General features: G+C 41.1%; 1 protein-coding gene and 1 long non-coding RNA gene across 2 annotated transcripts; one reads left to right on the top strand and one right to left on the bottom strand.

Annotated features, from left to right (window-relative positions):
- Positions 1–12794: 12794 nt before the first annotated feature.
- Positions 12795–35179, bottom strand: LOC143421124 (uncharacterized). Its single transcript, XR_013100883.1, has 3 exons — positions 35063–35179; positions 13994–14048; positions 12795–13901 (listed from the first exon to the last, which is right to left on the bottom strand). It is a non-coding gene; the product is annotated as an uncharacterized LOC143421124 (long non-coding RNA).
- ube2e2 (ubiquitin-conjugating enzyme E2E 2) lies at positions 35177–71178 on the top strand. Its single transcript, XM_004568523.5, has 6 exons — positions 35177–35327; positions 38051–38234; positions 40600–40650; positions 64871–65003; positions 67719–67866; positions 70344–71178. Exons 2-6 carry the CDS (start codon positions 38059–38061, stop codon positions 70439–70441), a joined length of 606 nt encoding a protein of 201 aa, XP_004568580.1. The 5' UTR covers positions 35177–35327; positions 38051–38058; the 3' UTR covers positions 70442–71178.
- The last annotated feature ends 911 nt before the right edge of the window (positions 71179–72089 follow it).

The raw sequence follows: 72089 nt of genomic DNA, 5'->3' as shown, positions 1-72089 counted from the left end.
TTGCACATAACAAAAGAAAATTGTAACTTGTGTAAAAACATTTTTTTTATCAAACACACAAATTCTCATCTATAGATGCACAAACATAAAATTTTCAGACATTTTGGTTTACAAGGTTACAAAACTTAGTTCTCAGCTACACTTTTGATTTACAAGTACAAAACATTTATGACCACAATTTGAGCCCCGTAAAATTCTATTTAATTTAGCCGAACTGAACTGACTTGCTCCCTCCAATTGCAAGGAGTGCATGTTTTAATACCATAAAGATGAACACTTGTTCTCAGTACCAAAAACACTAGAAACTCCGCATACTGTATATTAACAACAATCAAAGTGTAAACCCAGCATCTCTCACTGCTAAATTAATATTTTTAACTGCAAACATTCCGTTTGAGTCTTTGTTTTCGACAGCAGGAAAATGTTTAATGATCAGAGCGACTGCCCACCCCCAGGTTGCTACGATATGTTGCGTTTCTTTACATTTACTCTACACCAAATGATGGAGTTTTATATAAAATGATTTTGGTCAGATGCTGAATTTTGGTTGGATTCAAGCGACAGAGCAAGACTCAAGTCTGGTTTAATTGAAAACAAATGCTGCTTTATAGCAAGATTGCTATACAGTAGCTTGCTTTTCCTCGAAGGCATCAAAGTTTACGATATCCAGCTGTATTCACAAAGAACGGCACATTGCAGTACAAAAAGTACCATATTTTTACAGTAATTTGTAACAGTAAACTGTTGGAACATTTCAAAGACCATCCAGCAGTTCATTCAAGCATTGCGCTGCATCATGACTAAGAGCTGCTGCTCCTTCCTTTGATTTTGCTCAAGCAAAGCAACAGCATCAACAGTCCTCTCACACTTGAGAGGACTGTCAGGGCTATATTGTTCAAAGACACTGATGATGTCTTACAGTCATAGCTTGTCCCAGAGTCACCTTCTTTCCATTTCAGTAATACAGCAAAACCTTTATTACAGTGCTCACTGATAGGCAAGGCAAGGCAAGGCAAGTTTATTTGTATAGCACAATTCAACAACAAGGTGATTCAAAGTGCTTTACAGAGACATTAGAAACAAGAACAAATAAAAAGCATGATTTAAAATTGAATAAAACAAGCAAATAAACTAACTAACTAATTAACAAACAAACAAACAAACAACAGTATATAAAATCAAAACAGATAAAATCAGAACAGTAGATAAAATCAGTAGTTAAATGTAAGTTTTGAAATTTAAGCTTAAAGTGTGGATTTGGTGCTTTATTCAAATGCAGCTGAGAACAGGTGAGTCTTCAACCTGGATTTAAATAAACTGAGTGTTTCAGCTGATCTGAGGCTTTCTGGGAGTTTGTTCCAGATATAAGGAGCATAAAAGCTGAATGCAGCTTCTCCGTGTCTGGTTCTGACTCTGGGAACTGATAAAAGACCGGATCCAGATGACCTGAGGGATCTGGATGGTTCATACTGGGTCAGGAGGTCACTGATGTATTTTGGTCCTAAACCATTCAGAGCTTTATAGGCCAGCATCAGAACTTTAAAGTCTATCCTCTGACGGACAGGCAGCCAGTGTAAGGACCTCAGAGCTGGACTGATGTGGTCCACTTTTTTGGTCTTACTGAGGACTCGAGCAGCAGAGTTCTGAATGAGCTGTAGTTGTCTGACTGATTTTTTAGGTAGACCTGTAAAGATGCTGTTACAGTAATCAAGCCTACTAAAGATGAATGCATGGACTAGTTTTTCCAGGTCCTGTTGAGACATCAGATCTTTTATCCTTGATATATTCTTGAGGTGATAGTAAGCTGACTTTGTTATTGTCTTAATGTGTTTTTCTAAGTTTAGGTCTGCATCCGTCACTACACCCAAATTTCTCGCCTGGTTTGTGGTTTTTAGATGTATAGATTGAAGTTCTCTGGTGACCTGTAATCGTTTTTCTTTGGCGCCAAAGACTATTACCTCAGTTTTGTTTTTGTTTAGCTGGAGAAAATTGTGGCACAACCAGTCATTGATTTCCTCAATGCATTTACCAAGAGCCTGTACAGGGCCTCGGTCTCCTGGTGACATTGTGATATATATTTGTGTGTCATCTGCATAGCTGTGATAGTTTATTTTGTTGTTGTTTATAATCTGTGCCAGTGGGAGCATGTAGATGTTAAACAGAAGGGGTCCCAAGATGGAACCTTGGGGAACTCCACATGTGATACTTGTCTGCTCAGATGTGAAGTTACCTATCGATACAAAGTATTTCCTGTTTTCTACGTATGTTTTGAACCAGTTTAGTACAGTTCCTGAAAGACCTGCCCAGTTCTCCAGTCGTTTGAGTAATATGTTGTGGTCAACTGTATCAAATGCTGCACTGAGATCCAGTAAAACTAGGACTGACATTTTTCCACTGTCTGTATTCAGACATATGTCATTAAACACTTTGGTCAGAGCGGTTTCAGTGCTGTGGTTCTGTCTAAAACCTGACTGGAAGGCATCGTAGCAATTATTCTGTTTTAAGAAGTAACTGAGCTGTTGAGAAACTGCTTTTTCAATGATCTTACTTAAAAACGGGAGATTTGAGATCGGCCTGTAGTTGTTCATTTGTGTCTTGTCAAGATTGTCCTTTTTCAGTATAGGTTTGATTACAGCAGTTTTTAGTGATTCTGGAAACACACCTGATAATAAAGAAAAGTTGACGATCTGTAACAGGTCTGACTCTAAACTCTTTGAGACCTTTTTGAAAAAACTTGTTGGCAGGACATCTAAACAGCAGGAGGAGGAGTTCAGTTGACCTAAGATGTCCTCCAGGTCTTTGCTGTTAATAGGTTGAAACTGTTTCATGGTGTTTAAACAGTTTTTTGGTGGACACAGTACATATCCTGGATCTGCTGTTGATGTACCAATTGCTTGTCTAATTTTTTGGATTTTTTCAGTGAAGAATTTGGCAAAGTCATTGCAGGCCATGGTCGAATGAAGTTCAGCTGCCACTGACACAGGAGGGTTTGTTAGCCTGTCAACTGTAGAAAATAAGACCCGAGCATTATGGCTGTTTTTAGTGATGATGTCAGAGAAGTAGGACCTTCTTGCACTCCTCAGTTGTAAATTATAATTGTGAACAGAAAAAATAACCCTGAGTGAGTCTAGGTTAGCTCTTGGGGTTTGGTTTTTTCTGCAGCTCCTGGCCAGTTATTTAAATTGTAACCTACAATTGAATAAAAATCTTTATACAGACAATGTAGATAACACAGGCTGAGTAATACTCCAGTGGAATCACTGCACGTCCGACAAACATTATAACTCAAAATTGGATTCAAAACACAAAACACAGCAGCTATTAAAAAAGACAAAATCTGTTTCTCATAATGGCACAAAACATGGAATAAATAATTTACTGTTTCAAATCATATTAACCACATGCTGGGAGAACAAACTCAAAAAATAAGCTTGAACTATTACTGTCGGCCCACTTTTGCCATTTCCAAGCTGAAGATCACACTACGACGAGTTCTAGCTTGCTATTCAGTTTTATCCTTATTTTATTCTGCATTATTGTGAATAAACTCTATGTTATTGCTGTTATATGAGAGTTTATTTACTGTTACATTTAAACACTCATTGCTTCCCTTTCTGCATGACTTCACCTCCATTAACAGTTCTTGACAGACGCTGCAGCGGCTTTTAATGCAATCATTTGTTTCTGTTACTAAAGAAAAGTTTGGTCGCGTCAGTCCTCTGAATGTAAAGGCGCTCGGGAAGTCTGATGTACGGCCGTGTGTGTCACCAGCAGCCCGGTCTCTCAATGTCCCGATTCAACAGGCCCTCAAGGACAAACCACGCAAGACACATAAAGCCCGGAGCATTAATTATTCAGAAAGGAGACGGTTGTCGGAGGCAGATAAATGTGTTTTACAATTCCACTCTTGCTTTTCACTGCAATTTAAGCTGGAGGGAGGGGAAAACGGGGCTGTAGTTGTCCATTATCATGCACTTTATCTCCTGAAATGAACAAACCCTTCAAAACAAATGCAATTCAGTAAATTGAATGGCAGCAAATCCAGACAGCCATGAGATGGGAGGGCTTGGGAAAGTTAGCATGCACATGGGAACATTTCATGATCAGGAGAAAACACCTTGAAACTTTTACTCATGCGTGTTGATGTGAGAATTTTGGTAAACGTAGGTTTTTCTGAGCAAAACCTGATATTTTGAAAAGGTCCTTCCAGAGTAAAGATATTCAGAAAAGGCTCTGTTATTTCTGCATTTAAACGTGGACAAGGAAAACAAATTTGCTTCCGACTGTCAATAATGTGTAATGTGATTTTATTTGTAGGCTTCTGATTGGCCTACATTTCTTGAGAGAGGGTCATGTCAAACTCGTTGCTTTTATGTGTACTTGAGAGCTGCACAATGTTGTTTTTTGGGTGGATGTTTGTGTAGACAGAGCAGATCTACATGTAGATTTGTTAAGACTTGAATTTGTAAAACCAAAAAATCTCAAAAGGCAGAAAATTCCTGCAAAGGCACAACCCTATACCATTATTATGGGCGAAACTCATGTTCCCCACACTGAAGCACCCTCGCCCTTTCCCCACCACTTGAGATTCACATCATACTGTGTTGTTGCTACTGACCTGGAATATGAGAAAATATGTTTGCAGTCTTTGAGGTTTCTCTTTCTACCTGCAGTCAAAGAAAACTACCAGTCAATTAAGCATAAAGTTTGAATAGTCTCCACAAATGAATGAGAGAAAACTGATGCCAAAGAGAGGGGATATCATTCATATTCTCTGGCTATCAGCTCAGAAGGCCCATCCACGTGCTGGTCTTCTAATTGGGAGGGGCAGCCAATCACAAGAAAGTTGGTTTACAAGGGATGTGACCTGAAAGACAAAGGAGCAGGCTTGTTGCAGGCAGCAGATGAACGGGTGGAGTGCAGAAAGCCCCAGTATAAGGCAAAAATTATAATGAACTTGCAAAGCTACTCTAGTGCAGACCAATCATAAAGATACGGAGCTTTAAATGAGCACAGGCCCCCTTTGATGTTGCAGGTCATACAGGTGGAGGTAATTTTCTCTGTATACTGCTGGCTGTCTAACATGGACGTACTGAAAGATGTAACTACTCTAGAAAAGCTCAAGTATCTGAAAGGTGTACTGACATTTAGCACTTGAGTGTTTTTGCACTTTCCTGAAAACATGTGAAGCATGAGGCTTTGAAGTTGTTAAAAGCCACTTTAGTGTAACGTTAATTATGCCTCTGCTTTTGAGTACTTTAGCCTGCTCTTGTTACCCTGATATTTGCTGTTTTGTGTGACTCCTCATTTCCTACAATCTCTAGAACAGAATCAGAAAGTGCTAAGCAACCCTGGCCTTGACCCACACAGCCACAATAGCCTGATTAATGAGCAATACACCAGGAAGTAGACAAGGATTATCCTCCAAGCTGTGCCAGGTCCTTTATTTTCTGTCATTTTCATGCGACCACTTGTGGGTTCTCACTGTATCGTAATTCAGCTGCCTGGCAGTATTAAAAGAAGGGTTTGAGTAATCTTTTCTCCACTTTTATAAGTTCTTATAAATTTTAGCCCAAAACTAAGATCACTTTGCATAGTAAAACTCAGCGGTATTGAGAGCAGGCTGTGTACTAATCCCAGGGTTAGAGGTTTAAACCACAGCCACTCTGCATGCTGAGGTGTCGTTTCAGTCTTTGTGCCTTCTGTTTGAGCTCGAGCTGCTGAGTTTAAAGCTGCAGTTCAACCCAAAAGAAATCGTAATGCTTTTTCTTGCTTCTATGATGATATGCATCTCGATTATTTTGCTTCATAGTGACAAAAAAAAAACATCCGCAGGCTTTGATGCGAGTAGTTTCACGTAAGAACTATTTTCTATTTTACTGAACTGCACTCATTAATCCTATCACTCTGCAGATGCTTGTGACAACATGCCAGGAAGTAAATACCGATAACATCACTCCCTAACGCCAAAGTCATTCAGGCCTAGAGGACATTGGGAAAGCTCTGTAAGGGGAAAATGTTGATGGGGAAAATGTGTGTTCCCCAAACGGTTGGTCAGTGGTTGCTGGAGGTTGATGGCTGGTGCTTGGTAAAATCACTTGTAAAGTGGATGTTACAACAAAAATCTCCTTTGGGTTGCTATGGTCACCCTCAGCTTGTTTGGAAGATGCTGACTTGTAAAGAGATGTTGCTGCTGAGTGTTTTTAAAGTATTTTTGGATTCTTGCGTTTGTACAGCTAATTATATTTATTCATTGTTTAGTTCTTTGATACAGCTGTGGTGTGTTGTAGACATTAGTATCAACTAAACATTTTTAAATATTGCCGTTAAACAGCTGGTGTGAAATAATAATATTAATAATAATATCCTCACTGTTTAAAAAAACAGCCTAATATATACCAACGCAAACCTCCATCAGCTGAACCTACATATTTTAAACATAAACACTCAAATCTAGAACATCTTAAACTTAAAGGGGTGAATAATTATTTTAGGAATTATTTTGGGGTGCATTTTTCCAACATCACCATCAATCATACGGCAGCATACATATAACCCTTCAAACAGCATGCCTGCCATGTAACAGCCTTCCTTTACAGATCCTGATGAATTCCGACTCAAGCCACAGGAGACGATTCACTCTAAAAGTAGCACTTCCCATTACTGGTTAACTGGCTTTGACATGGAAAATTGATGGAGGTCTCCCTTATAAATACCACAATTCCACAATCAGAGTTAGGCTGTGAATGAATTCATTATTTAATGCCCAAGAATCAGAACAACTGTATGCCTACCTCTTTTAAGCCTTTCCCTCCTGACAGCAGTCATGTGTAGATTATGCCGTTGTCTGAATATGCACGGAAGAGTGTCTAAATGTTTATACGCTTTCTGATTAGCGCTGCATCTGCGAGCTGTTTCAGTTGTTGCGTGGGCAGTAAGATCTCAGCATCTCTGCATGCTCTGTCACAAAGTGCTCCACCTAAATGCCTCTACTACTTATCTTCCTCTGGGGATTACAAAGCATTGCAAATAAATGCCGAGTGGCGTAACTGACAACAGTCACATTATTGCAGCATGCCTGGCGATAAGGCCCAATGTGCACTGCGGGGCTCTCTGTGTGGCCTTTCTGCAGCTATTTAAAAGTGGAACACACACACAAAGAAACGAGAATCTTTGCAGTACGAAATAGTTTTGATGTGATGATTAATGTTCCTCTCACAGCCGACTCACCAGAAGCCAGAGACGAAGAGCACAAGTGTCACTGGACCTACTCATTATTTTGCCTGACAAATAAAGCAAACGGGTTTCTCTGCCAGATGCCCCTCTCTACATATAATACAATTAACTCACATCTCTTCCACTTAATTTCCCCACCATCACCTCATCATTTTCTTCCTCCGCCCGTCGCTGCCTGGCCACGGCTCCGCCTCTGGCCACAACACTGGAGAATGCCCTCAGTAAAGGTTATTACAGAAGGAGACAAACTTACACTGTGATCTTTAGCAGCAGGAGGCTTATCCACACAGGATTTTACACAATGTTAAATCTAACACATGGGCGTCTACTTAGGTTATGATTAGCATTCTCGCACAGCCGAGGGCGCACGATTCTCTCTGTGGGAGGTGTTTTAAAGGCAGCTGAGGTTTTCAACAAAAAAATCACAGAACTTGTCTCTCTTTCCTGAATACTTTCAAGTAATAAAACATGGCTTCATCAGATGGCTTCCACTTCAGCCAGCCCAATAAAAGTAAACTAAAGTGGGTGATGTGTGTGACCTCTGGCTTTTAAAAGGCCCCCTTAAAAACCTCTTACACTCGGCAAATAAAGTACCTTGTTGTACCCTTAGAGGTATAACAGCTTGTCACTGTGGTACTATCCTTTGTGGTATAGCCGTTATCCCTTTGACAGGGTGTGTATTAGTTTGTGCCTTCTGTGATACAAAAACTGACCTGGTGTAGTGCTGTCAGCGTTAATCTCGTTAAAATGACGTTAACGCCTTAACTGCATTAACGAGCTAACTGTGCTAATGCGTTAACACCATGCAGCCCCACGCACTGGGTGATCTGCGCTAACTCGCTAACGGAGATTTGCGGCGTTAATGCGGTTATGCCGTTAATGTCATTTTAACTAGATTAACACACTAGAATAAATATAAAATATTGTATTGTTATTATGCATATTTGTTATCATTCAGCTGCTCAGAAATAACACATTTCTAGCCTTACTGACCGCTCAAAGCCTTATCTGTCTCACATCTGCACCTACAGCTACCTTAGAAACACCAGTTATATTTATATTGCTCATTTGGGGCCATCTGACTGTCGGGGCTTTAGCTGAGGCAACTGTTGTTGTGATTCAGCACTATAGAAATGAAACTGAATTAAAATTTGAAGTGAATTGAAAATTTGCACATCTGGGAAGAAAACAGAGCAACCAGAGAGAGCTCACCAGGCACAGGAGTACATTTAAATCTACAGCCTAGTTGATGTGACAGATTCATAGTTATTCATTCAATTTAATAAAATAAAAGAACATCCATTTATTAGTTTTCTTCAGTTCTTATGAAATTCAAAGGTACCTCAGCTGTCGCTGGTGCACCTTGGACAGATCACAGAATAACAAGACAGTAAAACTGTACTTTTATCTTATTTTATTTCCTGTTTGCTTAAACACAGTCTACCTTGTCAAGCACTTAAAAAGAAGAAGAAGAAGAAGAAACATGCACAAATGTTCACTTTTTAATGCTTGGGAACACTTATGTACCATTTTGGGCCTCAAAAAGGTCCAATTGGGCTAATCAATTAAACTTCCAGTTGTAAAAACATACATTTCTGTAGATTGTACCCTTAAGGAGAGGAATGGCCTTTACCCCTACTTCTAAGAGTGTAGCTGTAAATTGAACTGCTGTAAGTAATCTTTTTGTCTGCTGAGTTACCTTACATGGCTGCTGCTGTTGCCGTGGAGAGAGGAAAATAACAGCCAGCTGCTCCAGAGGTGGAGCCGGTACGCATGAATGTAAGGCAGGCTGTCACTGGAAAACAACATGCACGCTCAGCATAAGTCCTGGCCGGGTGAGGTAAGGTTAATAAAACCTCACAGCTTCCCAGAGCAAAGTCATGAAGGAACCTTGTTCTGTGCCGGAGGTTTCTACCAATTATATCAGATTATCTGCACTTGAATGCATTGCTCTGTGAGCAAAATCGCAGAAAACTCCCCAGTATCCCAGTTACTTGATGCAAACCTCTGTTTTTCCCTTTGTTTCTCCCCCTTTTGAGCCAATGAACCTGTCAGAAAACATCTCCATGAGCTTGTACACAGAGAACAGAGAGGACCTAATTTTACATGTCGCTGTTTTAAACCCAAGGGGGAAGTCAGCAATTTCACTGCTTTCCTGCAGCGGAGAAAAACACAGCTGGAGTCTGGTGAGAACAGCAACAGTCAGGGGGTTAGTTGCTCCCTTCAGCATTTCAAATCTCAAAAGACATCAATGGGGTTACGCAGAGCAGTGAACGAAATGTCGTCTATTTTGATTGAGATGGATTTTTCCCCCCTTTATACTTTTCCCAGATCTGCTGTAAATTTGTTTTTCATGGTGACGTTCATTCTGACAAAAACCTCGGTGCTGCAGGTTCAACAAAAAGGGCACAGAAGAAAGCACAGAGCACTAAGCTGGCTGAAACACCGCTGGTTTCTGGAAACAGCTTGCACCAAAGCTAATCAAAGTTTTGTTTGTGGAAGTCTGGAAATGAGCTAAAAACTGGCCTGTTGAATTTTCATCACATTACAATAAAGATGATTCGGTTCTCCTTATTCTTCACGGTGCACGTGTTTGCATTATAAATATGCTACTGCTGTCACCTGCAGGGCAAACATAGCACTGCATGTCATCCTCTCTGGGTGTCGATTTGTTTTCCTGTACCAGAAAAAAGTCAAATTCATTAAAAATAGATGGGGCTGGAAAAGAGCAAACATCTTCTCCTCTGTCACGAATTATGTTTGCACAGATTTCTCTCCGCAAATAACATCCAGCGGCTTGTTAATGACAAGTCAGCAACAAATTCAAGTTTCCCTGATGGGTTCCCAGAAAACAAATTTACTGCAAAGAACAGGCTGTACGGCTTTAGTAATGCAAAATGCAGCAGAAGGCAGACTTTAGATGTTAATCAGGAAAATTAAGACGCACGAATATCCTCACTGATCCCATTTAATCAGGACGAAGGTAAAATAAATTTAGATCCAGGTGGATTGTGGCATTTTGACTTTGGGCTGCTCCACTTGTGTTACAGTCTTTGCGTTTGTTTGTTTTGTTAAGCAGCTCTAACATTTAAATATCTGTAACTGACTGGATTAGACAGCTGCTGCTGAGGCTGCTGATGATGATGAAACACATCTGAATCCACCTTCTGACAGAAACACGTTTGCTTGACAGTGAACGCAAACACCAGATTGTTTAGTGTGCAGATATCGCTGCCATTACTCAATAAGACGATCTGTCAGGCAGCGCGGCTGAGAAACTCGCATGCACCTGATTGTATCGCCCTGTTTTATTTCAAACTTTTATCCAAACAAGTTGCGGTGTTTCTTCTCCGTGAATATAAAGCAGATTGCGATTATAACTTATCATCTTCTTCTGGGTCTTTGCTTCCAATTAAACGATGTTTTGATGATGAAAAAATAATTTCCTTTTGAAATACGGACTGATGAATTTTAGATTGTAGAAATTAAACCTTTCCCTTTTCCAAACACATTTATTCACTGATCTGTTCTTTCATTACGCAGATAAGCCAAATAATTAGCATGTAAAGCTACATCAAGACCGTTCTCTCAGTCATCTTTTTTTCATTCATCGCCTCTTTCAACAACTGATACCAATTATGTTCGAATTCAAAAGGGGATTATGATCATGTTGTTGGGCTTCAAAGGTTGATGTCACTCTGTCCTCGGGGGCTAATGTGCAAACTAACCAGCTTTCAGCAATGAATAAACAAACATTTCCACATCTTCTCCTGCCAGACATTTTGCTTGGTTTCAAAAATAACATCATTTGAAATGATACTGAACAGCTTCTGCTCACCTACCAGGCTCTCCCAAAGAGACCAGCGGAGCAGAGTCTGGAGCAGGATTTGGAAGGGGGGGGGGGGGCTCAAGACAGCCCCACAGTCATGAAACTTTATTTCAGTGCCATATCCCAAAAATAGCACAGCTGAATATGATTTATTATCCTGCCAAACCACACGTTTTGAAAGTAAATACTTTCATGTGGCTCAGTTTGTTTTATTGCCAACCAAATAATTTTTGCTATAATCCAAAAATATAATAATGGGACAGAAATCTCTGTGAAAACTGCTTCCCAGAACCACCTTCCCCATGACGGTGCTCCATTTCTGAAACTACCGCTCTAACATTTATATCCACCTCAGATGGTGACCGGCCATCTAGTGAAGGCGAGGCCGGAGCTCCGGGCTCTACTGGCTGTTTTATTTATCACTCAGCTATCTGTTTCTCTTTAAACATAGATTGCATATAAAAGATGGATGTAGGCATCATTAAGACCTCACGTGGGTACTTTTGGGAGTATTTCCTGTTGTCAACTCAAGTTTTTTTCTATCCAGACGAGACCACAGTTGGACGAGAGGACAGAGACATAAAAGAGGATAAGATAAAATACAGTTTATTTATCCCAAAAGACCAGAAATTATTCACACAGCGCACAACAGTTAAAACATTGAATACACCCTATAACAAATAAAGCTTAGACACATTAAATAAGCTCAATAAAAAATAAATACAATATAGATATAATACAATAAAAAACACAATAAATATCATCAATCAAAAACACTGGTATTCCCAGTGGATGTATGTTGAGCCCAACGCACCATCTGCACCTCTGATTCCATAATTAATCATTGGCTTAATTTCTTTTTAGGATGAAAACAGCTACAGTCTGGCAGTGGACCATCTGACTGAGTGCTGTAGAGACAATGATCTGGCCCTAAACACCTCAAAAACAAAAGAGATGATTATTGACTTCAAGGGATCTGGGGTCAGGAAACAAAATCTCCCACTCCACATTCATGGTGAAATAGTGGAGACTGTAGAGAGCCTTAAGTACCTGGGAGTCACCCTCACAGTGCAGCTGACATGGTCCACTAACATCTCCCAGCTGGTCAAGAAGGCACAACAAAGACTCTTTATCCTCAGAAAGTTAAAACAAGCCAAACCTTTACAGAAAGTGTGCAGGAGTGCAGTGAAATCCATCCTGACAAATAGCAACAGTGTGGTATGCCAGCTGTGCTGCTGCAGAGAGGAAAGAGCTGCACCGAGTGGTGAGAGCATCAAAGAGCATTGTTGGGACGGAGCTCGCACATCTGGACTCCATCTCTGCCATCAGTTTGACGAAGGCAGACAGTATCAGCAAGGACAGTACACCCCGATCAGTCTCGAACAGTTCTGAACAATCAAGACAGAAACAGGAACAGTTTTTACTCTAAAATGACAACTTCCACCACACTACACACTTTACTGTAAACATGGCACTGAAATACACACTTCAATACAAACACATATAATATGTGCATAATGCTGCTGTTTCCCTCCTCTTTTGGTTGTTTTTATTCATTCTATTTACTTATTGTTTTTATAATAAAGCCTTTTTACTATGTTTATTGATAATAAATATTCATTCAATCATCCGTATGCAGTTAAAATATAAAAAAAAACTTCAAATGCTGTCTTTTTCCAAATAACCACTTGAATTCCTTTATTCTTATCTCTTTAAATTTAGCCTAAAAAAACAAGCACAGAAGCCTTCATCAGGGAACGAAAGTGGGACTCCGTGGGAGTCCATATTCACCACAGCTGCAGTTGTTTTGATGACCTCAGTGTCAGACTCAGATTATCATCCCTGTCTCCCTAAAAGTCCCAAAGCCAGATGCTGTAGCCTACAAAGTGCAGCATCATCTCTGTGAAACACACTGTACTGCATACTGTAATATAATGCATAATATAAAACCACATAATAACTATATGCAGTTTTTGTGCTAGAGAAAATGAAAATTGACAAGCAAAAAAAAAAAACTTTTGGAAAACTGATGACGGTTGACGGTTGGAAGGTCGGGTAGTCGGGTATAGTGCTGCACCAAAAGTCTCCCTGTGACTGTTTAGTTGTAAGCAGGTTGCTGCAGTCACCAGTAGTTTGCATGGAAGACGCCGACTTGTCTGCAAACACTCACTAACAGTTCAAAAGGTAGTGAAACTGAAAGGTGGTGAGAAACAAAGACCATTTATATTTAAAGTAAACATTATGCTTCTTGAAATATGTTGATTGCAGCAGTAAAGCAGGCCATTTAATCTGAAGGTTTCAGGGTTTTTGCAGGTTTTGTCTCAAGTGTTTGCAGAAAAGATGCCGTCGTCTATGCATCGTCTAACGGCATCCACTGCAACCTGCTAGAGATCAAAGTAATCGTAAGGACGTTTTTAGTGTTGCAATATTTTTGGGGTGTTTTCATCTGATGAACAACATCCAGCAATGGCTCACCAACCAGTCCAGGAGTATTCAGTACCCCACCCCTTTCCAGGCCTGCACGACTGAGGCCCAACATTCAAATTTGGGTTGGGATCAAGCACGATTTTGTCACGGCACACTGAGAGGACTCAAACTCAGAACTTACCACGATCAGTTTTACAAGATTTAACAAGGAAACTCAAGAATATTTTATGATCCCAATGGATCCGGCTGCAGACAGGCTAAATACACAAACAGTGGTTTCCAACTTTCTTTATTCAGCTTCAGCTCTGAATAAAGAAATGCCAGGGTTTTTTTTATATTTAAAATCTCTTTATCGCGTCCTCGTCAAGTCTTCCCAGCTCCCAGCAGCAGAGTCAGGGGCTGAACAGCTCTGAAAATGTGAGAAGAGAAATTCAGTCAGAGTTCACATTTTCAGTTCCTCCCCTGAGGGACCGCTTCACTAGCTTCTGTGCTCTTCATCACCTGCTGATTATCGCAGTCTGCTCAGTTCGTCACCCAAATGTCCAGAGGTCAGAAGCTAAACACACAAATGAAAGAAAAATAACTGTAATGTGAACATAAACTCTAATTTTATGACCCATGTAAACGGTAAATCACATTTACACAACTTCCTCCTCCCTGCCACTTTATCTTTCATAATATGTCCTGCATGTATCACCATCACAACACTGTGATAAACAGCATGCAGGGAATGCAAACAAACCATTAATCTCCTTCTGCCAACAGAAAAACAACCCACACCGCAAACATTTCCTAAATAACCAACTCCTGCTTATTTACACTGCACTATTAAGGCTGCGAGGATGATGCAAACAATGAGACAGCGGTGTGTTTGCTTTAAAAAGGAACTGGAAGCAAAACCGTTTATGAATATTTTACTGTGGAGAGCGGAGAGCGACAAAGAGGACGTCTGGAGTCAGCTTTTGATAGTTTTTAAACGGCCCTGTGTGTGTTTGTGCGGCGTATGAGTAAATAACTGGAAGTAGCTGCGGCACTTTGTCTCCCTCGCTCTCTCTGAATACCTGCTGCCAAAGTACACAAGAGGAAATAATAAATAGAAATGCAAAAAGAGAACATCTGGTGGGAACAGTTAAAAAAAAAAACACATGAAAAATTGTGATTATACTCAGGGAAAATATACAGGGGCCTTACAATAAACGCATGTGTTTTCCTTTGTTAAAATGCATTGGATATTTCTCTCCGAGTTATGACGCTGAAATCTGTCTCCCACACACAGAGCGAGCATTTTTTTTTTTTTTGGAAAGTGACCAATGCAGACATGAAAAGCAATCAGATGTGATTGTGTTTGTAATTGGAGAGGAGTTCTGTGTGGCTCCGTAGCAGAACATGGTTGATTGTGTTTGAATAGTTGCTGATTGACTGTAGCTCTGCTGCAGCCAAGCTGTGCACACTATGTGTCCAATAGTTTTCTTTTTCTTTTTAAAAAAAAAGGAACTTGAAAATTGCTTCGTAAACTAAGGAGTTAACCATTTATTCCCCGTGCAATCATATTGCTCCTTAGGTCACAAATTCAGCCTGACTGCTGGACTGAAATAACTCTGGTGAAGAGTCGCCACTGGAAAGAAATGTGCAAGGATGGGTTTTGTAATGAAAAATTAACAAGCTGGGTGAGGCAAAGCGCCGTGCTGTGTGGGAAATAACACAGAAGTATTCAAAAGTGCTACTCTTGTGGAGAGGTAATTATTGTCTTTCATAAAAATAATATTCTTAGAAATACGAGTCATTTTTGGGATTGTACATGCCACATTTCTGGAAGTTTCCTGAACAATAAATAATCTCACATGCAATAATATCACATAATCTCAATCAAATTGTAGCTCCACGGTTTAGCAGTCAGATTAAAAGAGTTTAGACTGGGTATGTCTGAAGACAACTACACAAAAGAGGAGTGTAAAGGCAGGTAAACACTGTGAAATTTCAGATTAAAGACAACCACGATGGAAGAATCACAGTAAAATTTCGGTCACAGTTACAGAGACACAAAGTGGGTGTTATAATAATATTGTAACCAATGAAAGCCTGGGACAAAATTATGTTGTACCAGAAATTTTGTGTGACTCACAACACTTCATCCTACATCTGCATCATCATCACATCGAGAAAGAATAAATAAAGTGGAAAAAAAGTGGAGGAATTGTAGATCTGCCTTCAAGTCCAGCAGAAACCTCTGGTGAACTCAAGCTGTCTCAATAAAAAATGAGAGCCCTCACAGACTGTATATAAAAGATGGGCAGAGCTTCCAGAGGCCTGCGCTATGAAGCACGATTGAGTCTTATCCAGATAACTTCATGGTTAGGCTACAAACCTATGCTGCAAAGCTAAGATATCTAAGATATCAGCATGTATGAAATCTGCTCTTCAGAAAAAATCATCACCATTCCTGGAAGAGCCCTCAGACCTCTGTGTGCAGGTAGTGGGAGGTTTATCAGTAATAAAGAGATTCTGAGGTGCAACTTTATTCCTTGAATTTTTCCCTGCTGATACAAACAATTTTACTAAAACTATTTTTCTATAAGCAAACATGACATCTATGCTGCTGACCTTATATCAAATTTGCACATAGACTAACCTTAGGTTTGAATTCTGTTCAAACGATCGTGGCTCAAGAGTTGGGAGTTTGCCTTGTAATCGGAAGGTTGCCGGTTTGAGTCCCGGCTTGGACAGTCTCAGTCGTTGTGTCCTTGGGCAAGACACTTCACCCGTTGCCTACTGGTGGTGGTCAGAGAGCCCAGTGGCGCCAGTGTCCGGCAGCCTCGCCTCTGTCAGTGCGTCCCAGGGTGGCTGTGGCTACAATGTAGCTGCCATCACCAGTGTGTGAATGTGTGTGTGGATGACTGGATATGTAAAGCACTTTGGGGTCCTTAGGGACTAGTAAAGCGCTATATAAATACAGGCCATTTACCATTTTACCATTTCTGTTGTTACATGTGAAACATCACTGAGGCTGTTAAATATTAATTTAATGGAATACTCAATGATAACCCATCCATTCATTTCATTAAATGATACAGTTGTAATACTGTTAACTCGTAACCAGCTTTGTGCGTCCTCTTATTCTGACCAATGTTGGGGTAAGTGAATCCAGATAACAGGAAGACTTATTTCATAGTATGGGCAAAGGTCTTAAAAGTGCAATCAATGTTGTCTTAAACATGCATTCTTAATAACAGCCAGCAGGTGGCAGCAATTCTGGTTGCAAAATAAAACAGACATTTTGTTCAATGGCTGGAAATTGTACAAAGTATCTTGTAGAGGAGATCAAAATGGCAAATGTTTCTTTCGTTGAAAGAGATCCTTCCGTTGTTTCTGACATCAGTTTCAAACAGCTCGTTCAGTTGTAACCTCACCAGTTGCTGTTTGGTTGGTTTTGGTAAAATGTTAGATAAATGGAGTGGAGACGGTTAATTTACCTCAGTAAAGAAACATAACTAAAAAATTATGCATCATAATAAAATCATATGTTCAATTTGAAATAACTTTTTTCTGAAATTAAATCCACTGAAGTCTATTTTCAGTATCCCAAAAACAATTTATGTTTATTTTTCATAGACTGTTACAAATATCTCCTTTATGGTTGTAACTGTACCCAGCAAGACAAAGGTCTGTGTTTACAGCACAGCAGGGCATCGCTGTGGTCTCCTTTCCCTTTCAGTGATGATCTGCCCTCTATCTTTTTTCTCCTCTCCCCGTTTCTGCTATTGTCTGTGTTCCCTCCATGGAGCCATGACTGTGACTGGTCTCACCTGGCTCGCTGGTTTGCACACCTGCACTCAATCTTTAATCAGTCTCCCTCTGCATTTAATCCCTCGCCCATCCATCCAATTTTGCCAGATTGCTCTGCTGGCTAAGTAGAGGTACCATGCAGGGTTGCTAGTATTTGCACTGTAATCTTTCTGGAGAGTTTAACTAAGACCAGAGCTTTTCCCTCTGGACATAACTCTGGGTTTTCTGCCTTTACTCTGACCTTCTCATGTATGCCACCAGCCACCCTGCCTCCGTTCCCTCTGCCTGCTCCCTGTCCTCACTATCTCTCTGCTTTAGTCATTTCATGTTTCTATACTTCTCTGCTTCAGTTCGCCACTCCAGACCTGTAACGTTAACAGAAATGGCCACGGTGACAGCACCCGTTAGTTGCTATGCTCCTTATTTTGAAACATCAGTGATTGTGTTTTAGACTCAGCTGTTGTTGCTGATGTTTCCATATTTGGCAGGATGGAGCAGTAACTTATCTTTTAGAGTTAGCAAGCCTGGTTAGCAACCTGCATTGTGCAACACGTGGCAAAAACAACAGATTTATTTGCACAGCCTGTACCTGTAACATTCCTAACTAAAGCAGGCACATCCCTAGCCTCAGGCTTCAACCAAACCAAATGGTTTTGTAATTTGTCAGTTGTTATGAATCAGCTACAGAGACGGATCAGGCTATTAAAAAAAATCTTAATTTCATGCCAAGAATTGGACGCTTTAATGTGGGACTCTGAGGAAATACTTAAAATGCTTTTCAAGCCACCCTCAAACTAGAGAAGCTGCAGTTGTTTGACTTCATTTTTCAGCCAAGAAGATTGCCACTTGGTTTACAAGAAAACCGATGTCATCGACCACTTTGGGGAGGTGACGGTCTAGACATCTGTGGACTTTTCTTTGAAATAACTGAAAGATAAGTAGTTTTGATTGGAGCAGGAATCTTCAGGAGGGCTCTCATCGGAGTCATATTTGGGGTCTGCCTCTTCAGCATGACACCAAAGAGGAGGTAGTCCAGTAACTGATAAAAAGACCACTGAATGGTAAATGGTCTGTATTTGTATAGCACTTTACTTGGTCCTAAGGACCCGAAAGCACTTTACACTATATACAATCATCCACACACACATTGGTGATGGAAAGCTACATTGTAGCCACAGCCGCCCTAACAGAGGCGAGGCTGCCGGACACTGACGCCACTGGGCCCTCTGACCACCACTAGTAGGCAACAGGTGAAGTGTCTTGCCCAAGGACACAACGACCGAGACTGTCCAAGCCGGGGCTCGAACCGGCAACTTTCCGATTACAAGACGAACGCCCAACTCTTGAGCCACGATCATCCCTGCACGCAGTGAAGAGCTGGTTTAAAATAAGTGAAGGACGGTATAAAGGGTTCAGTCAGGCAGCTCTGAGGGTTGTGGTAGTTCTTTCTAGATTAAGTTTTACTGGGCTTTTGAAATATTTTCATATTCTTGAGGCTAAAGTCAAAGAGACTTTATTTATCCCCAAGGGGCAATTCAGATAGATGACACCTTGCCGACCATACATACAATACACAAACATCACATTGGGGAGACAGGTCAGGCTAGGTAGCACTGGCCGGTCGACCACATGAGCAGCGACCCCGAACCGAAACCATAGAAAATGCACAGCATGAGGAAAGACGAGGAGAAAAAAAAGAACTCCCCCCAGACTGAGCTTCAGCAGGGAGATCAGTTTGAGAACAGGAAAAAACCACATCAGCACATGAATCATCACATCTCACAACATAGAAGACATAAGCTTCGAAGGCGTTTGGAGGGGTTGGGGGGGTGAGTGCAAGTATGTGTCAGTGTACATGCGTATGTGTGCGTGTTAAATTGCTGTGATGTGACACAACAGATGTGGGACATCAAAGGGAGGGTCACTGGTTTGCATCAAGCCCAGCTGCTCTCAGGAAAGACACAGACTGGCTTCCAGGGCTGAGGAACACCCAGGTGTGCTTATATGCTGAGCACATAAATGAAAATCATTTTCTATTGTGTGCAACATAAACCTGCTCACTAAATACATATAGGTAAACAATGTGTTGTTCAATGATGTTAAAACAAACCTCATGCTCGTTTTTTGCAGCAAAGTCTTCAGCTCTGACTCAGACTGGAATGCATCCAGCTCTGCTTGAAAATAGACTTGCACGGGACTGATCCTCAAACAGAACAAGACAGCAATAAAGACCTCCCCTGCAGCCTTGAATTTGATTTGTTTTGGTGCTGTTGTGGGGAAAAGTCAGCTTCATAGCATTATGTGAGTACTTTATTCTGAAGAGAGAAATCAACATCATCATCTCTGTTTTGAACTCACAAATATCAGAATGGAAGTCACGCAGGCAGACTAGACTCAATTTTCCAACCTCCAGCTCAGTGAGATTTCTTTTTTTCTGCTGACACAAGGTTTTCATTTCACAGTAAAGACATGCTTCTTGCTTCAGCTATTACCTGAGAGGTGTACCTTTTCTTCTCTTCCAGCTAAAATCCACTTTCATACCAACTTATAGCTGGTTTTAAGGACTCAATCCTATCAAAGAAACGCTATAAAAGTCCATTAGGACCAAATGCCTTTCTGTGACATTTCAGGAGGATGATTACACCTGGTAAAACAATTTAAAGCCTCAAAGGATCATTGAGCATCAAACGATTCTGGACCAGGAGTTCATTTTTCCATGCTTATGGGACTATAAGGAAAGCTTTTAAAGAACCTATCCTTCCCATGCTCCGCTGCCGAGCGGCTCTCACTTCTGAAAAAGAGAGATGATAGCTTTGAATGACCTTGACACGCTTTGCTTTGTCTCATCACCGAGCTGCAATTCCAAGCAAATCAAGCACTGCCATGCCTGAGCAAGAGAGAGAAAACAAGACCCTCAGGAATACACACACGCACATGCACACACACAATCTCCCAACCCGGTCACACCTTCTTCACTTCACCACCGTGACATTAAGATGACAGCAGCACCAAGAGGAAATGAGAAACATGAGAGTGGGAGGTCGGGTGATTAGTGCAGGTCTCACAGCCCCACCTTGTGTTCAAAGGCAGGAAGTGACACACATACAGACACATAATAGGGATGAAATAAAGATTATTCAGTTGCTGAACACATTAAAATAGAGTCCTCATAAGCAGATGGACATAAAGACAGTGGAGCTACAGTTTGCTGTAGAGAACTGGAATCAGGTTAGGCTGTGCTGGAATTGCTACACTGTTGTCACTGACGCACTGGTGCACGTGTTATGCTGCTGCAACCTGTTTTATACAATAATTCTCATTTTTGGCTCAAGAAATGGACTCATCATCCTTACAGTGCACATAAAAAATGAAATAAACATTGCAAACAATCTGAAAATAAAGAATCCCTTTCATTTTACCTCTGCTGAATCATGAGGTCTGAATGAAACTAACTAGTAACTAATCGAGGGATAACCATCCAGTTCTGTTTCTCACAAGCTGATTTGCAATTACTTGAAGGTACATATTTTATTTCACTGTTAATCAACCTATATGTAAAGTGCTTTTCAAGTTATATTTTATTATTTATTCATCAGAAAAATATTTCCAGTGGCATAAGCTTAATTTTATTTGACCACATGGCTAATTTAATGCTTCAACATGGAGACAGAAATTAAGTCAGACAGAGCAGTAAAAGCAGGACCTCGAAGAACAACTTAAGGGAAGCTAGAGGAGCTTAAACAGGGCACCGTGTATGACAATCAATGGAAATTCTGGGATTGTGGACAGAAACTAACTGGTTGTCTGCTTGATCTAATGTTCATGTTTGAAAATCCAAGACTAACAGTGCCATAAAGACCAGTTACTTAATGGATCGAGACTTCATCCGTAAAGATTTGCAACAGTATCTTTCATCTCAAAAATGGGCAATCAAAACTACCTTCATGGTTGTTCCTCTTGCAGAAAGTCGGCGCTTTCCCACAAGAACTTTCACACAGACTCACAAAATACTAGCAATAGAGAAAACAGACTTTTAAATTGGATCCACTATAAGAATACTGTGCATGTGATCAGTACAATCAATCAATAATAGCCTAATATGAAGTAACAGAAATCAATAGTGCAAATCAGCCTGTTACCAGTAATTCAGAAACACCCCAGGGTTGTTTTTTTTTAGAAATCTCTCTTTTTAAAAGCAGCATACATTAAATATATGTTGTAGTACGCCTCAGAGCCTGCATGTAAAATATGTGCAGTTCCCATTTTGCATGCTTATTAGCCACATTAGCATTCAGTTAAAAGCACCGCTATGGCTAAGTGAAGCCTCACAGAGCTGATAGTCTCTTGTTTTCTGCTGCCCGTTTCTGAAGCAGATCATATCCCAGTTTTCAAACGTGTCATTAAACAGTAAACTGTCACTTTTACAGACACGCAGCCTGAATCTCTGATTGAATGCTGATTGCAGAACAGAGAAGAAGATCACGATGAAGCAGCAGAACGACACAACAGATGAATCCTGCTTGTTGGCATGAAAAATATTAAAGGCAGTCAACTGACATGGAGCAGATTAGCGTTTAGATGAATAATGAGAACGTACGGAGCTGGTAGATGGGCATATTCAGCATTGATGGTATGATTTCTCTCTCTCTCTCTGCACTATAAAAGACGTGGCTACTAGCTGAGCTCACGTAGGCTGAACCAGCATTAATCTCATAATTTAATATTCAGTCTAAGCACAGCTCTCAGAAAAGGGGAATGAGAAGAAAAGCAGCTTGGCCTAAGGGGGACGGTGTGATTCCGAAATGTTGACAGTGGCCTCTTGCCATCAAAACCACTGAATCTTATCAGTTTTACAGACTTGTTTTTTGATTGTCGACTTATTTCTGCAGATGAATGCAGATTATTACAGATGGATTTCGTTCCCCCTCTGTTCCTCCACCCCCGTGCCTTTTTCGCTCACAGCAACATCTGTGACAAATATAAAGAATACAATGAAAACCCACTTAAGCTCACTTAACACTCATGCATCCAATCTGCAGGAGGGTCCGATAACAAGGCTCTGCCACAGGACTTGCAGCCTACTGCTTCTGGATTGGAGCACGAGGGGTGAACGAGGGAAGCTAGTGAACATGCAGGACCAGGTTTTGGATTGTTCTAGGGGTTAAACTTTATCCACTGGATTTCCATCACAAAAGCCTCCTCAGCAGTGAGCAGACGTGACCTTGGGGCCTGCCAGGGACAAACTGAGGAAGTGAATTCAATGAAGCGTCCTCCATTCACGTGTAGGCCTAATAGGTCGCTGTCTATCACACCAAGTACCCGACCCTAGGCACACCTCCTCCTCTTACACTGGTCAGAGTCCCTTTATTATGCTGATCTAATGACTGTGGAGGGTAATCCCAAGGACCTTCATTTGAATCAGGGTGATGTGTTACGCACTCAGCCAGATTTGAACTGACACTGGGCCCCATACCTGCCAACTTGGGTGAGCGTTAAAGTCAGCCGTTGCAGTACCAAAACAAATTTATCCTTCTACAATTTGTGCATTCGTTTATTCTGATCTCATAGTAAAATCTCTTGATGCAAAAAAACAAATACCTGCACACAAAGAAAGCAGTGGTAGAACGTGTGCTGCAGAGATATGATATTGCTGGAAGGATCTGTCTTGTTTGAACAGTAATAGAAAATATCTCAGTGAGTCCAGTTTGACAACAAAATACAAATTATTTATAGAAATATTTGTCTTGATACTAACCCTAATGATTTAGTTTCAAGAATATCGACTTCACCAGCTCACTTCTGTGATCCCTATAACTTTCTTATCATGATAAATAGCCGACTGTATGGTTACACTTTTAGCTACACTTCGCACTTTTGCTCTGGAAAGCTCCTGCCCTTCCCCTTCCTCATGGTCGGGGATTCCTGGAACTCAAGATTGGGGTTATCGAATTTTTAATACACAATTATCATGGGCAAAAGAATCTCTAATAATGATATTATTGTCATAGCTATAGCAGGAATGCGTAGTTGTAATACTCCGTATTGTGACCAAAATCACAAGAACTAATTTTGGAGAATAATCCAGTACGATCATAGAGTGCATATATTTAATTAACGTAGAACAACAATTCTGAAGTCTTGAACTTCACTGTCATCATTGTGGGGGTTTTTTTTCCTTTTTTGGACCATAGTTGTATTAGTGGAGACAAGACATTAAACATATTGCTAAGCTGGGCGAGCAAGAAAACAGGCTAAACAGAACAAACTTAAAACTATCAGACAGATGGAACAACTGCCACCTATGTGTAAACCTTTAAATGTTTTTTGCCTTTTAATACACTGAAGAAGACCAGACAGAACCTGCCTGTCACTCGAATTGATCACATCTCTAATAATGCAAAACTTTAACCCTTAATACAAATTAGAGGAGTTATACACATTAAAAGAATACGCAAAGTAGAACAGCCATGAATGAGGTATCAGCCACAGGAATTAAAACGCCTTTATTTCTTCTGTAAAGTTGGGTACTTTAATATGGGAGTATATAGCCGACCTCAAGTGGCCACTTAAGGAACTGCAGTTTTTTTTTACATTTGCACACTGTGGTTTTGAATTTTATTACTTATAACTCATTTTACTGAGAAGGTGCCAAACAACCAGAAATGATACCAAAAAATAAAAAGAAACAAATATTTTTTTCCATAACTGAGTCACAGTGTAGACCTTTTATTTCCTGCTTTAAGGGAGTAGAATATGTGTTTCACAGTTACATGTTCAACAAATAGACAAAGTGCTAAAGACGAAACTACTATTAACCACTCTGGTGTTTTGGAGAGGGGAAAAGACGGTACTGGATGCGATGTTTGCCATTACCATGATTGCTGACATGGTCAAAATAAATTGATGAGATTTAAATTTGTGACGTACAACCTGTTTACCTTTTGGTATTCAGTCAAATACATCGCTAACTTTATTCATTGTGTGCTCATTTTTGGCTCTTGAAGTGCAGGGAAAATAAAAGTATTTGAAATTCTGGTGAAGATTAACCACAATGCACAAAAAATATAAAAAATGTACAAGTTTTTACAAGTTATGAACATCTTTCAGTTTGTAAACGATCATCAGTGCTGCTGTACCACAAGGTCATTGGTCTAAGTGAAGGTGTTGATCCGATTTACTCATTAAGTAAAAACAAAACTGTTTTTATTTCAGATTTATATTTTTCACTCATGAGAATTTATAACTCAGAGAGCTGCTGAGAGAGATGCAGACTCCCAGTCTTCTTTAATTAATGCTCAGCACAGTGAACTTCATAAATAAGTATTTTCTCAGACTTGGAGCCAACCCTCTTCAGCCCAGCAGACGATTTGGTGTGTCCCTGCCTGCAAACTCGTGTGAGATTATTCAAACCCAGAGCACAATTTTTAATTCTAGCCTAGATCCCAGAGTTTCCCAGGACACCAAATATGTTAAAGTGAATTACAGGGTAGTGCAGTGAAAACAGTGCAGCAGAAGCCTAAAAAGAATCCACGTAATGAAATGCTGCAGTCATAAAAATATTCCCTCAAATTACACAGAAGTTTAATACAGCTTCATTAAATGATGCAAAATCTAAATATATATATATATATATATATATATATATATATATATATGTGTGTGTGTGTGCTGTTTTCTAACTGTGGAGAGTGTTTTTCTTTTTTCAAGTCAAAGAGACATGGGAATAAAAGATGCAATAAAGCCTAATGTGTTGCCTTACCAACAAGGTTACAGCCTCAGGGCTCCAGCTCCCCCGGGCCCCATATTCACTCTGTGTCAGTCGCTTTATGAAAAATGCACCATTATATTCCATAAACCAACTGACCATTAAATTATAGTGTCAGCTCAAATGATAAAGCTCTCTGATAAGGCATCTTCATTTCCACACAGCCATTTTACCTTTGCTCTGATGTGCACGTTGCATATTCCCAAATGAATTTATGTTTCAACAAATTACCATAAATAGCGGGTAATCAGGGACTGCAAAGAAACTGTTCGCCCCGGGGCCCCTTTTCAGGGTTCATGTTTATGGGTCAAACAAATGAGTCATTCTCTGGTTTAAAAAAAAAAATCGGAGCTTAAGCAAATAAAACGCTGTTTTTTTTTGTCCTTCCCTACAAGCAAAGAATGTAAAGCATCTACACAGTGTGATTTTTATGAGGATTGGAGACAAACTGGTGTAAGAAGTCGATTTAAACGTCCTCTTTAAGATCCTTTAAAGCAACAGGAAGCCATCAACACCATAAAAACACTCCAGAGAAAGTTGCAAACACAGGCAGAATGTTTGGTGCTGGCAGTAAATTCAAAATAATCACTTTTCTTTGTTTTGTCCATCATCTCAGTACAGTTATGGTTAAATGCAGGCTTCCATGATTAGTAAACCATTTAATTTATTTATATTTCATACAGCTTCCCAAGTTGTTGAATTTGATCCTACATGGAAAATCTAATATTTTTATAATAATGGATTGCATTTACATAGCGCTTTTCGGGACCCCTCAAAACGCTTTACAATACCACTATTCATTCACTCTCACATTCACACACTGGTGAAGGCAAGCTACAGTTGTAGCCACAACTGTCCTGGGGCAGGCTGATAGAGCCGAGGCTGCCATATTGCACCATCGGCCCCTCCGGCCAACACCAGTAGGCGGTAGGTGAAGTGTCTTGCCCAAGGACACAACGACCGAGACTGTCTGAGCCGGGGCTCGAACCGGCAACCTTCCGATTACAAGACGAACTGCCAACTCTTGAGCCACGATCGTTCCTTCCTTGTAAAAGTTCATATTCTAGTTTGTTTAATTATTGCACACCTTTTACAACCGAATAATATAAAAGCTATTATGCCAGTACACACCTTCAGTGCACGTGGCAAATTCTCAGGCTATACATTTTCCAGTGAAAGTAAACAATCTGAATCTGATAAATCTCTGTGTAAACAAAACATGAAAAGCCTGCTGCAATCACAGACTGAGCCTTTACGTGTTTTATTGATTCTTGAACAGTCATCCCACGGGGATATGAGTCTGCAAAGCATATTGGATAAATCATGATTTATTATTTTTCTGCATGTGAAGAAATGCTGCCAAAATATGCATAAATGTAATTAACTGACATTTCACTCAGTGAGTTCCCATCAGGCACTGGTTATCAAACAATTTATTTCTCGTAGTTTACGACCGAGCTTGCCCTCAGGCGTGCCCACAGATCACTGTGGATTGACTCTTGGGGAGGCAGAAGAAAAGAACAGTGCTTCCAAGTAAGCCATTACCTCTGCCTATGGGGTTATTAATCCACACAATAAAGGTTTTAGCTCTCAGCAACCCAGAGAGAGAGTTACAGTGATTATGGCCAAACCAAACAACTTTACAGCAGTGAGAATGAGGCTGAGTTTAAGTACTGCCTGCTATGTGCTAAATATTCCTTAAAGAGATTAAGACCTTTGTTCATATCATATTCATATCAACTGTCTAACTCGAAGTTGCACATATTATTAAATCAATAAGTAATATAAAATACACCATGCTGAAATAGGTCATTCTACACAGTGTGTGCTATAATTGTATAGTAAGTTTGCATTTATATGCACTGTGTCGTTACTGCCGTCAATTAAATCTCATAAAACACCTGCATATAAAATGTCACTCAATTGAAAAGGAAAGAAAATTGTCACCTTTTGTTTTCTTATTATGTCCTCTAATAAGGCTATCGCTACTGATGAATTAATCGTTAATAAGCACTTACTTTCTAAAGCTGGTTTAAAACGACATCTGTCTTCCAGATTTTATAAGCATGTGTTTGTGTTCAATTTGAAAAATAGTAGAATGCTGTAATATAAATATAATGGCTTTTAGAGCAGAATATTTCTCTCTAAATTGTTGCATATAAACTGGTATTACATGAAAATACTAGTGCAAGTTCAGGCATTAAAGACTCTTTAGAAATGTAAGTTTGACTTTCATTTCCAGCGATCACTTTTCTTACATAAGGCACCGCATTCTCCGGGTTTACCTTTTATCCTCTATGAAACTATATAATAGTACTTTACTACAGACAACGTTTATGTTCACTCACCCTAACACATGGACGACTTAATCTGACTTGGCAGTCATATGGTTGCAGTTACCTTGCTTAAGCTGTTTTGTGTTAAGCATAATGAGAGCCATCAAACTCCGGTAAATGCGAGACACTCCTCAAAGACCCTCCGCTGAGGACTTTTCAAATGTGCCACGGTAACAATTACATGTAAATCAGACCAGCAGGCTGGAATTTTAAAAAGTTGAAACAAAAGAGATGGATGAGAGCAGATGAAACTTTAATGGATGTTGGGAAGGAGTTTGGTTATTTTAGCAGCATTTGAGCCAGAAAGAAGAAAAGATGTTAAATCAGATAAATAACTAAACCTGATGAAGTAAGGCAAATATTTTTCTTATGATTTTCTGTTCCTACTTCATTTCAAGCTTTAATCCAGTTTTTAAAAGGTGATTTAATATCCTTTTAGTTATTTTCTGTAATTTGCGTACAGATACTATTACAATGGCTGTCTGTGAAGGTTCTCAGTCATCCAGGTCGTCGTAGTCTAAAGAGCCTCGAAAGAAAAGCGTTTGAACTTCTTTAAGTTGCTTAAAGACGTTTCACCTCTCATCCGAGAAGCTTCTTCAGTTCTAGGATCAAATGGCGCAGAGTCTCAGATTTAAGCCCTGTGGGAGGGTCCCCCTAAGAGGGACAATGGACCCCCTAATGATCCTCTACAAAATCACATGAGCCAAGGTGTGAAAACAGGTCACAATCAGCCAGGGTTTCGGGTGAGCTCATTGTGAAACCTGGCCCCACCCTATCATGTGATTTTGTGAGATCAGATGGCCCAGGATGTGAGTGGGCGTTAAGGCGTCTGGGAAGGGACCTCAAAACTGGATTATAGATGGCAGACAGTTGGTGTCGTAAACCACCGCCTCTGTTCAAAGATGGCCGTTCACAGAGAGTGGACTCTTTCAAACCGTCTGTTTATTACAATGGTTGGTACTCATATTAAACACGGATACAGTTTTAAATAATGAGGTCAGAGTATGTACAAGTAATCCCCGTGAGACTGCTTTAAAAAACTCAGTTTCAGACAGTTTTTTTCTGCACTTGACTCTTTATAGATATTTCTAACTGGGTCATCTTCCCACTAAAAGCCTCAGTCATATAGACCTAGAGACCAGTCCACCACACCCTGGCAACATTCAGCCACTTGGGGGAAAAAAATCTGTATTCCCCAACCAAGTTCCGAGCAGTTGCTGGATGCTGCTGGCTATATGTAAATAAAATCAATCACAAAGGGGATGAGAAAAAATAATAATTACATAAGTATAAGAAATAACAATCATACCAGCAGTGTAAGGATTCACAAATGCCAGCAAACTCTTGGAGATTTCTGAAACTATCGTAACGGATTTGAGGGGATGTGGAAAAATATGTTTACACCTGAAAAAAACACGACCACAACAAAGACTGAGGAGGGAAGAAAGTGCCAGTATTTTATTTGTTTCTGTCGTTTGGCCGGTGTATAAAACGCTGGGACACGACCACATGGTAATTGCCTATGCTGTGCCAGCACAGCATAGGCATAAGTGCTGGCCACAACATCAGCCACCTACATAGGTTACATCCTAGACTCCACAAAGATCTCCCACAGAAGCCTAAATCAGGCATTTAGCCTGGCTTTAGCAATACATTTCACAGCAACTGCCAATAACCTCTAGAAATCCCCTTTTAACCTGTCAGGGAATACTAACTTTTTCCCCATGAGCAGTGGTTACCAGGTGGTTGCCAAGAGGTCTGTAGACCTGTGTGGCCCGAATGCTGCTCAAACCCTCTGCTTATGTGGGACAGACAATTAAGAGAAAATTGGTTTAAAAGGTGAGGTAGAACTGCTTGTGTAAAACAGAAGATGAGCAGGGATGAGAGTGCATGAATAAAAATGTGGAAATATTCATACGAGGTCCCTTTTAATAACTTAATGTTCCAATGAAACTACTATTTTACCCCAGCCTTCAGCACAAGCAGTGTGTAAGTGCCTTAATGCAGCCATAAAATTCTTTAATCATGCTTCAGCTGCTAAGCTGAGGGTTTTACCATGTGTGGCTATAACAAGCAGTTAACACTATCTAGTAGCACCAAAGCTGTGATTTTAATAATGATAAATATGCCCGCTAATTCAGTAGTCAATTATTGTGTGGAGGTGTGTTCATATTTACACTATGAGACGCAGATCTTGTGAAGACTGCAATTATCTACCATCTATATGGAATTAAGGCTATTTAAAGATGGCAAATAGCAAGAGTAGTGTCTGCAAAATGAATTCATTCTTATTTTATCTGACCAGTTGGCAGTTATTTAACCTGAAGTGAAATGGGGATTGGAACTGCTGTTTGAGACTGAAGAAGTGCTTTAGTGCTTCACGGATGCTCAGCTGTGTGGATGGGAGAGTTTGCACGGTTTCACAGCGAGTGCACCACACTTACTTTCAATATTTCATGAAAGTGCTGCACGAGCACAGTGTTGTTTGAACGGAGTGAATCACTGAACAAAGTATTTAATTCATGCATTGACTTTTCCACTACAGTTAAAACATCACAGAGCTATTTCTTTGGGGTGTGGTTGTTCAGCTCAGCAGCGTTGGGTTTAGTCGATATTATCGTGCTGCCTGATGCAGAGCCTCGGGTCCTGTCCGCATTTGTTTCACCAAAAACGGTGATGTCACAGCTCCAGATATTGATGGATATCACGGGTTAATGGAGTGCAATGAGAGTGTCACAAAGAACTCTATCCAAAAAGATGCCACTAAATGTCATCCGCCACCACCGGAGTCAGTGCGTGGTTAAATTTAGGTGGGTGAAAGCTTCATGTAAGCGATTCCCCGTGGCTACGTCGTGATTCACACGCTGCCTCAAAATGATGCTTTTTTTGGTTGATTTTCCAACTTCTTGCAACAGCTGTGAGGGCGATAATTCCAGCGTTACACGGGCACTGTGAGGAAATTAATTTCTCCACAGCCTATAAAAAGAATGAAAAATCACCTCTCTGTTTCAGTTACTTATCTTAAGGCGATACTGTACCAGCTGGAGTCTAATGAGCACGGTCACGCTGTAATTTTGGAAGTTCACACTGACCATTCACAGCCCAGCTTTTTGTACAAATTAAATTTGAATTCCCTCTTTTTTCCCCTTCAGTTTGTGTTTATAAGACACACAACATTTCAGGCTGCACTGACAATCATTCGGGCAGTGGGGCTCTTTTAAATTAACGCTTCTCACAGTTTCTTGTAGACAGACTCACAACAATGAGAGACCCACAGCAATATTTGTTAAACATGAAACAAACTTGTTGCTCTTACATTGTCCTCTCTGACTCCAGTGAAGCGTAATCTGCCTTTTGTGCAGACTCTGTTTGTGTGATTCCTTCACTGTGCTGCGGTGACTGATGGATGCTTGTACACAGACTAAGAAAGAGCGAGAGAGACCTCTCAGCTGAAATGCGAACAGGGAAAAAGCATCTTGGACAAAGGTCTTAATCTCTTTGGAAATTAGACAGTTATTATGTATGTTGCAGGCCAACGAGGCCTACTTTGACTTTGCTGTGTGGGCGTGTTGTGTTGCTGTCTTCCCAGCCTTAGGTGCCACCCATTTTCCTGTATAACCAGGAAATGTCTTAGTAATTAACCCTGAGAGTGCTTAATCTATGTGTTTATTCTTGCTTGAGGGAGAGTGCGCGTTAATTCTCATCATTGTTTCCCAGTTTTATTTCAGCATTTTTGCTCTGTTTTTTTTTTTTTGTTGGAAACAGGTGCTCGGCTGTCCCTTTAAGCTAAATTATCAATTAAACCCTTTTTTAACTCCCTGCCTCCTTTTCCTCGTATACGTTTATTGTTCCTTCTCCACATCTGAAGCGTGGACTCTCTGGAGAGCGTAACAAATGAACACTCATCTGGGATTCAGACCCAGGACTTCTTAAACGTGTTATTTTTGCTTAGTTTTCTAGTAAGCTAAACAATTCACAAGGACTACCAAAGTAATGCATAGTCATAAACATGTGCATAGCTATCTGTTATCGCAACTGCACACGTTTAAACGTGTGCTGGCTTGCAAGTGACACGTCAGTCCTGTTAGGTCCAACATTTAAAGATTTCTGTTTCTGCTGTTTTACAGAAATTGACCAGGGTACTCAATCAGACATGCAGCAAACATAGAACAGAGGAACAGAGATGTTTCTGGATTAATGGAGAGGAGTGCACATTTGAAAGCAGCTTTAGACAAAAGATGTGACATTTACTGATGTAAGTGGGTCTCTTCTCTTCTCACGGAGGGGGGGTATGTGTGTTAGATCTTTGGGTACAGCATTTGTAACTCTTTAATCTCAAATACCCACTTACTATCTATTTGGATATGCAATTTCATTGTGGAAATCACCATTGAATCATGTAGTTGAAAGCTCCATTAAAAATGCTGGTAGGTGAATGTATGAGCTCAGATTTTGTTGTTACGCTTCAATTCTCTTCTTTTTTTCGTCTTCGCTGTCTTTTGCATGTGCCCCTGCTGCTTATGTAAAATCATGATTTTCACATCAATTGGCACAGAGCAGGGCGAATCTGTTATTGTTTGCTTGCATGCATCTTCAAAGCCACAGATTTCCACTCTTAGTTGGATGTGAAAGCACAGTCACGGCTCTGTGTTCAAGCTGAAGCCCAATGTCCCCTCTAAGCTCTAAGCGCTGAATGTTCACAGACTTCAACTGACGTCACCGCTGCTGTCGTGCCACGATCGGTGATGAAACACCAGTTTGCCAGGCTTGAGATTCAATTCGTCACGTTAATTTATTAGGAATTTGACATTCAAAAGCAGATCTTTTTCACTTGAAGGTTTCTGCAAAGTATTCCAATCAGTACTCGTGCTTTTAGACTGTGATTAAAAGAAAAATAACAGGCAAACTTGATGCATAAGAGCACTGGATCAGACTGTGCTAACAGGACTACACCATGCACTCAAAAGGTTTACTTTACTTTATTGTTTACTTCCCATATTCCTCTGTTTTCTGGCTCTTACCCAGGTCGAGGTTGCAGGGGCATGCTCTAACCACCTCGCCTACGAGGCGTCAAGGAGGCATCCTGGTCAGAACCCTGCACCACCTCAACAGGTGGATGACAAGCTCCTAACCCAGACACCCTTTTGAGGAACCTCATTTCTGTTGATCGTATCAGCGATCAACAGAAATGAGCTGTCACTTCCCACAGCTCATGGCCATAACACAGGAATGTAGATCGACCAGTAAATCTGCCTGCCTTCATGCTTACTTCTCTCTTTACCACAGACTGGTGCAGCATCCCCATCACTCCAATTCATCCATCAATCTGTGGCTCCACTCTCCCCCCACTCATGAATAAGAACCGAGAAACTTGAACTTCTCCACTTGAGACCCCAAATGATTCCCAAACCAAGAGTGGGCCCTCCACAGTTTCAAGAACCATAGCCTCAAACTTTTCATCCCAGCCATTTAACACTTAGCTGCAAACCACCACCATGAAAGCTGGAGGTTTTCACTCAATGAGGCCAACAGGATCTGCAAAAAGCAGAGACGATGATCCTGAGACCACAGACATGCCACCCCCCATCTCTTGGATTCACCTAGAAATTCCTGTCATAAAAGCAATGAACAGAATTGGTAACTAAGGGCAGCAGTAGCGGTTTCTCCCAGAACAAGTCTGACTCGTGTAAGCTGCTGTGTGACTGAGAATCTTATAGCTGTGTCTAAACACATCAGATTTCTTCAGTGTAAATTTGTGTGGTCACTGGTTGATGACTCGGTTCACGTAAATAAAACCACACGCATGCATGCTGCAGGCTGTTTTACTGAACCAGATAATCCCGTTCGGTGCAAGGCTCATTCAAACCACCATTATGAAACACCTCTCAGTTCTAAAAACAGCAATATCATAAGATTAGTAACACATGTTTTTATTTAACATCAAAACTTCCTCTGTGTGGACTCACACAGTCATCACTGTACAGCGCTAGAGTGCTGTGGGCTACGCATTCTCTCAAGCAGACTAAATGGAAAGCGTATATAAAGGGACAAAAAATTCAATCAGAAAGACCTCGACTACATACTGGTTTCACAGTGGGACGGCGCCGTCCTCTCACACGTGCATGTATCAAAGCCTGTGAGCGCGTAAAGGGAGAGCACTGGAAACAGGCCTCTCAGCCACCGTTACAGCAATCCCTCATTCTGACTGAAACATGTTTACACAGAGTTAACAATGCGAAAGATCGAAACGTCAAACAAAGAGTTTCCATAAAATGTTGTGTAATAATGAACACCTGTCAACTGTGGCTTTCATTTCCACAACATATTAAAATGTGAGGTGCAATTGGATTTTCTTCCACTGCATGGTTTAAAAATAGGTATGTATTTCAGAGGAATGACTGCTTTCAGCAGAGGCAAAACTATCACATCTTCCTAAAGATGAATATATCTGAGTTTTGCACTTAATGATAAAGAAATTCACATCAGCCAAAGCCTATTTTTCAAGACATTTAAATGTGTATGGATTAAAAACAAACCGTCCCCTTTCTGTCCTAAGCGCCACTAAACAGGGAAGTGTATATTTATGCAACTAATTACATTTAAATGTATTTATATAGTGCCAGTTCACAACAACAGGAGTCATTTGTAAGGTAAAGACCCCATGTGCACACAGGCTGTGACTGTAAGCAGCTGCAAACATCCTACAGTGGAGGCTGCAGGACGACAGGACTGTAAGTTGGACGGGTGAGATGCTCAATAATAAATAAATAGACATGTTTTAGCTATTTATTTACTTATTTGTAAATCTCCAGCAAAAAAAGGGAAAAGTATCCATGTGAATGTCAATAACTGGTGATTTTCCACAGATGGGAGGTGGGGGAAATACATACTGTGTAAAAAAGGTCTGAACTATTAATTATGGTCAATGCCACGAATCCTAGCTTAAGTTACAACATCCTGACAAACTGTAGGGTTTTTTTTTTTAGTTTGTTTGGGGGGGTTTGTCCTGAGGAGCCAAAACCCCTGTAGCTTTAAACTGAGTTATCAATGTCCACCATTTCTGAACTACTTTACACTCATAAAAGTGTTGATTATACCAAACAAATGTATAATAAATACTCTGTGTGTGCACAGAGTTGCAGGAGTTGGGGCTTTAAGCTGTGTGCAATTCAATAGGGTAGAGTAGGAAAAATATAAAGGAAAAACATTTCCTGCACACACGGGGCTCGTAATTTGTGGCTCCGCTCCTGAACACACTCAGTAAAATCTGATAAAGACATTTTATATGTTCCTTTACAACATACTGAAACCTTATTCAGATTTTCCCCCCAGAGACACCAAAACATGTTCCCTACTGCAGCTTTAAATCCAGCTTTATTGTGATACACACGATTTCAAACCAACTTTGCAGTCTTACAAGTGTCTACCAGAATAAGCAAACACATCATGCGCTACAATGTGTGTACATATGCTGCAATTGGGGTTAAATACCCGTGAGCTGTGTACATTGCAATAGGGTGGAGTTGGGAGGGGAGGTAGTGGGGCTGCGGGGTATTTCTTGCACACATGGGGCTCATAATTTCTGGCTACGCTCCTGCACAGGCTGATAAAGACATTTTATATGGTGACTTATTGTTACACGACTAACGTATTTTATTCCTCGTATTAAAAAAAGAAAAAACTTACTCATTAGGCCCTTTACTGCTTTGGCCTCGCGTAGGCTACTTCTCTCACCAATGCGGCGCACGTGCACGAGCGGTGTGCGCAGACCGGGAGCGCGCGCGGAGGCGGTCCGGGGCTTCCTCAGTTTTCTGTAATCGCTTTTCTGCTGCTGCTACCTCCAGTTAAATAGCAAGGACACGGGAGCGAGCAGGCGGCCGTGAGAGGATATACTTTTTTCGGTACCTTGGGATTACGACGCGGAATTGCAGCATCGACGGCCAGCTGTCAGGTAAGGTCGACACACGCGTTCAGCCGCCGTAGATCCGCGAAAAGTAACTAAATGTCCCGTAAAAAGTGTCGTTTTCCAGTGAAGAAGAAGGGAGGAGGAGGAGGAAAAGAAGGGGGAGGTGGTGGTGGTGGTGGATGTGTGGGACGAGCCTCCCTTTGTGCCGAGGCAGGGTCACTGCTCTTCACCGCACAATGTGGACACTCCAGAAACGGCGAGGAGCCACACGTTTACCCCCCGCACCGCCACCGCACACCGCTCCGCTGGCACTGCCGCCGCTCACCGTCCTCCATCAGCCTCGCCGTCGGACGAGTCCGGCATTAACGCCTTCTCCTATGCGCATTTTCATTGAGTTTAAAACACCGAGGCCTGCTTCTGCTTCTTTTTTTCCCTTTAAATACCCCCCTCAGCGGTAATATAACGCACCCTTCTCCTCCTCCCCCCGGCCTTTTAACGTTAGCTAGCTCCCAATTATGTTTATGGTCGCTTTTGTTTTAGCCGGCCCCTTTTGTGTGCTTCACCCCCACAAATGTTGACCTCCTTGCTCTGACAAAGCAATGAAGTGATGTCTTATGCCACACACACCTCTTAACTTGTGTCCGTTGTTATTTTTGAGGGGATATACGGACCCTGGCATCTCGAAACCGGGTACGTTTCAGCCGTTGGTGTCCTTACCGTCACCGTGAAACGCCCCCCCCCCCCCCCCCCTCATAGAAAGACGACCTATCCCCCGCTTCAGTTGATCGCTTTTATTCATTTCGTGCCTATCAGAGAGCTTAAATCTATCAGTTTTGCTTTTAAAAAATAAGTTCATGGTATTTATTCAAGCCCAGGGGCGTTTCCAGGATTTAGAAAAACAAAACAAAAAACAGGTAGCATATTGGGGGGGGGGGGCAGAAAAAATCTGAATCAGAAAAACGTTGAGAAAAACATGTTGGGTACCAATTTCAGGCTCATGGTGTGACATGAAAAATGGTGCTTAACCACAGATTGGGATTTATTTTAAATTTTTTTGTAAAGTGGCAACACAGTCAAAGGGTAGCAACTAACAGCAACCAGACACTGCTGACAATCAGCTGCATTCAGTAACTTCAAGAGGACAGATGCAACTGTGAGGCTTGAGATTGACATTTGAATGTGGTAAATGCATTAGAGGATTACCTTGCTACAAAGCATTTTGCCAAATTGCAGTATTTGCTCGTTGTCCGTTGCTTTGTCACTGATGGTTTGTTGCTATTGGACATTCCCATCTCTGGTCAGTCACCTCTACCTTAGAATGTCCACTTCGCACCACCCCGTCTAAATCACTGGATATGGTTTTCATTTGCCATGTTGCTGCCAGTTATGTTCTTTTTTTTTTCCCCCTTTCTTTTTTGGGCACCCCCTGGTGCATGCCCGCCAATTTCATAACTTTTAATGCAACATAATTACATGAAAAAGTAAGGGCTTGAATAGAGGTGGATATAGAATAGAAAATTAGCTTCACTGTGCACTGTGAAAACCCATCAGCTGGTATTCTCCTGACATCACTGATGATCAGAAATGGAGGGAAAGTTTACTGAGATCATTTGAAGGCAGCTAGCTCGGACTCTTTCTTTGATGCTTTTTAGATGAAGAAAAGAAAAGAAGCATAGGGCCTCTGCAGGACTTCATGTTACTGTAATTTGACTCGCGCTATCGGCCTTACTCCTTATCCTTTTGACTCCTTGGGGTGAACACTCATGGGTTTTTAACGCAAATGTATTCATGCAAGTAATGCAAAACTTACATCACTAGCTTTACTGCGTGTAACTTTTAACATGAATTTAATCTAAAAGGTCATTATTATTATCAGTTTGGTTTTTTTTAAATGGTTTAAAACCTCCCAAGGTGAGCTCAAGTTATCAGCTGAATCATCTGAAGTTCGGCAAGCACTGGGCAGCACTTTCATGAAATACCAGCTATTGCCACTAGATGAAGCATTGTAGGAAATTCTTAATTATAAAGATTTCCTGGCAAAAGCACAGGCAAGTTTCTTGAGGAAATGGAGACTAGAGGTACAAAGAATTGCCAAAAGTAAAAAGAACAAAACATTTTAAGTTGCCCAGAGGTAAAATGATGCCCCCTGGTGGTAAGGTTTTAGATAACTTACAAAACGTAACATAGCATAGGAAAAGTAGATTTATTTGTTTAAAATCTGCAAAAGAATATGTAAATAATTTTCAGTCGGGGCTGAAGCCACCCCACGGCCCCCACTCTGGACACACCCCTGTTCCTGCGTTGTCTTTGTCGTTTGTAAACAAATGAGCAACAGAACCAGGGTAGTGTATTGATATTTATATTTTTCATCCACAAAGAGCTTTCTGTGTCTCAAACTACTACCACATTATCCAGTAAAGAAGAGGAGAGAGTATGACACAGAGCAGTGACAGGACCTCTAGTTTGTTTTAGAAATCTAGGCCAGTGGAGTCTACCTAATGACTGCTCTGTCTGTAACCCCTAGCAGATGATTGGGTGAATGTCTCATTATATTCTTAACAGGGGCCTTATACATGTGTAATCTGCTGCACTGTAAGCTTTGACAAATGTCTTTTCATCAGCTTTCACTCTGCACAATTTTAACCCTCGCCCACACCCAGCTTTTGATTTAGATTAAGTACATTTTGCTGTCCCCAAGTCTACCCAACTATCAGACATTGTGGAAACTTGCAACCTATTAATATTTGCACGTTCATTTATTGCTTTAGGGCCCACGATGTCCAGCGAAGTGCAGAGACCAGACGACAGCCCCAGCACAAGCGGGGGAAGCTCGGATATTGAGCAACGGGAATCGGTACCTGCTGAACAGGAGCGAGAGCAAGCACAGCCCAAAAAGAAGGAGACTAAGATCTCGAGTAAAACCGCTGCTAAACTTTCAACTAGTGCCAAGAGGTAAGAAAAGAAGAGAGGGCTTGAATCTGGCTTTGAGAGCCGAGCGTTTACACAGGAGTTGTTTGTTAAACTGAAGGCCTCTCCCCCTTCTTGTGCCCCAGGGGTGTGAAGTAATATAAAAAGACTGCAGTCCCACAGGCATTGTCATTTCAAACATCCACGCGATTCAGTGTGCCGCTTAACCCACAGAAAGGAAGAAACTCACCCAGCTCTGCGCTGAGGTGTCACTGCTGTCATTTATAAAGAGAGATTCTCGTTCCAGCCTGTTTGTTCGACTGGATGCGCCTCGTGCTCCACAGCCTACACCACCACCAACACTTACCTCCAACCAGTCTTCGCACTTATTCCCAAAAAAGACAGCCGATGAGAGAATTATGCAACCACTTGGCTTAGGCCACTGAGTCTTTTTATAACAGAGACTGACATTATGAACATCTCTGGGGGGGTTTTGTAAGCAGAAAAAGCCAAAACATGGGCGGACTTCAGCGTTGTTTTTGTGCAGCAGTGCCTGAATCCCAATTTTCTGGTTATCTGTAGCAAATGATCAAAGCTGTCTAATTTATCCTCGTGCTTAATAAACAGATAATAGGAGTACTTAATCTGGTTATATTTGCGATCTAACACTTGAAATCTGCACTGTTATAAACTGTAAGTAGTTTTACTTTTACCCAAGCAAGCATGACTGATTTGCATATATTTAAGGCAACTATCAACAATTGTCCAAAACCGCAACTTCTGTTCACTTCTCAGTTTCTTTTTTTCTTGGTGGTGTGGCTGATGTGGAAGCTGCTGGCCAATAATTGACTTGTTTTAAACAGGAGGGTGGAAAGAAATCACACCAACGGACTAGTCTAAAAGTAAGAAAACATTTGGCAATCAAAGCTGAGCACAAGCTAATGGACAAAATTACATGCTCTCCATAGACGTATTGCATTTTTATTATGAGCTATTTGAAACAGTTAATTGTATTCTTAAGAAACCAAATCATATTTTTAATATCACTAAAATGTGTGGCACAAATTAGTAATTACTTCTTTCCTCGCGCGGATGTGCCGAATAAGGCTGCACTTGGCAATAACCAGTAGTATCACTGCAGGAGCGGAAGGAGAGGAGGTTAATGTGCACCTACTATTGTAGCACTGTCCACCCTCCATAATGCACGTGTGGCCCAAGTGGGTGGATGCTGGAAGTTAGACTATTTCTAACTTCCAGCATGAAGAGACTTTTACATGCTGACATACAATTATGGCTGAAAAGAAAAGTGGGTGGATATTAGGTGAAAGTGAAAAGGTGGAATTACATCATGACATATTTTGGCTCTTTGCTTCCTTACCTTCTTCACAGTTCTACTAACTCCTTCAGCCTGTTTTTAGATGTTTAAAATGTTGCACCTGCCTGTCCTCCACTCTTCATCATGCCAAACAACACACAGCAGCTTTCCACTGACAAAGCAAGCGTCTCTCCAAGTACAATCTTATTACTCTGTAACTCAAAAATCAATCAAACTGTCAGAAATATCCTTCTGTTTTCTCCCATGATGCTGATAAATCAGTGTAACCGCTTCCCACACACACACAAGCATGAGCTTGTCATGTCAATGTTGGTTGTTTGTGGAGCTTCTGAATGAAACTATAGTGAAGCATGTTCAGTTTAGTATGACTCTCATGAAAATGATCATATTAAAGCATCAATAATTATATCATCATCAGTGTGGAGAACTGTATTGCAAAGCCACACTGTTATTACACATATTACATGTCAGCAGGTTAAATATCAGGGCTGACATACAGCCAGTCATTGTCTATATGAACCTATTGCAGAACTTTCCACCTAACTTGAGGGGAAGTTCACATCTTCCCCTGACAGGGAGGGTGAGGAGCACCGCAGCCCCGATTAGTGGTGGGCACGATTGTAAAATCACAGAAAACTGTTCCCTGGTGTTGGCATTTAATAAAATAAAGACAATTAATATAAACAGTTAGTATTTTAGGTGCAGACTATCGAGGGCAGCAATGTCTAATTGCGTAGTCGACCACAGGCGTGGACACTTGATTATGATTTAAGCAGACTCGACATCAGTACTGTAGTATCATATTGAGTTTTTAGAATCTCATTTATAAGCCATTTAATAGGGGAAAAAAAGGTGTTTTCTAGTTGAGTAAACGGAATCCTAATTACAAGAAAAACTTTCTTTTAGGGGAAAGGCCAGAACCTCTTTGGAGGTCGTCTGCATCTCTTTTTCCGTTAGAGATTTGGGTTAAAGGCAACCACACCTCTTTGAAAGCTTTTGTATCACTGAATAAATGCACCAAGGAAATCTCCACTCTTTCAGATGAATTTTAATTTGCAAATCTTTCTTTTGCAGGATTCAAAAAGAGCTTGCGGAAATAACACTAGACCCACCTCCCAACTGCAGGTAAGGAGATGTTACACATTCGGAGCATTGCTGTAATGACTCATAACCCTGAGTGTAGATGGTAAAGCTGATATGGGCAGCAGCAGCAATGTGCTGTTTTCATGGCTTTTCTCTGGGAAAAAAAAAAGGAGATGTAATGCAGTTGTGTTTTTGTAACTCACCGCATACTGCTGCTGTTTGTTTGTATTTTTTGTTTGGTGTATTCGAGTGACTTAAGGCCACTGTGGAGTTGTTGCTGCTGCTGCATAATGCATGCTGCCTTTTTTTTTCTTTAGATGACAGTATTCTGGTCCTCTGAAATGGTGGAAAACAAGTGTGCGGTGTGACTTTAAAACCTGTTTCGATTCTCGTGTGGGTCCCCCCCCCCCCCCAGCTCGCTGCGCTGGGGATTTACCACAGACAATGGTTATTATGTGCCACTGTCGCGGCTCTGAGCCCTTTGAGGAAGAGATACGGTCGCGAGCGAGCGGCAGGCCACATGTGCATCGGTCTCTGCGGACATGACAAAAGGCATACCTTTGGGAGGAAGCCAGCTTTTATTAACCCAAACTACACAAAGTGACACTGTCATTGATTGTGCCTGTGTTTATTACTGCACAATAATTACTCTCTGAATCAGCACTCGACTGCAAATTAAGAAAGAAAATGGACGCCAGTGTTTGTTGACACTTGTGGGAGATGCTGATGTTTTCTGACCACTGTGATTGGCTATATCCGTTCAGGCACCTGCTTAAAATGATTAAGGAAAACCGCTTTGTGTGACTCATCTGGCAATTTGAAATTACTACACCCTAGACGGCCTTGTTTATTGCATGAATTAATCACCCCTGCTGGGTCTCATCAGAAGCCCACCATCATTAACGATAAACATTGAGCTAACCTTTTCATTTCAGCTCACGGCTCGGTTTTGTTATTGTACCGGGGGCTAAAAGAGATGTTGTTTTTTTTCCTCGAGGTCTCTAATCTATTTCACCCCCACCCCCCTCCGTCTTAAAACTAGGTTGGCTCACATGAAGGATTTAGCTTGAGGACACAGCTAAGTCATTTGAAAGTAAAATAATCGCTAGCGGAAATTTCACAGTCATCGTCTTAGTGGGGGAACTAGTTGCCTGGGAAACAATTAAGCTTCTTCAAGATAATCCTGTGTGTGTGTGTGTGTGTGTGTGTGTGTGTGTGTGTGTGTGTGTGTGTGTTGCCTTTCTGTATTTAAGATGACACCAAAAACCTAATAGTGTGTTTTTTGTTGTTTTTTTTTTTTCACGTCTGATGTAGTGAACTAGATTAGCCCTGTGTTAACAATGACGGGGGGGTCAGGTGCATCAGAAAAGCAGACGATCACAGCACAGTTTATATTCTCGCACGACTGAGCACCCAGCCGCTGCGTTTATGTCGTCATCATTTGTATGCCACACACTCATCGCTCCTCCTGGCCAGGTTAGCCTGAGAGGTTATTCAATTCATTCCCCCCGCGACAAATGGAGGCACAGACTGTTGCCCCCCCCTTTCATGAGGCAGATAGAGACTTGTGTCAAAGAGATTCACTTTTGTACTTTCAGTAAATGCAGCGTTGGTGGCCATCAACTCAGGAACCATCCAGATTATTCCTCCATTTGTGTCAACGGTCAGAGAGAATTTCTCTTTTTCTATCGTACAGCTAAAAATCTGCAGTCTCCTTTGTTTCACCGACAGTCTTTTCACCTTCAGGGCAGTGGAAGGGATCCCGCAGCTTTGCTGCCTGCAAAATGGAGAGCCCGTCTTTGCATATTTAGCCTTCCTTTTTTTTTAAACATGCACAGCAGCTTTAATCTTAAGTCCTAAAAAGTTCAATTAATAGTACCTCATTGAGTAGGGCCTATGCTGTAGTGTATTTGAGGTGGTCTGGGCATCTGATCAGGATGGCCTCCCTTAAAGGGTTTTCCAGGCATGTCTAAGTGAGAGGACACTTCGGGGTAAACCTAGAACTCACTGGACACATTATATCTTTTGCCTGCACTGGAACCACTTCAGGATTCCCCCATGAGGAATTGGAAAGCAGTGCTAGGGAGGGCGAATACCATGGAATTTGGAATACCATGTTTAGTTGGAGTAGAAAATCAACAGATGGATGAAGAGTTTTTTTTGCTTTCCATGTTTCTGGTGCTGTGTGTGCAGAAAACTGTGAAAAATATTCCCACCTGATTCTCCTGAAATTATCGAGTTCATGTGTAAAAATGGCTCATCAGTGAAGATGTGTGCTAAGAGTCCAAATTTACCTTTCACATCTTGGGAGGTGTTGAAGATCTAATTTAGTGAAGCATCTATGGCAGGAGGTTCCCACTAGATAAATATAATAAAACACCCACACATTTTCTTCATTCCACGTTCCTGTGATAACCCTCAAAATGTGTTGTTTAAATGAGCTGCCTGTCTTGATAAATCTCTCTTACTAATGTTTCCTGTCTTTCTCTGGCTGTAGAGAGGCTGCAATATTAATGCTTAAGTTGTTTTAAAACCAAAAAATCAATTCCTATGCAGTGTGAACAAAACTGTCATACCTTCAGTGCAATGTCACCACTTGGAAATCGCAAGCCGGTATTTAAATGTGTCTCCAAGCTTTATCTCACCCTCGGCTTTGTGACAGTCTGCTTGTCACCTTGGCAGTTGTCATGCATCAAACGAACAGGAACATGTTGAAAGCCCAAGAGGATTTGACATGGCAATTATTCTCACTGTCATACACTTCAAGTATATTGTACAGGCAGCTTGTGCTTTTACACCTATTGAAGCGTATAAAGCAGCTTTTGCGACGAATTGTTTTTTTGTTTGTTTTTTTTGGGGGGGGGGAGGGGGTCCCTCTCTTTCCATCAACATGTGCAAATATTGCATTGATCTTACTAGGATGAAGTTTTGATTAGATGGGCTTAAAGCGAAGCATGAAAGGCTTATCACTAATACCAGATTTTCAAAGCCACAGAGATTCAAATGTATGCTGCCATCATCTGAAAGTGTTGCACATCTTCAGACAGTTAATCAGGTTTACAAAGGCTGCTGACCCACTGAAGGCATTTTATTTTTCATAAGCCCTTTACTCTCCAGTAACAATACAGATTATTTTCCCCATTATTTGATTCTTTAAAACGGCAAGAAAAGGTCTCATCATTTCCTAAATCCCCCTGTAGCACACATTTCGTGTGATGTGCAAAAGGTACCACTAATATTCTGGTGCATTTAGTGCTTAATCAGATTTTAATCTCAATTGTGATTCTGGCTTCCAACGATTATGCAAGCAAAATAATTGGTATAAAGTGATTACCGACTTGATTTCACTTTAATTGAGTGAAAAGGTGTGTCATGAATCAAGCGCACACCTCTCCCTTACAGCGGTGTGTTTTTGCTGCTCCCTGAAAGCCCAGATTCATTTGCTGTTTGGCTAAGCTGAAGCCAAGGTGAGTAATGTGGGATTTATACTTCAGCTTTAAACCCTTCAGAAATCCTCCATCGTAGCCAAATAACATCCGTCCGACTGTGATTTGTGATTGGCCTGTTCGGTACCGTAGTGTCCTCCAGCACACTTCTTCTGCAGCTGCCATTTTTTTTCTTTTTAAAATCCGCTAAGAGAATTTATAAACTCAAGGAAAGATATTCCACCCCCAGCTAGTGTTTTGGCACAGAAAATCCAGAACAACACAGGCGTTGTGATGGTTACATCGTAGGCTCTGCATTAGGCTCGAGGCGGGGATTATACTGCGGCGCGAGCGTGGACAGCTGCACCCACCACGGACGAGTAGTCATTTGTGTTGCGCTCCTTCTAAGGCTGTAAGGACGCATGTGGAGTTGGTCAATCGTCGTCGTAGTGTAGACTCCACGGGACTACACTACGACGAGTCATAAAAAATGGGCAGGTGTGCAGACATCTGCAGAAATCACTGCACTTGCCATCTGACAAAATTTACATCATGTGAGCCCAAGCACACACTAGCATACTCATGAACATGGAAATTATAGCCAAGTGAAGCATTTGTCAACAAGATCCAAGTAGTAAAGTTTTTGCAGTTGAACCCTTGGAAGGACTGTCGTCTGCCTGCAGCTGTCTTTGTTTCTGGATCTTTCGGCGTCTCTTACCCAGTCCACTTTTGGTAGTACACGATACTTAGCTTGGCTTCAGCTTGTTGTCACTCTTTTCCCCCAAGGCACTCAAGCCCATTGCTGCCTTAGGCTCTGTTCGCCCTCATCTGCTCCCACAGTGGAGACAGGCTGGCAGGGATCAGCATTTGCCCTTGCAATAGGGGATTTTCTGTGAAAAACACCCACTAGTCAACTCCCTTTTAGGACAAACCTGTGTCCTCCACGCCTGCCTCCTTTTTTTTCTTTTTTCTTCAATTGAATTATATTTTAACGTTCAAGGAAACATACAGTAGAAACATGTGTTTTTAACATGAAATAACTGCATGTCTTTTAAGCTAATGAGAAGGTGATCATTATTTTGCTTATGATCAGCAGCTTTACTAGTGAGTGGGTTAGGGCTGCCACGATTTGTCGACTAGTCACGATTACGTCGACTATCAAAATCGTCGACGACTGATTTAATAGTCGACGTGTCGTTTGAAGCTTTGTAAGATCGCAAAAGACGCAGGAATAATAGCAGGATTTAAGAGTGTAATAACGGACTGAAACAGAAGATGGCAGCACAGCATGTACAAGGATGCCAGCTGCCGTTAAACCCCGAAGAAGAAGAAGCAGCTGTGTCCCAGAATTCATAGCGCGGCCCAGCTTAGTTTCCAACAATGGCGGTAGCTAGTTAGTTTTAATATTACTCTTATTATTCTTTCTGGGTCACAAAATAAACGTTTAACATATTTTCAGGCGAGGATGTAGCTGTGTAAGCCTCAAATATCGGCTCAGTTTATCAGGACACCACATATTTTCAAAAGCGCTCCGACGTTTCGGAGACCTCTGTTACCCACTAGCTCGATAGCTAGCCGGGGGCTAGGTCACTAGCGCAGTGAGAACACCGGACTCCCGGCAAATTGTTTTCAAACCCACCACCGTCTTTCGCGACTCAGGTTAAATATATATGAGTCACTTAGATAAATTAAAAATGTTGTTGTTTGGCTTTTTTTTTTTTTTTTTTTTTTCTGTTCCTGAGTAAATCGGTTTGGCTGAGATTAAAGTTATAGTTTTTACACAGCTGAATAAACGTCATGCAGACAGCTGATTATCAGAAGTGTGAGATGCTGGAGAATATACTCCGGTGTCCTGTTATATTTTAGATAGCAAGGAGTTTATTAAACTTTACCGAAACAATCTGCAAATTTCATTAAAATTGAATAAACTATCATCTTGTCTTTATTTTTAGTTAGCACCTTAAAAGCTTAAAGCTGTAAGCTAATGATAGTTATATAAGAGCAGATGCTGCTGGTGCAATAAGCTGTAGTTTTACGTCCAGTGGATGATGATCTGATTAGTCGACTAATCGCATAAATAATCGGTGACTAGTCGACTATCAAAATAATCGTTTGTGGCAGCCCTAGAGTGGGTGTCACGTGTCCTGCTTCCTGCACGCTCAGTCCAGGTAATTACCTCATCCAAACCACAGAGTATTTTCAGCAGTGCAAACTCATCTGAGGCAGGCTATTTCCTGCTTTGTGAAAAAATGGCAAATGTGGAAAATATCCTGACTTAATTCTCCATAAACTGTCCGAAATTCATGTGCGAAAATGGCTTTTGGCACAAAACACAGAAAATATAGGAATCCCCACAATCTTAAGAAGTGAAAACCAATGAATACCTGTCATTTTCAATGGACTGTGTGACTAAGAACTAAAAAGCGTGAATTGTTTTCCATCTCTGCCTGAATATTACAAGTTTGAGCTACAGCTAAAGACGTTAAAACATAATGCCCGTCCAAGGCTGCAGGAACAAAGTGGAATCATTTTTATCAGCTTTATCTGCTAAATCCCTTTTCATCATCATCCCCCATCTTCCTCTTCTGCTCTGTTTCTTTAAAATACTCTGGCCAAAAACACTCTGTTCTGCTTCTCAGCTTATTCCCTGACCGATCCCTTCTTCATTTCTATCAAATCATGAGTTGTTACTACTCAGCACAACAACATTTCAAAGAAAAATCCAACCGGGGTCCAAAACCTGCTGGTCTGGACACTGTGCCATTTCATCTCACAGTCAGTCAAACAAAAACTTCCATTACACCCTCGGAGGAGTGATAGCCAAATAATGCTCAGCTGCTTGAAACGTTAATATTAAAAGCCAGCTTTTTGTGTTAGCTCATCCACACTCAGAAACAGCTGCTATTGTTCAGCAATCACGGCTGAATAATCCGTTGCTGAAGAGCTAGACATACCAATTTCTCCTCCTGAAGCAAATCGAATAGATTAAAAGCAGGGCAGCCACAACCTACGGTGCACTTTGAGTAACAAGTTCAGCTCTCTTTTCTGTCAGGACGCATTCAGGGAAATGTAGGAAACCACTAACTGAAGTAGATAAGGTTGAGGGAAGCTTAATTAAAAAGTAGTTTAAAACAGAACAGCTTCTGTGCCGATTTTGCCGATTATAAACTAAGAGCACTTAAACAGTGTAAAAACACCCACAGTTAGTACACATTAGTACTGTTTAGTAATTATTCTTTTAACCAGATTTCTTAAAATGTTCTTGCTGCTTAAGTATCAGTTTAACAGTATGTCTGTGTTTATGCAGTACATCATAAAAGACGTCATAAAAGCAAAATCTAGGAAACCATTTGTTAACCAGACAGCGGGCTAGGTTAGAGACTGAGAGCCACTGCCAGTCCAACAGCTAGAGATTGCTAACCTATTCCTAGAGCTCCTTGCCACCCCTATTGTGATTTACAGTTTCATTATGTATTTAAAATGCTGATGGAGTAGACTAGTCGCACACAACCGACCCCAACGTAGGCCTGGGCATAAAGAACCATACCTGCTATGACCAGGTCCCTCCTATATTTTCAGATCATCTCCCTGCACTTTGCTCTTTCTCATGGTAAACTCTCAAAATTTGTTTGGCCATAAAGCCTTATTAGGAGTATTTTTATGAGTAACTTAACTTACAAAAATAGGTGCACGTGTTTATCTATGAAAGTCACCGCACTACACATAATTACAAATAATCTCTCAGCGCAACCTGGCAATGCACACCCTGATTCAAGGGGTCTGTGTGTGTGTCTGTGTGTGTTCTCTACACCGGCAAACACATCAGTTATATGCTCGCTACCTCAGCAGCTGTTGTTGATTCACTACATCAGATGTCTTTACTATTAGAGGAAGACTTTAAAATACACTCAAATGAACGATTAAAATTAATGTCGTCCTTCAGTCTCAACAGAATCTTTCTGTAGAGCCAGCTGTGCAACATAGGAGGTAGGACTGTCTATAAAGATAATAAAAATATATGGTTTACACAGTTTGTTATGTTAAGCAAACAAAGACACTAAAGCAAAGTTTTCCTGGCTTTTCCTGCTTGCTTACTTAAGAAAAGTTTATGTACCGTAATTGTCGGGCTATAAGCCGCTACTTTTTGCACAAGCTTTGAACCCTGCGGCTTTTAGTCAGGTGCGGCTTTTCTATGGATCGTCCATGAGCGGATTTGTTTTGTTTGTTCCGCTGTTGTACGGCACTACGTTGCCTGGCGGAAGGATCGGGGTTCAAGAGTGGTATTTTGGTCACATGTCCATCCGCCAGGCAACGTAGTGCCGTACGAAGTAGCGCGAAAAACAAACTTCAAAGTAGCGCTACGCGTTCAGCTGGAGGCGTGGATGATGAGCGGCGATAAACTTGCGAAAAGCAAGTTATGCTCAACTCCACCGGTGGATTCTGACAGCGTGGAAAAGTGTGAAAACATCCACGATCACCAACGGATTTCGAAGGGCTGGACTGCTGCATGATGGAGAGGAGGACACCACCACGGCCCTTCTGAGGGTGTTCGACTCCGACACTGACAACGAGGATTTCTTTGGTTGGTTTTGAAAGTGACAACGAAGGAGAGAAGCGGAGAGTGGATGACGAAGCCATCCTGAACCTGTTCGTTTCCTGGAGAAGAGGACTTTGGTGGTTTTAGTGCGCAGGAAGAAGAGAAAGATGGTGGTGAATGACTGACTTTTCTTCTTGTTAAAGCTGTGTCACTGCACCTCAGCCTAAAAGGTAGTCTGAATCTATCTTTCTGGTGTGCTGTAGGTTATTGTTATGTACTACATTTGTTACTCATTTATGAAGCACAGTACATGTTTTGTACTTGTAATTACCGGTACTTGTACATATACCTAAAAAGTTATGCAAATATGTACCCATAACTTGTTTTTCAAAATATTAATAAAAGGGGTGTGTCTCCAAACAGCCGTCTCTTTCCTGACAATTCCCTTTGTGCATATTCTCTTACATATGATAAGTCAACATTGAAACACCTGCGGCTTTTAGTCAGGTGCGGCTAATGTATGTACAAAACAGGATTTTCCCCTGATTTTAGCTTGTGCGGCTAATATTCAGGTGCGCTCTGTAGTCCGGGAAATACGGTATGTCCCTCATGTTTCTTCACTTTTTTTTTTTTTTTTTTTTTTTTTTTTTTTTTTTTTTTTTTTTTTGTTATAAACAAAATGTTAAAAATGAATAAATCCTGATAATTTTCCTTCTGTGAAAGGTGGAATGTCATGGAATGTTAAATTACTCCTTTTATATTCGGATTAATATTCTTGCTGCAGCTTTGTTTCCAATTATACCAACAAGTAGAACTGATAATTATAACAAAACATCTGCTATTCTTAAATGTTAAAACTTCAGCTACTTTCTTGTTATGCAGGTTTTACACTGTTTTCTGACACATTCAAGACTAGATTAACGAAAAGGTTATCACTAGGTTAGTAAAAAAAAAAAAATCCCGTCTTGCAGGCCTTGTTTGCTGCTTGCTTGGAGCGTCAGCTAGCTGCCTCACGTCTTTCTTCCTTTTGTTTGGGTTTGAATTACAGATGTATTACATGGCTGACCTTTGGAGCAAATGGTCTTCTTTGGTCTATGCATTTCCTTTTGTGTTGACATGATTCCAGAACTAAGCTGTCACTGCTTGACGATATCGGGCAAGCTGTTAGAAAAATGTCCCTTTCGCACTGCGAAATGCAATGCTTGCTGGCTCACAGCCTTAACACGAGTACGCACCTCCATCATCATCAAGACTCTCACAGAAATGAGGCTGCTGTTCTTGTAGGTTCTGACCTCTAATTCTCTTCTCGTCTTGGTGTCTGAGGTGGCTGTGCATTGGTTTTGTGCCGTGCCCCTCGGGGGATTATGTGTGAGTGACACAGCCAGCATAATTTTTCATGGCGTTAACATTAAGCACAGCAGGGAGGGCTTATCAATATTCATTAAGGGGCGGAGGGACCAGAGGAAAAGAGACCGGGGTGGGCTCCAGGAATACCTCCCGGGTGTTTGAACTGATAAACGTATTGTGTCTGGAAGCATCAGTGAATTATTATTGGTGTGATTTTAGTGCTATGATGTGCAGCAGATAAACAAGCACCTTTTCTGTGCTTCAAGGTGTTTCCACTGCTTACCTTTATGAAGTGTTTCTTCACTGTGTCAGCCGCCCAAATACAGAGACAGGCTGGATGACCGAGGAAAAAAGACATATACACACACACACACACCATCTGTCACTGGGGTCGGTCATTCACTCTGTGATGGATTTGTTGTATTTCTGTGCTAATTTTGCATGCAGAGTGTTTTGTTTTTTTTATGTAGATATTTGCATCCTCCGGTCAAAAAAAAATACATCATCCTTTTTGCGGGTTTTCTTTGATGTTCACTTCACTGTGGAAACTGATGCACGTGCTGAATTTCTCACCTTCATCTGCCATTTATACTGGTGTGATGCACGTGAAAATAGGTACACTGAAAATAGGCTTGTCTGTGAAATGGGAGACATCTCGAGCTCAAGTGTCAGTTAAAAGTATCGCGATTGATGGAATTTGTTGTTTAGAAAAATATAGAGCATAGTTTTCCACAGTTCTGTCTTCGGGTGTTTTTCCTTTCTGTCTAACCAGCAGTCTTGAATAAAAGGCTATTTAATGCACAGCAAACTGAAAAAGTTTATTTTTATATGTCACCAAATGTTATCGACTTTATGTCCTCTGGTCATCGTGTTTTCTGTGCGAACACAGCTGTAGATTCTCCACTTCTGCTTTGTTTTTTATTCGGTTTCTTTTCCAATAACAGTCACTGACAGTAGTCACAATTTATGTTTTTAATAAAACATTGGCAGTTAAAAAACAAACTTTTCTTTCACTTAACTGAATGTCTAAATAAATCGCTTTCTGAAATGTTGGAGCAATCTCCTTTCATATGTCAGCTCTGTAATTACACCTCCAAAACACTGGTTAGTGGCAGTCTTGGTAGATGTTTCATCTTTTTATTGTTTTCTGTCTGAGAGAATAATCTTCTGTTATCAGTTTCCTAGTGGAAAAGTTCATTGACCGTTAACCATCGAGCACAAGCGTTTTTCATCTCGTACCAGCTCGGGCAGACTCCGGGTCAGTGGTCTTGGAGTACAGCTGGTGATGCCTGCATGGCAGTTCAGTTGTAGGCTGTCTACAGGATGAGAACCTTAACCTGCAGGGATGAGAACCACTTGCCTCATAATCTGTGCGGTTTGATTATTTATTTAAGGGAGTGTGTATGCACCTACATGTACATCATGTTGACACAAACTGAACATCATGTGGTCCAGACTGTATAATCTGTTGCTCATATGCACAAATGAACCAAGTGCTCTCAAAGACTATCAGAAAAATGAAAGATATCTTAAGTGTGCATCCGTTTTCGTGTCCCTACATAAAAGCTCCTGAAACGAATAGTTTTTCCAGCCAAACAAATCTGTCCTGTTTTTTTTCTCCTCACAAAAAGTTTAATGTACGAAGGTAATAAGTTGTTTCCTATAGATTGCAGCTAACATATGCTCTCCCTCTGACACAAGCCACAGTTTAATTCATCCTTAATGTTTTCCACTACGGCACTTGTTTGACAGTGAACATGGTCCGCCTTGATTCATGTGTGTCATTGAATTCTCAATGTCCTCATTTGTGAGGTAGTTTTCTGGCAAACATTTGTCCGCAGTGTTATTAATGGGTTTGCGGGGAAGTCGAGCATGAAGCATGGAGTGTGGACATTTTGTGGTGGATTGTTGCCATTACAGCGCCGCTTTCACACAAGCAGTTTAGGTCATTGAGAATGACTGAATGGTAATCTGAGGCTGGCAAGTAAGCAAACAGAAGGAATCTTTTGGCAAGCGAACAAATACTGTAACTCACAAGTAAACAGTTGCTCTTAGATCCCATTACCCTTCTGACTGGGATCTTAAAAAGTAATAGATTTCCCCCTGAAGTCACAAATCACAGCTCCTGCCAAGAAGCTTTAAAGTGTCTTAATGACATATTTGTGGTCTCTGGGATGAAATGTTAACACTCTTAACGTTCTGTTGTAAGTGATGAAAAGAAATGAATAATAACCAGGGAATAAAAACGTGCAGCTTAAAAAAATAAATAAATAAATAAAAAATCTTGATACGTTTCTCTACCTGCAAACCTTGGGGCTAACACGGTGTCCGGGGAATAGACCAGAGAAATATCGGGCTGTGTAGCAGATGTGGCAGCTCAGCTTGTTCTGATCACTGACCTTTTTGGTAATAAGTCCACTCCCTCAGCCAGGAGACTAAATGGCTGCCCAGAGTAGCTTTGTGGAGGGTGCAGAGAGGCTGAAGAGACGGCTCCAATTACAGCTGAACAGACTTTAGTGGATGGCTGTAAAATGAAGAGTATTAACATTGCACACTTGACTAATTTAGTTCATAAATTGCAAGAGGGTGCAGTTTTGTCTCGGAGGCAAATCTGTTTTTTAGGCAGTTTTCTTTCCTGAAGCAGTGTTCCTGCAAGTCCCTGCCCAGGCAACCAGTTTGCATGTCAGCACAAATTCTAGCTTATTTTATTCAAGCAGAGCAAACGTTTATAATTACCCCATGATAGAGTTCCATGCTCATAAAGCAATTATAAAAAGCTTCTGTACACACCAGTTATGATTTAGATCTCGGCATGTTCTTTGAATTTTATTTATTTTTGCCAAATTGTGCACATTTGGTTTGTCGGGCCTCATTTTAGGGAACCGAAGTTTCTCCTTAATAGATCAGTCACCCTTCACTTTAGGTACACAGCATGTTCTTTGTCGACTAAGTGGTATTTTTATGACTCGTATGGCTCTATGCTGTCGTTTATGCAAAGCATGTGTGCGTTATGCTAATGATATATGCTCTGCTTTATACATTTTTAGCTTGAGGCAAACATTTGCACTGCACCAGATGCTGGCAGCAAGCAGCAGGAACATGGAGAGGGAAAATGCTTACCACACTGAATTCTGTGTCGTACCTCAGAAGCATTGTGAAGAGATCAGATCCTCTGTTTATTTACAGCTTTGTGAACATGGGAAGAAAAATGCACACTTATTAAGAACAAAATAAATCTGTTTTTATGACTAGTAAAACCAAAGATAAGATTCTATGCAAGTCCTGCAATCTGCTGTAAATTGCCTTTTTTGTTTTTTTGTTGTTTTGTTTTTTTTTACCAATTCCTATCATCACTAAGTGTTTATTCTATTACTTCCAAAGTATATATCCCCAAGGCTTTTACTGTAAAGGAAAAGACAGGAAGAAGCTCTAGCTGCACATGTGTAGAGCAAACGGGCTTTCTAGTCCAGATCTGGCTCATTTCCCTTAAGCAGCCTTGCTTATGATTGGCTGCCGCTCACAAATGTTTTTCCAGTGGGTGAGGTTTCTCTGCTAGCAATCAGAGCTGTACTTTTAGGAAAAAATAATTAAAAAAAAAAAAAATTTGCTCTTGAAAACACGAAATAAAACAATAAGTTAAAGGTTTGATTTCTATGCGAGTGCTGTTTGTGATATATTCTAAATAGCCTTTTTCTTCACAGTAATTGAAATACAGCTGCATGAACATGACAGACTTTTTAAGTAAAAGGCCTCTCTCATAAAGTATACTTCCTCAGTTCAACACTCACAACAGTGTGTATTGATTGAACCGAGCGCACACACAGTCGTCTCCCTGTGGGAATCAAACTGTATTATTCCCTTCGACTTGGAAACGCATGCATCCACCTACTCAACCAGTTCCCTTGTTGCTGTATAAACCTTCCGGTCAGTAATTGCAGTATTCATTGTACAGACTAACAAAAAAAGGCTCGATTTAAAAAAAAACAAACCATGTCATTTGAGACAATAAAGACGAGAGAACAGAGGAAGGAGGTGTCACCCCGGCTGTCGAGCTGCACAGTAATTGGTCTTGGGGCTCTTTCACGGTTGGGGGGAAAGAAGATTGCTTCATTATAGTTCCTCTTCTGATAACCGCCACAGCCGCTGATAGAAAAGAAGATCTTAACTGAATGGCGGTGCTGTTAGGGGGGGAAAAAGTGCCTGTGGGGAATGAACTGGAATGGCGAATAATACAGATAATAGCTTTATTTGTGCTTAGCGGTATTCACAAGCTCCAAAACATACTGATTCACATTCAATTACGAGTTTACCTCCCCGTTTTATTTATCAGCCCCTTGGTGCAGTTTGTGGCTCAGACAGCTATTTACCTGCCGCTGTAAACAGCTCTGTGTGTGACAGTCTGCTTCTGGAGCTCTCTGTTTTTGCTCTTTGTTTTGCTCACACACAGCATCACGTTTGATTATGTTTGCATGTTTCTGTCGGTGACCTTTTAGATTATGTGCAAGCAATATTGGATCCAACAGCATCTTTTCAGTGTCACACTCCCTCACCCTTTTTACGCTTTAAAGGTGGCGGTGTAGTTTCTCGTTTCGGTGAGAGTGCCAGCTGTGGTTAGCTTGAAGTCATCGGCTTCCTGTAGAGACCAGTTTATACAGTGGTTAGAGGGAAATAAAATCCATAGAAACCTTTAATAAAATTCCTGCAGCTCACAGCTGTACGTCTATATGTTCTGTATATAAACAGTCATATTTTCAGAAAAACATTTCCAGAGTTGTTGAAGATATTAGTGACTGGGGAGCTAAATTCATCCATGTGTTTTTAATATAAAAATCAGCTGCAAATGCTGGGAAAAAAATCTCGAAATATGTTGAAACATCCTTTCATGAGGAAAAAAGCTGAAGACCAGCACTGAGGCCCAGAAATTTCACAGATTGCTCAACTTTTCACATAGTTGGTTAAAGGGGTTCTATTATTATATCTATTTCCAGCTCCATATTTTTATTGTTGTAGTTTTGCATAATTCAGTCAAAAATCATCCCAGATTGTCACATGGTTTATTTTGTAGTGAGCTTTGAAGTTTTGTTCTGTGTGTGTTTTTGTGTGTAAATTTAAACAGCTCCCGTCACCACTGTCCTTTAAAATTTGTAGTAAATAATGTTTACATTAAGAGTAGTGTTAGTGTATAGAAACAAACGTGGACACTACAAAGTAAGATGGCTTTCCATTGCCAGACGCCTTCTTGGATGCATCTTGTGTTGGGATTCTCCTCCTTCTGACGCTCAGTTTACTTCAGCTGCACTCTGTTTTATCAAAATACCAGTATTCGTGTGGGGCTTGGCCCTAAACATGCAGGTGAGGACTCGGTAAAAAGAATAGTTAAAGCTTTGAGCCACTCACCTGCAGCAGTTATGCACTTGCTTAGATAACATCTACCCTTCTCATTCCACATAATATAGACTCCTAGTGGCAACTGTCATCACCACAGCAGGCAGAAAATAAGCTTTCTGTTGTTGTTGTTAAATTTTGTGCCACAAGAATACCAATGGTGGGTTTTTAACAGAAGAGGCGTTTGCACCGGCGCATACCATTTGTAAATCTGGCCGTGTGTCTCAGCGGCTTGGGAACGCCTCGTTGTTCTCCAGAAGAGCTGCAGGAGGAGTCTCAGCTTAAACTGCTACCCCCACAACCCAGATAAGTGGCAGATGATGGATGTTTAGCATGAACAGTATATATGACAGGATCAAATTAAAGCATAATAGTTCCCCTTTAATCTGATGGCTGTTCACATGCAGATTTATTTGATTATGTTCTGTTGACTGCAGCCTATGCACTGGACAGTCTGGCTTTAACATGGTGAGACCAGTAAAGAAGCCGTCTTTGAAGCCTTAGCGCTGTATTTGTTGGATGTGTTTCAGTGATGGTGAAGAGGGAATTTGTGTATTGTTTGTCTTAAAGTCTGTTTCAGAAAGACTCCATCACCACCACGCAGTCCTTTTGGCACACATGGCGGATGTTCTTGCTGTTTCCCTGCAGCTGCGCTTTTCACTCGTGCATTCTTTAATAGTGGTTGCTTGCAGTGTTTTCTTTGATGTAGAAAAACTTAAGTTTATTCTGGTCTGACATTTCAGTTTGTTCCAGAGCATCCTCAAGTGGTATCTGATGTTTATCAATTCCCTCTTTAAGAGTCTAAGAGAAGCTTTTTCCTGTAAACATGATCAGAGCAGATAATTTTACATCTGCTTAGAAATTCAGAAGCATGTCTCATGACCAACAGTCTTTCATCAACTTAACCTGATCCCTGTTGGCTCTAGGTGACAATAACCATGAGATAGGTCAGCGATGTTGCAAAGATTAGTCCTGCTCTCATGCTTTAAGATAAAGGTTATCTTTTGCCATTGGCACCTATCTGTAGATTGCTCCGTCTATGAGGTGTGGTAGTGTGGGTGATTAAATGTGTGAAGGACTCTCTGGTTGCGCAGGCCGAGCCGTACCATGGGAAAGAAAGGTCATTTAATATATATGGAAATGTTACGGCTGGCTGTGATTATGTGGCGCAGCTTGGATAGTTTTTAGGAACTGAGAGTGAAAGGTAAAAATGACGAGGCAGGCCTGTTGTACAGTGTACTCTTTATACGCCACAAAGAAACTGAAACCTCAAGACGGTTTGCAGAGGAAAAGGAAACTGTCCATTTTTATTTTCTCCCAGCTTTCAGTTCACTTGAGGATTTTCGTTGAGGCAAAATACTGAAGGCCGGTGTGAGGGGTCATTAAGTTGAACATCCTCACAGGCAACGCTGTCATGAATTCGTTGCAGGTTTCATACACGCAGAAGTCGTAAGCTCTTCTACAGATCACCCAGCTGAGGCGAATGTGAGAACACTGAGTTTTCTTACAAGGTCCATGGAAACCTCATTGAGTGTTGAAGCAGACTATTTCCTGCTGTGCTACATCTGAAAACAGACAACTGTGGAAAATATCCTGACCTGAGAAAATGACCAGAGGTTTGTGTGTGTGTGTGTGTGTGTGAAAACGGCTTTGGTATTGTGCTCATTGTTGAGGTCAGTGTGAGATTTGATTACTCGCTCCTTCTCACAGACACTGCCAGCATAAAAACATGACTGAATCGTGTCAACTACACAGCCTTCTGCTGCTAATATTAGCCATGCTCAACAAATCATCCTGTATGCCTTTTACAGGAGATTTATGTGAAGGTTAAATAAATTTCTTATTTCAACAAACAAATATCTAAAAATGGAGCAAAGAGAAGCAAAAATGATGGCGTGAAGAGGGTTGTTTATTAAGGGGTTAGGGCCAGGGTAGGCTGTGTTTTTGATCATGAGGTCCATGTCAGAGGACATGGGCCTTGGCCAGATGGTGAATTCACAGAAAAGATGCCTCAGAATAACTGTGGGGTAGTGGTATCCGTCATATGTCACCAAAAGAGGTGAAAGGCCCTGAGTAATTAGGACAAAGACAGAAACCTTTTTGGTATATGAATCTCACTGAATAAGGGCTCTGTTTTACTCATTTTGTCTGGAGCTGAACTAAGCAGTAAGTGAGTTTAGGTTTCCTGTAAAGGAAAGAGGTGTGTTTGTTTTGTAACCAAAGCAAAACAAGAGAGCTGTGTCCCAAAAGTGGAAGCGGCCTATATAACACCTCATTTTCAATTCACGTCACTGGAAGACAGAAATTTGATGTAAAATAAAATGTTTTTAATAACACAACACTCATGTATGTATATTTAACCACATCCATTAGATTTTGGTGCTGTTTTTTCTGTTCTGTTTTAATCAACTACTAAATTAGTCACCAGGAAAGTCCCTCATTCATCCCTAAAATAAATGTCCGGAGAAAGAATGAACCAAAAAGCAGAAGCGGGATGAATCTGTGTTGAAACGTCATATTGGGGCTCTGCTGTGTAGGAAGCAGCACAGCTGTCAAAGTGGGTTCCTCCGTGATCATAATCTCTGAGGACAAGGCAGTGGCAAGTTTCTCACAGACACCCGCACACTAATGCATCCCAGACCCCTCAAACAAATGACCCAAATACTACATCGAGGCGTTTGGCTGACAGTGCACTGCAGATGTAGCGTGTTATTGACCACAGATTATTGTTATTTCAGCCTGTAACAAAGCCTTTAAACAGCACTGTTAAGGTGGTGAACGTCATGTAAGTGTGCAGAGCTGCTTCTGTCTGCCTGAAGAGAGGATTGTTTTCCCACAGAGGCAGAGAAAGACAGAAGGGACGGAGAATATTTATGACTGTCACTCCCCATTTCAGGGTTGGTTGTAAGATTATTGCGGGTTAGCTTTTTTTCAGTTTCACAATTTCACTTGATTATTTATTTATTTTTATTTTTTTTGCCAAGGCACCAGCCAAGCATGATCACACAGAATCCAAAATCTTAAGTAAATATGTAAAATATTATGTTTTTTCAAAAAAGATTTTAATTACATTTACTTTAAAACAAAAGCCTCACAGCAAGAAGCTCCTGGGTTTGAACCACCATCTGTCCGGGGCCTTTCGTTGTGGAGTTCACATGCTCTCCCTGTGCATGTGTGGGCTCTCTCTGGGCGCTCTGGCTTCCTCCCACAGTCCAAAGACATGCAGTTAGTGGAGTTATGTTAACTGGTAATTCTAAATTGCCCGCATGTGTGATTGTGAATGCCAATGGTTGTCTGTCTCTTTGTTAGTCCTGCGACATGCTGCAAACCTGTCCACGGTATACCCCACCTCTCACCCAGTGGCAGCTGGGATAGGCTCCAGCCCCCACCCCTCTCCTTTAGGATAAGAGGAACATGCATGGATGAATGCAAGGAGGGGAAAAAAAACACCCGACTACAACGATTGCACTGAAATTTGTTTGTGATCAAATTATTATGGAGTCCCAGGTTTTTAGACTGGTAACACATAATTCAATCAAACAGATCTTTTTTTTTTAATATATATTTTTTGAAACAAAAGAATTCTTTGAGCTATCAAAATGTTTTTTCTTTTCGTTAATTCTTTTATACATAGAAAGCAAGGATGCATGGAGACCATAAAACACATCTACAAGCATGTGTGCGTATTGAAAAGACTGAGCCCAGGCAGCTTCGGTTTTTCCCAGCAGCAGTGAAGATGACACTGCGGTAAATTATGGTGAAGCTGGAGCCTCTCTGATATGCACACAGCGAGAAGCAAAGCGGAAGCTTCGTGATTGGATGGAGTGAAAGAAAATGGAGTTGCTTTGGAGGCGACAGTGACAGCTCTTGCTGCTGTAATCGCTATCACAATAGAATTTGAAGAAAAAGTGATCGTTTTGAACAAACCCGCATGCACTGTGGGTTAGTTTTCACAGTGACAAAGCTATAGAAGAAGTCTGAATAAAGGCTGCCTGGTTGTACATAAACTGCTAGCTTACTTTATTTAAATTTTTTCCTGTAAATTTTGCTCAAAGCTGGCAGCAGCGAGACCCTCTTTGTTGCGGGGTTTGACTAAAGGCTAGATTAATTGCAGAGCTTATTATTATGCAAACACATTTTTTGACTATTAATTTAAAATGGACTATTAAAATTACTACATAGTCATATTGTGGTGTTGCTGCCACAGTCTGATGTAGTGGGCAGAGGGCGAGCCTTCCTCAGTGTGTCGCACCCTCTCTGTGGTCATTAGGAGTTAGGTATAGGGCTGCCACAAACGATTATTTTGATAGTCGACTAGTCACCGATTATTTATGCGATTAGTCGACTAATCAGGCATTTTAACTGATCACCACAACAGCCTGGTGAAGGAAATCTCTTACAAACACTTAAAATCGTGCATCTGCAGATGAACTGAACCAACTCGAACTTTATGACGGCTGCAGCGCTCAAATCTCCCAAAACTAATAGCCTCTGAGAGAGAGAGACTGTCAGATCCTGAATGAGCTGGCCTTCAACCAGCTGCAACAAAGCACCATGGGAGCGCCGGAGCCGGTGGGGGGAGGAGGTCTCCAAGCAACAGCCAGTGGTGGCATGCACATTCAGCTATTGACTTAGCCTTTATCCACAGCCCTTGTGCGGTTGTCAGCTCCCCTACAGCAATCTCGCTGCTGAGCGCGCACCTCTGCCGTGCCCTATCATCACTATCTTTCCTTCATGTCTGAGTTATTATCGCCACTACAATCTCATCACCCTCAAAAGAAGTGAGCATCTCCTTCTATTGGGGATGCCAGAGAATGAAATAGTCACCTCTTTTATTCACCGCGGTGACACAGAAGCTTTTGAATAGATGTGATAAAAGTGTTACCTTGATATGTGAGTGTGTCTGTGTGTATGTAGCACAGAAATGTAAGCTAAAGAGTCACAGAACGAAGATATCCTCAAGCAAGAAAAATAAGCTGTCTTTGTGGTTCTTTCCCAGCAGGAAATGCAGAGTAATGTTGAGCCAGTGAGTGGCTCAGCTCACTCGTCCACATTTGAAAAGAACTAAATCATTTATTTATCAGTCAGATTTACACTAAAAGGCCTGCGTTTGAAAGCCATACCCACTCACAGATAAAGGTGGGTGTATGCTTGGAATAAGCTAGATGTTATAAAGCATCATTTGACAACATCTGAAGGTTGTTTTGAACAGTTGTTCAGACTAAAGGATGAGGTAAAAACCTGCTGTTAACAGCGAATGAGGCACAAAATGAGTTCACATAAAGGCAGGCGCTGACATAACGACTGCGGTGCCAGTTATGACAACATGTCCGGACCAATTTGGACCGAGTCTTTTCCAGGGTGGCTCAGCTTGTGTTCACATTCAGTGGACAAACTAAGTGGTGTGTGATGTATAAAGATTGCAGTTGTTTTTGTTGCTCCAACATCAGCAGCCACGCAAAGAATTTTTCATTTTTTAACTAAATTTTATCATTCTTTTTTGTTTTTAAGTTAATCAAATCATTTGATTACAGATCAAATACATTTTCAAATCCACTTGTGAATAACCCTTTCAAATAGTTTTCCGTGTTTTCAAAAAAGATCCAACCTCCAGTCCATCGTAGTATGTTAGCCTTCCACGTAGTCTCAGGCTACGTGGAGTATTTCAGACATCCTTCTCCCAGCAGAACTTCTGAGTTCCCCCCTCTAGATGAGCGTGCATCCTAACTTGATGGCCAGACCAGCAGTAGCAGTTCAGCTGTTCTCCCTATCTCTACCCTACACTGGAAACTCATTTCAGCTGCTTGTTTTCGCAAACTTGCTCTTTTAGATCTCATGACCACGGGAGGGTTGGAATAGGGATGGTAAAGCCTTTTGGCTCAGCTCTCTCTTCACAACAACAGTCTGGTGCAACGCCTACATTACTGCAGGACTTCCCAGGATACTTGAACTCCCTCGCTTGGGGCAGCCTTTCTTCCCCCAACCCAGAGAACCATAGCCTTCTGCTCCTCAGGCCTGAAACCCGTCCAATTCAGCTACTCGCCGGTGGATTTCACTCATGACTCAATTGAATTAGATTCTCACAGTCTGGACACTCTGCTCAGTCAGCTGTGATTCTCCCTGTTCTGTACAGGCTGCACTGCTGTTTTTTTCACTTATCTGCTCTGGCTCAACATGCTATCCCCGACCACAACTCCTCCCTCTTTATATTTATCTGTTAAAAAAATCAAGCTAGCATTTGGTCATCATATAACATGCATATCAAAATGACAGCATTTAAGTAGCAGGAACTGGAAATGCACAGGAGGAAATGATGGTACCAAACCAGCCAATCACAGCTGTTCTTTCCTACATTGATTTTGAGAGGTGCTCATCAGGTTTCAGTGTAGGATTTTAACTTTTTCCTTCAAAATGCCAGTGGATTCAATTGACCCGCTTGTTCTAGTGTTGCCCATGTTTGACATTTCTTACTCTTATGATTGACATGTTACACTAAACAGATCTGCTGTCCTGAAAGCTCTAGTCCACTAGTTCTCTGCTCTGATTTAACTTCTCTTTAGAAGGGATAGTTGGATGAGAGGAGCAGTTCATAATGTGTGTTTTTCCTCACTGTATATTGTTATGACAGGCCCAAACTGCTGGCTATCAGATGTCAACATCTGTCTCTGTGTGCCTGTAAATCCTTCTTCTTTGTGCTCACTGCCTACAGTGGCTTTAGCTGTTGTGCTCAGTCCGAACGTTTGTTTGGAGGCGAAACGAAGCCTGAAATTTTGGGGTTATTTGGTGTCTTTTCAGCATATTTAGACAGCACTGTTTGTGCCTGCCAAAACAAACTAAACCAGTGTTGTAACACTCCACGGTTTAAATGGACCCTCTTACCACCCGTGTGCTGTTTAACACCACCTGTGTCCTTTATGCGACAATCACTCATCCAGCAGTCACCGTGCACTGTTTTAGATATCACACTTTAAAGTTTACAGATACAAATGACTAAAACCACGATTCTTTTCAAAGTCAGATTGTTTTATTATTATATCAAGTGTATTCTGCTGTAATTCCCCAGAGAATAAGTAGTCATAATGAGCTAATTAAAGAAGGCTTAAGAGACGGGCAGTGTAAAAGTAGATTAGTGGAAATTTGTGTGTGTTGACACTGGAAGGAAGAAGGAAATGTCTCAAGTCTGATTTCTATTTACGGAGAGTGATCTATTGTCAGGGGCATGCTTGGAGCCAGATGCTGCTTTTAACAGTTTAACGTTGGAGGCTGTTGCAGAGTCTCTTCCAGGAAATATCTCTCAAGCTCTTGGTTTAAATAAAAGTGCTCTCACAGCCCTGTGTGCCTGCGCTTCATATGCACACATTTGTTAGCACATCTGCCAGACGCTAAGGTTTGGCATTAAACACCATCCCTGGTAATTACATGAAATAGGAGGGATTGTTCATTGTCCCGGGCTTTGTGATCTGGACATTGTCCTGGTCTCTAAATGGCTCTGTGCCAGATCAGGGTCTTATTGTAGACAATGGTGGTTGGGGGGAAGGAAGCCCTTAATATGGAAATGGTATTAATTACGGCGCCTATACAACAGATGTGACCTTCAATCTCTGCGCGACATAAATACTCCTCTAATGAAGACAAAAACAGCATGAATATTTAATCATTTTGCACCAGTTGGGCTTTTTAAATATCTCATGTAAAAGTCTTTAAGGTCATATTTTTTTTTTTTTTTTGTCATTTTTCAACAAAAAATAGAACAAATAAATCCCACAATCATGGCCGTCAGTGGTAAAATGAAATGCGTATGGTGTCGGGACTAAAAGTGAAGGGCACACATTCAACAACGGAAAAGAAAACGTGACAGAAAAAGTGCTGGAATGTGTAAAAAATCTGGACACAAAGTACACCAGATTGTAGTGGAATTAAATGCTTTATATATTAGAATATACACCTAAATATAAGATTTACAGATGCAGAATCAAACACAAATATTTTTGTTCTGTGTACCTCAGTGAGGCAGTTTTCACTTGCTCAAAGTTTAAATCGAATGAATGGTAGAAAACGAACTCTGCTAATATTCATTTATTTATGAGAATATGTTTTATGACCCATGAGCTTTACTCGAGTGGGTGGCCCCACTATCAAGAAAATCTCCACACTCTCATTTTCAAAATTCAGTCTGCTAACCAGTCAGCCCCGGCCCTTCTCTCTCTTCATGTTTCCCTACGGGTGGGCTCATTTCCAGCTCCACCGTCTTGGGCTACTTGTGGTGACGGCACTACTTGTTCTGTTATGGAGATTTGCTGTGAGCTGGTGGTCCGCTCTAACCAGAGCTTACAGCAGGTGGAGAGCTGGCTGAAGTGACCACAAGGCTACAGAGCAGAACGAGGACTACCATCACAAACTGCTGTTCAAGATGTGGAGTACAAGTCTGTCCACAGGAAGAGAAACAAAATGAAGAGAGGCGATAACCTGCTCTTTTTTTTTTTTATTGTCAGAGTGTATATATTATGATTTATTAATGTATTTAAGTGTGGGTGCACCTCCTTTCATGCTCACACACACGCGCTCCCTGCCCAAGCTTCATGTTTTATTGATGATTATAGCGGTGGTTTAGTTTTCCTTTTAGGAGAACTAAACAATCATATTCTGGGCCCGTGTGCGTAACACTCATATCCAGAGATCTGCTCCATTAGTTCTTCCTAAAAAACAAAAAAAAACAAAATAAAACTAAACAATAAAACTAAACCTGCAGAAAAAAATCATTGCATTTCATTTCAGTCGGATACGATATCCAGTGTTTTTCCCAGCTTTCCCCAGATGTGTGTAGTTGTGTAGTCTGAGAGAATATCAATTCTTCCATTTCACACGTTTCCTGAAGTATTTTTATCCATTCAGGGAGAGCTGCAGAGTCTTTATGCAACTGTTTCTTAGTTATTGCTTTATCTGTCTTATTTTTAGAGCCCAGTTGGCACATTTTCCAAAAAAGTGTCACCAAAATGAATCTGTGAGCTGATTATTGAGCTTATCTCTGTTACCACATCAACCAGTGAGAAGAAACCACAGGACAAAACCAAAGAGCACTCTCTCTAACACTGGCCATTACTGTTTTGTTTTTTTGTTTGTTTTGTTTTGTTTTTTGGAGCATTAAAGCCTTTTTGCAGATGAATTATTTCCATGTACACGTGCGTTGCTGGTCTTCTTCTGTTAGCTTTTTGTGTGTCTTTCATTTATTGAGGTCTCATGCTCATGCAGTATCATTAGTGTGTGTCAGTTTTTCAGAAATGCTTCACTTCCTCGACCCCCCAGTGGCAAGAAATCCAATCTTCTGATCAAAATTTTGAAATATGGTGTAAATCCTTCAAAAATAGCCTTGAACTAAAAAACCCTCAACCCTCCATGGCTTCAGCATTCCCCAAATCTCCATCATTAACTTGTCAGAAGCAGGCATTTCACCGCCTCAGCTGCCGCCCCAAATCTCTATCAGCCCGCTGGCAGTATGAACACCAGGATGTCGATTTCAATGCTCCGTGCTGATTAACATATTAACCAATCTTTTGTTTCAATTTTCCAGCGCCGGCCCCAAAGGAGACAACATCTACGAGTGGAGGTCGACCATCCTGGGGCCACCGGGCTCAGTGTACGAGGGAGGGGTCTTCTTCCTGGACATCGCCTTCACACCAGACTACCCTTTCAAACCCCCCAAGGTCAGCAGTCAGAAGACGCAATTGTTTAGTCGTTTGGATTTTTTAGCAGCGGGCCAAATATTAACTACACACTGTACAGACTCTGGACGGACTGTGGGGGTGTGGAGGATATATCTGGCTCATTTCTTAATCTGGAAACCAATGATTAGCCTGCAGCAGTGCACAAAGCATGACCACATATTTCCTTTCATAATAAAAGCGCATTCGTGTGATATTTTCACAGCAGTAAGGTAAAGACCAACATCTGAACCTGCAATTCCCAAATGTAGACACCCACGTCCCATTTTCAAATCTGAAAAGTAAGTTTCCTTTGTTTTGTTTTCGCTGGTTGATTCTCCAGTAAGAGCTTAACTTCTGCTCTATTTGACTTCCTTTGGTGTTCAACATCAAACATGTTGTTTGAGGAATAAGTGCTGCAGTTGAGTTGAATATTTGACCCGTCCTGTTTTCACTGTATAAAGGACTCCCATTCTTGTAATATGTGGCGTTGTCTGCAGAGTACTTTTAGTGATGTCAAGTTGACGGCATTTACTGAACATGCAGACTGTTGGGGACGATCTCCTTTAGTCTGTAGTGCTCCCGATTATACTTTCACTTGGCCTTCATTCCCCCCCACCCCCACACACACTCTCCATGTTAGTTACGTGCACCCCTCCCCGTGCTCCCTCACCCTCTTCTCTCCCTCTTCCTCGCTCTTTGTGCCATGTAACCACCAACTCTGTGTTTGACAGCAGACTCAAACAAACCCAGCTTTCTGTAGCCAGAGGGAGCTCGAGTGTTTCCGCCCCCTTCAATACCGCCAACCCCTCCAACACACTGTGATCTACAGCCAGCCCCCCCCCCCCCCCCCCCACACACACACACACGTCTTCGTCCTTTAGCCACCGTACACTCCTCACTGCAGAAACACTTTCACATCTGAGGCTTTACAAGAAAATAAAAAAAGTCAACCTAACAAGTTCACCAGGTGGATGTGTTTGTGTTTCTGAGCCAGGAAAGAGGAGCGCTGTGTCCGCAGAGGCGGTGGGGGTGGGAGGGGTTGGTTATTTATAACGTCCTGCCTTGTGTGTGATTTTCAGCGCTGGCCCCAAAGGAGGGGATAGGTTGGGGGGGGGGTGCCAGCGCTCATTAGATGTTTCCTCTGGAGGGTCAGGGTCAGGAGGGCCAGATGTTCATGATTGGAGAAGCAGAGGTGTCAAGTGTCCGGACCATACAGATGTCAAGCTCGAATCTGAGCGAGACGGCAGACATAGACAGCTCTGTGTTTGGAGGCTGTTAGCTGAGAGGGCGTGTTATGCAGTCTGTGGTTGCAGGAGCCTGTTTGCTGAGACAGGTAAGCTGATCAACTCTCAATGTGCTCGGTTGTTTTTACACCATGCTGCCCTCTGTTGGCCAGCCAGTTTCAGCAAAAATATAAAAATGTGAAAAATTCCAGAGGATAAAACCAAAAATAATCATGTTCACAATAATAAAAAACAGCTGTTTTAGATTAACTGTGTATTTATGGCTCAGTATTGATCCAGAAACTGTGACAAATGGTGCAGAATGGCCCTCAGTGAAGCGATCAGGCAGACCCATTATACTAGGCCTGATGCTGATACATCGGTGTTAATGTGAGTAACGGAGAAAAGCTTTTAAGCTGCCCTCCTCTGTCTCACCTGTTATTATCACTGAAAGTATCAGACTACATGGTAACATATTCTTTTTTTAAGATCTTTTATTTTATCCCACTTACAGCTAACATGCTGGTTTTACAGGCTTAATCATTTGTTGCCCTTTTTACTCGTCTTCTGCTGGGTGGTGGCTTTCAGTGTTGGTTGAGTGTTAGTGTTTATGGAATTAAAACGGACTTCCACTTATCTGGATCCAGGTGCCGGGGGGTGGGAGGTTAACAGTGTAGGCAGAGATGTCTTGATGCATGCTCAATCATCCAGGTAAGTAAATCTCCAAAAGTTGATTCTACTCATCTGGACGTAGCGTTTTGTGGGAGAAACGTTTCGTCACTCAGCCAAGTGACTTCTTCAGTCCCAGCTGACTGCAGGTTTCCCCAACCTTATAAACAGTACATTTGCATAATGACTGAAACCAGCCCAGTGAAGGAACAATGGGCTGGGAGGTCAGTGCCTTAATCTTAATTGTGTAGGCAGAGATGCCTTCCCAATGCCACTGCTTTTAGTTTCTCTGGAGAAGAGACAGAGGTGTTCCCAGGGAAGCCAAGGTCCTGGTTCTGCCCCAGGGTCTCCTCCCAGTTGGTGTTGCACAAAGCATCTCACCAAGCTGGCATCCAGGAAGCATCCTGATCAGAAGCTGGAACCATTTTAATTGGATCCTTTTGGAGGAGTAGCGGCTCTACTCAGAGTCCCTCTTGCATGACCGAGCTCCTCGTCCTGTCTCTAAGGGGAGCTCTTTCATAGGTAGCTCATTTCCACCCCTTGTACCCGGAGTCTTATTCTTTTCTCCCCAGAGCTCAGTGATATTTGAGGGTGGTTACATAGAGCAGCCAGTAAATCAACAGCTCTTCCTTGACAATCAGCTCTGGATTCACCTGGTATGATGTCCACAAGGCAAAGGGAAAAAGGGATCTCATGTTTTGTTTAATGCAGAGATCACCAAATAAAAACATAAACAACACTGATGGGAAAATCTCAAATATTTCTCTTATTTTCTTTTTTAAAGCCCTTCTTCTCTAAAGTGCATTTGTCTTTGTGTCTGCAGGTAACTTTCCGTACCAGGATCTATCACTGCAACATCAACAGTCAGGGGGTGATCTGCCTGGACATCCTGAAGGACAACTGGAGCCCCGCCCTCACCATCTCCAAGGTGTTGCTGTCCATCTGCTCCCTGCTCACAGACTGTAACCCAGGTATCTGTTTAATGCTGTTTGTTATGGCCAGAGACTTTTTAATGTAGGTAACTGTTCTGTCTTCATTTCCTTCTTTCTGTCCTTTGAATGCAGTGTTTGTTTTTACTTAACTCTGATGTGAAATGTGGTCTTATGTTTCCAGAATGCTAACTATTCCTGTGTATTAAGGAAACCACAGCCAATTCAAGCCCTCATTGTTTCCCCAAGGCCGTCAGATGCTGACAGATATTTGGCACAATTAGAAGCTTAAAGTTGTAAATACCAAAACCACATTTCGCACCAGGAAAGAACAACTGACCCACAGTCTTATAAGAAAAAACACAATGTCATGTTAAAAAGCAAACCAAAAAAAACACTGGGCTGTTATTAGCTTTGTGGCTTCAGAGCAAGATGTTATGTTTGCACAGTGTCTGCAACCATTAAGCAGCTACACTTGAAGAGGTGAGACAGGAAGTAGCAGAAACTCAGGACTTTATGTAGAAAAATGTAAGGTTATCAAATGTTAACGTTATTTACACTAATTTTAAGCTTAATGCTTTGAAATTGAGTCATTGTTGGGTGTATAGTGTATGATGAGACCCTATTAAAGAGTCTTCCTCATAGCTATACTGCAAAAAAGTTATTCGGGTGAGGTTTGGCCAGCTGCTGGTCCAGTGACTTTTTTTTTTCCAGCAGCAGCTTGAGTTCACAGGCTAAAGTGAATGTGAACAACAGAGATTTTAGTTTGCTGTTAATACACTCAGAAAAATAATTATTGGCCCTCTTCAGCAGTAGTTTTTAATAAAATCAAATTGATTTTTTTTTTAAGCTTTTTATTATTCATTAAGGAAAATATGCTTGGTATAAACTCAATCTATATGAGTCTAGTAAATTTTATTTGACCCAATTCCATTAACTTTAACATTTTACTTGTGTAACAAAATTACAAGGAAAGTCTAAATGTAATTAAAGTACCGAAAGTCAGAGGTTTAGACATCAATATTTTTTCAAGTGTATCCTGTTTTCAAATACAGGAAGTGTTTACGGTTACCAAAATAAGAGACTGTTCTTACTCCTAGTTTATACTTGCCTTTGTTGCCCTGGTGAATGGCAGCACTAGCCAAAGTGCAGGTGCACGCCTTGCTTTGTACGGGCAGCTTGGTCTTTACTGCAGTTTCACTGCTCTCGTACAGAAGCTCAGAGAGTCTCCGCTTCAGCATCTTCAAAAGACGAATCACTCTGGGAAAAACAACTTTAAAATCTGTGTGACTGCTTTCTTGACCGTACCAGTGTTGGGCTGTGTTCTGTTCTTTTTGTTCTTTATGGTGACACCTACAGAGCACCAGGATAAATGGTTTATAGGGCTGTGGTGATGTTACACACAGTAGCAGAGCGTAACAACGATGGCAATGATTCTAAGCACAGCAGGAAGACGTTTGCGGCTAAAAATAGACATGTGCAAAGTGTAAAACAGGAAACCTGTTCATGAACTTGTTCATGAATCAGAGTTATTAAGGTCCAGCCCAGGCAGCCTTAAGTCTTCTCAACAAACAGATTTATAACAGCAGCAGTGAAGCAATCAAAACTTTGCAGGCAAAAAGCCACTGAAGATCTTATCAGTCCACCTTATCAAGAAGCTTAAAAGCTAAAGGAAAAACATCTTTTCAGCTGCTCTCATCCACAGCGGGTTTCTTTTACAAAGCATCTAACTTAAGGTTCTGAGGTCTAAACCATCATCAGTGAGGACCCTGACTGTGAGCTATCAGATAATGTTGCTTTTGTTCTCTGAAGCCAAAGACACACGTCAAAACCCATTTACATTTTTAACCAACAAGTACTTTTTGCTTTTCTCCGAAACATAGGATTAGGATTAAGAACTCGCAGGATTAAAAAGAAAGAAAGTCTGTCGGTGTGTGCAGATAAACAGCTTGTTTAGTTTGCCAAATTTAAAGATTGAGGCAGTTTCCTTGTAAACGTTGCTGCCATCTGACAGCAGCCCTCCAGCATGCAGGGATGTGTCTAAACCGGAGAGCAGAGTGTACTCATCTCAAGAGCTGGAATAAATATTGCTGTTTTTGGTTTTCTTGGCCAGTTAGGGGAAAACGGTTACTTTGGAAACCATTTCTTTAGGACAGTTCGTTTATTTCTTTATTCATTAGGACTCCCAATGGCCGTAACACAAAGCACAGCTAGTCAGCATTAAATACATCCAACAACTTTAACCGTGCACTAAAATTAATGAAAGCAGGCAAAGTTCAGTGATGAAGAAAGATTAATCAGTTACATCAAAATAAAGATCCACAGGTTTTCCTTCAGTGACTGCTTGAATGAGCCTCTGTTTGATATTGTTTGGCAACCAGAGCGCTCAACCATAATGATCTACATTCTTCTGTTATGCTGCATTTCCATTGCTTATTTTATTTGACGTGTTGTTTGTTTTACATCTGGACTTTTGAGTCTGTAATAAAGATTTATTGATCTCTCTCTCTCTGTTTCAGCCGACCCTCTGGTGGGAAGCATCGCCACACAGTACTTGACCAACAGAACAGAGCATGACAGAATAGCCAAACAATGGACGAAGAGATACGCCACATAGACTCCCTGCCGTGACCCGCCCCCTCCTTCACCTCCCTCACCCCTCACTGAACCTCTCTCTACCTCTCTCACCCCTTAGTCTGTCAAAGCACACTCACTAAGTGCAGCGGTAAATCTGCCCTCCTGTCACCCTTCCTCTTCCATCTTCCTCCTCTTTCTCCTCTTCTTCTTCTTCTTCCCTCTTTTATCTACCTTTTCTGTGTAAAAACAAAAAACAAACAAAAGAAAACAAAAAAAAGTCCTTTGTTCCTTGTTGACTTGAAAGCTTCTTTTTTATACAAAGAGTAGATTGGGATTTTTATTTTCCAATATCTGAATGTTGGAAGTATTGTATTGGAGAAAAAAAAACACAGAATATTATAATTATCATAAGCATTGTCCTTCAGCTATACATTATGTATTCTCATTTTCTTAGTGGCACCTGGAACAAACATGCAGAGTATGCTTTTACTTTGTTTTTCTCGTTTTTATTTTTTTGGTTGTCACCAGTATGATATCTGCATGGAACAGGAAAGTGGCTCCTTCATGCTTTTTAACTTTCTCTGATTTTGTTTGTACTGTATGTATTTTTTCAAAGGCTTTTGAGGCAGACCGCAAAAGTATAGGTCTGCCTGTGAAAGAGGCAGGACTTGTATATTTACTGGCTACCCGCCACCTCTGCAATTGCAGAGTGGTTTGTTGTGCACTTGTATTACTGAAGCACCCAATAAAACACACTGTGGTTGGCTTGTGAGAAAACGCTCTGCTCTCTGTGTGTAACTGCAATCTCTTCACCCTTAAATATTTACACTTGTTCATTCAGTCGCGCACCCTCCTGACTGCTGATGTTGCATGTTTCACATACGCGAACACGCCTGATTATGAAACATTACAGTCATAAACATTACAGCACTTCTTGGCACACACTGGGTGAGGGGTAGATTTTATTACCCACATGAATGTGATGTGAAGTTTTTAAGTTAGCTAGTCTTACACCTCAGAAACTCAAAATGGGCCTTCAGTTTGTGGACAGAAAGACAAACCTTTTGAAGATATTGCAGAGACTGTATACAAAAGATGGATGTAGTCCCCGATTGGTTTTCATTTTATGTCATTGAAGCCATTAGAATTTTGTCTCCTGCTGTGCTGACTTTGTTTTGGTTTTTTTGGTTTTGTTTTGTTTTTTTTGGGGGGGGGGGGGGGGTGCTTGTAGGCTAATAAAATCTGAGCTCTTGACCCATCAAAACTGAAAAAGACAAAGATCTTTGAATGTCTTTGTCTCATAACAGGTTGTGTTACTTATCAAATATTTCCATTAGACTAGTTCAATAACTCTGAATATATTGCTGTTATCCAGATGGATGAGTATAAAAACATAAACAAATAAATTACCCCCTCACTCCCTCGGATGTGTGATCAAGGGGAAAGTTAACTATAGAGACCCAAGCCCTTTTAGTCCAGACTGTAAAAATATTTATTTCTGCTGTTTTGGAACCAGCCTCAAGTGGCCACTAATGGAACTGCAGTTTTTCTGGCATACTGGCTTCTTCTTTTTCCTTTTTCTTTTTTTAGCTCCAGAGGACGTGACTTAATTAATTAATTTAGTCAACTGAACTAAAAACAACTTTAGAATTTATTTTAAAAAATAAAGTTTGCTTTTATTGAGTTAC

The sequence above is a fragment of the Maylandia zebra genome, linkage group LG11, assembly GCF_041146795.1.
Source record: "Maylandia zebra isolate NMK-2024a linkage group LG11, Mzebra_GT3a, whole genome shotgun sequence".
Lineage (NCBI taxonomy): Eukaryota > Metazoa > Chordata > Actinopteri > Cichliformes > Cichlidae > Maylandia > Maylandia zebra.
This window is presented reverse-complemented; position numbering and strand designations above follow the sequence as displayed.

Coding starts and splice junctions, on each gene's coding strand:
- ube2e2 (XM_004568523.5), top strand. CDS start 38,059: ATGTCCAGCGAAGTGCAGAGACCAGACGACAGCCCCAGCACAAGCGGG. Junction 38,235..40,599: donor CTTTCAACTAGTGCCAAGAG/GTAAGAAAAGAA, acceptor TTTCTTTTGCAG/GATTCAAAAAGAGCTTGCGG. Junction 65,004..67,718: donor ACCCTTTCAAACCCCCCAAG/GTCAGCAGTCAG, acceptor TTGTGTCTGCAG/GTAACTTTCCGTACCAGGAT.